At 38.2% G+C, this 70,281-nt stretch overlaps 7 protein-coding genes and 2 long non-coding RNA genes across 17 annotated transcripts; 5 read left to right on the top strand and 4 right to left on the bottom strand.

Moving 5' to 3' along the window:
- Window positions 1-687: 687 nt before the first annotated feature.
- On the bottom strand, window positions 688-2,516 carry LOC110938063. Of its 6 annotated transcripts, none has more exons than XR_004890885.1 (4): window positions 2,178-2,511; window positions 1,926-2,040; window positions 1,679-1,860; window positions 688-968 (listed from the first exon to the last, which is right to left on the bottom strand). It is a non-coding gene; the product is annotated as an uncharacterized LOC110938063 (long non-coding RNA). The 6 variants fall into 6 exon arrangements; XR_004890886.1 differs by having other exon boundaries at window positions 688-965; XR_002591172.2 differs by having other exon boundaries at window positions 688-983; window positions 1,926-2,516.
- A 3,600-nt stretch (window positions 2,517-6,116) lies between these two features.
- On the top strand, window positions 6,117-7,055 carry LOC118491224. The gene is made up of 2 exons (XR_004890884.1): window positions 6,117-6,536; window positions 6,753-7,055. It is a non-coding gene; the product is annotated as an uncharacterized LOC118491224 (long non-coding RNA).
- A 16,205-nt stretch (window positions 7,056-23,260) lies between these two features.
- Window positions 23,261-31,727, top strand: LOC110938060. Of its 4 annotated transcripts, none has more exons than XR_004890882.1 (16): window positions 23,261-23,516; window positions 24,175-24,710; window positions 24,783-25,059; window positions 25,144-25,415; window positions 25,498-25,683; window positions 25,762-26,523; window positions 26,612-26,706; window positions 26,789-26,848; window positions 26,935-27,023; window positions 27,111-27,641; window positions 27,792-27,866; window positions 28,990-29,060; window positions 29,156-29,213; window positions 29,310-29,559; window positions 29,648-30,790; window positions 31,495-31,683. XR_004890882.1 is itself a non-coding variant. In XM_022180530.2 (15 exons), exons 2-15 carry the CDS (start codon window positions 24,301-24,303, stop codon window positions 30,289-30,291), a joined length of 3,780 nt encoding a protein of 1,259 aa, XP_022036222.1. In that variant the 5' UTR covers window positions 23,261-23,516; window positions 24,175-24,300; the 3' UTR covers window positions 30,292-31,727. The 4 variants fall into 4 exon arrangements, 2 of the variants coding, with proteins under 2 accessions (XP_022036222.1, XP_022036223.1); XR_004890883.1 differs by having other exon boundaries at window positions 23,262-23,516; window positions 29,651-30,790; XM_022180530.2 differs by having other exon boundaries at window positions 29,648-31,727.
- Window positions 31,728-32,065: 338 nt separating this feature from the next.
- On the top strand, window positions 32,066-34,058 carry LOC110938062. The gene is made up of 5 exons (XM_022180534.2): window positions 32,066-32,370; window positions 33,225-33,329; window positions 33,389-33,518; window positions 33,602-33,719; window positions 33,853-34,058. The coding sequence occupies exons 1-5, from the start codon at window positions 32,361-32,363 to the stop codon at window positions 33,904-33,906; spliced, it is 417 nt and encodes a 138-aa protein (XP_022036226.1). The 5' UTR covers window positions 32,066-32,360; the 3' UTR covers window positions 33,907-34,058.
- A 552-nt stretch (window positions 34,059-34,610) lies between these two features.
- On the bottom strand, window positions 34,611-37,075 carry LOC110938059 (glycerophosphocholine acyltransferase 1). Its single transcript, XM_022180528.2, has 8 exons — window positions 36,989-37,075; window positions 36,806-36,904; window positions 36,557-36,614; window positions 36,377-36,477; window positions 36,177-36,272; window positions 36,000-36,093; window positions 35,108-35,345; window positions 34,611-35,027 (listed from the first exon to the last, which is right to left on the bottom strand). The coding sequence occupies exons 1-8, from the start codon at window positions 37,073-37,075 to the stop codon at window positions 34,718-34,720; spliced, it is 1,083 nt and encodes a 360-aa protein (XP_022036220.1). The 3' UTR covers window positions 34,611-34,717.
- A 5,476-nt stretch (window positions 37,076-42,551) lies between these two features.
- Window positions 42,552-48,865, top strand: LOC110938058 (protein Brevis radix-like 4). Its single transcript, XM_022180527.2, has 5 exons — window positions 42,552-42,799; window positions 43,339-43,763; window positions 47,522-47,657; window positions 48,070-48,470; window positions 48,558-48,865. The coding sequence occupies exons 1-5, from the start codon at window positions 42,698-42,700 to the stop codon at window positions 48,634-48,636; spliced, it is 1,143 nt and encodes a 380-aa protein (XP_022036219.1). The 5' UTR covers window positions 42,552-42,697; the 3' UTR covers window positions 48,637-48,865.
- Window positions 48,866-50,258: 1,393 nt separating this feature from the next.
- LOC110935313 lies at window positions 50,259-52,066 on the bottom strand. The gene is made up of 2 exons (XM_022177742.2): window positions 51,521-52,066; window positions 50,259-50,950 (listed from the first exon to the last, which is right to left on the bottom strand). Exons 1-2 carry the CDS (start codon window positions 51,997-51,999, stop codon window positions 50,380-50,382), a joined length of 1,050 nt encoding a protein of 349 aa, XP_022033434.1. The 5' UTR covers window positions 52,000-52,066; the 3' UTR covers window positions 50,259-50,379.
- A 2,545-nt stretch (window positions 52,067-54,611) lies between these two features.
- On the top strand, window positions 54,612-57,735 carry LOC110938057 (vacuolar protein sorting-associated protein 2 homolog 1). Its single transcript, XM_022180526.2, has 5 exons — window positions 54,612-54,774; window positions 55,751-55,881; window positions 55,973-56,077; window positions 56,769-57,029; window positions 57,425-57,735. The coding sequence occupies exons 1-5, from the start codon at window positions 54,738-54,740 to the stop codon at window positions 57,560-57,562; spliced, it is 672 nt and encodes a 223-aa protein (XP_022036218.1). The 5' UTR covers window positions 54,612-54,737; the 3' UTR covers window positions 57,563-57,735.
- A 2,328-nt stretch (window positions 57,736-60,063) lies between these two features.
- Window positions 60,064-61,632, bottom strand: LOC110938056. The gene is made up of 2 exons (XM_022180525.2): window positions 61,168-61,632; window positions 60,064-60,631 (listed from the first exon to the last, which is right to left on the bottom strand). Exons 1-2 carry the CDS (start codon window positions 61,464-61,466, stop codon window positions 60,232-60,234), a joined length of 699 nt encoding a protein of 232 aa, XP_022036217.1. The 5' UTR covers window positions 61,467-61,632; the 3' UTR covers window positions 60,064-60,231.
- Window positions 61,633-70,281: the final 8,649 nt, after the last annotated feature.

Raw genomic sequence — 70,281 nt, 5'->3', positions numbered from 1 at the left:
TGCATTTACGGGTTTTTTATGTTGTATGCTCCACATGAAAGATTATGATAATTAACATAATTGAAGTTGCACGCAGGTTGGTTTTTATTTTTTTATTTTATTATTTATTATTATTTTTATTTTTTTTTTGTGTGTGTTGTTTATACTAACCCCTTACTAGAAGGAACCGGTTTTTTGTTAATGAGTGTTTTGGAGCAGCGTTTCATGTAAAACAAATGGTTTGCCCCGAAAGAGTTCGTTGTGGTGTAAATTTTGATGATTGTTTGTATTAATATATGACATTATATTTTGTTCAATACGTTTAATACACGGGTTTTTTTTAAAGATAGATCGTTTTTATTATTCATTATATAAATTTACACTTATACAACCCGTGTAATACACGGGGTTTTAACCTAGTTATTATATATAAGATAAAAAAAATGATTTAATCAATCATTTATATTTATATTTATACTAGAATTTTGACCATGCCGCGCGTTGCGGCGGCAAAATCACGCTTGTGACTCGGTTCGTGTCATTAACGTCGTTAGACAGCAATGTAAAGTAGTGATATATCGGTCCAATATCGCCGATAATATCATTACCGATATTTTGCACCGATGTCTAACCAGGGGACCGATAACCTATATATCTGCGGCATTAACTACATAGAATTTTTTTCTTAAGGTATGCAAATGGATCATATAGGAAAAAGAGAAAACTAACCATGCGATGAAGAAAATCTTGCTCTTTTGACAGTTCTCAGAGGTTACAAAGTCAAAGATTGCGTATCTGCAATCATTTTCGGGCAAAGCCGATGTAAAATCATCGTAACTTTCAGCAGGATTGCCAGTCTTCTCCACAACAACTTGAGTTTTCTTTTTGTCAATTTCGAAAATCATGTAACGGTGTGCCTTCTTTCTTTGTAGTTCCAAGAAGGTGCCTTTACAGTGAGCAGCAACACCCATTCTAGAAGAAGCATTCTTCTACGTATCAATAGTCTATGTGTAAGAATACATAGGAAAAATAATTCTCAAGTCATTCCCCAAAATCGCCATATAAACAAACAATAAGAATTCGTTTCATTGCAGCTACTACTGACGTGATTCTACAATACTTATTGTTTAACCACTATAAGAACCGATTGCACATCATCAAATCACTGGAAATTATATCTGACTTTGTAATGCGATAATCAAATACTCACGTACAATATGCAAAAGTATCAAACCTTAAACACATGTTCTTTAAGTGTAAAGTAGTCATTTGGAAAAAAAAAATTAAACTCGAGGCAGCGATTGATCAGCCGATCCGGAGCTCAAGTCTACTACAACTAACAAATTTTGCTCCAATTCAACATTAATGTTGTAATTTGTAAAATTCAAGTTTTTCTCACATACAGTTTTCAAAACTTTTTTTAACAGCAAAAAATCAAAATTTATCAACTAAAAATTCCCATGTATGATTGGCCAAAGATAACATAACATCAAGAATTAATAGTAAATAGTAATACCCTGCAAAATCAACTATGAAACCCTACTGAAAACCATTAACAAACATATATATTTTCCGTCAAAAAAAAAAGGTCAAGAATAAAACGTATATAATCGCTAAAGGTTCGAGCTCGGTTCGCGTAGTGTAAGAATCTACAATCTATAAGAATAATTTCAGAATTTCGCATTAATTAAATCTTTACCGGGTCTTTCGTCGACTAAGTTTGACCCAAAAGTTGACTGGGGTTGACCAGTTGGCTTTCGTTGACTGACTTTGACCGTGTCACGAACCCGAATCGCCCGAAACTGATCCGGACCGTAATCTGAACCAAACCACCAGTTGATTGTTGTTGACCGAACCGAAACCCGAAGCTTTGAACCAAAACTAAAATCATAAAAACCGAGTCACCGGAGTTAGACTTGTGCCCACGAAACAAAGAAAAATCAAACCTGCACTGAGCTTGTTTCCGTGAGGGCCGGACCGGAGTTCAGCAATCGAGCCAAGACCTGAAAACCACCACTGTCTTCCTCATCATCAACATCATCACGTCAATAGCAGACACATCTTCATCATCGTCAACATTAGCGGCACTCGCCGGAAGTCGACACCATCATCATTATTATCAACATCAGTTACCATAATCATCAATAATCACCGGAAAAAAAAAAGAATTTCGAGAAAGAAAGAACAGATGTTCTTACCGACGGAGTCACGGCTGCCGGAACTCTGAGGCACCACCGTCGCCGTCGAGAACCCCTGTCACCGGCCCCGTCACCGTCGCTCACGGCCACCGAAGCACCGTCTTGTGTTGTAGTTGATGAATCGGGGGCAGTGCGTAGAATCAACGCTTGTTTGATTTGAGTGGATGAAGATGAACTTGTAGATACTTGCGTTGTGGGTTCGATTAATCAAAGATCGGGATGAAAAGGACTGGAAGACACATGTTCGGTGGGAAGAAGATGGTTCAGGAAGAAAATGATGGGTAGCAATGGTATTTAAGAGATGAGAGAAAGGTCAGGTGTTTGTCTTATTACCACCGACCTTTCTCTTTAATATATATATAATTATGGTATATACATACATTTTTATATATTTATATATACACACACCACCATAATATCACTATAACTGATACGTACCTGCAGGCCACAACCATACCACAACTCCCATCCATGCAACCCACCTTTTAGTCATGAAGTCCACGTTCAAGCTTGTCTTTTGATTCTTAGTTTTGTAGTTCATTTAAGGTTTTTTCTGATTGGTTACTAATTAGTTAATTAATTAGTGGGTCATGACTTCAACATCTTTAGTGGGTAGTTATATTTGTAAGGCTATTTAAAGCCATTCAAAGTTTATTTTAGTAGAAATGAATTAAGCAAAGATTGAAGTTTCTTCTTTATCTTGTGTTCTTGGAGCTTGACCCCCTCTAAGGGTTATTTATCTTGGGAGATTGACCATCTCGAATCGGTCCCTATCATTTGGTGCTTTCATTCTCGATCATCATGCCTCCTCGTACAAGCTTCGAAGAAGGCATCACGACCTTAGTTGACATGGTCGGCCGACTAGTGACCCAACAAGAAGCTGTTGCCGCCCAACAAGCCTCGCATACCATGTCAATGCTTGACACCATGTGGAGTTTTCTCGCGGTACAACAGCAACAACTCTTGTTTCTTTGTGCCCGACTCGGCCTAGAACCTCCACCTCCATTGCCCGCTCGACCACCATCTCCACCGCCACTCGCCGCTCGTCCGCCACTACCACCTCCTCGACCGCCACTCAAGCCATTTGCTCCGAAGCCTTTCTTACATCAAATATCCACAACCGCATCCAAAAAACGCAGCCGTCAACACCAACAAGCAACCCCGCAAACCGCACCCAAAAGATCCTATTCTACCACCTCGCCCGCACCACAAATATCGCCCAAACCAAGCGCGAAATCTGCACCAAAACAAACCTTAGACGGAACCCATCGACACCCTTATTCACTCCCCAACACCACATGTGCACCTACCAAACATGCCACCAACAATAATAGCCACAACCCCCAAGTCTTGCTATTGCACAATGAGGAACTGAAGGCAACTGGAAGATGTGATTGGCGGCCTCCATGGCGCTACGTTATAACCGCACCAAATGCCCTTGGCAGAGTCGAATGGCGACCCCCATGGGGTGTTCCTACCGTCCTTGAGGACAAGGACGTTTTCGAGCGGTGGGCATTGATACGTACCTGCAGGCCACAACCATACCACAACTCCCATCCATGCAACCCACCTTTTAGTCATGAAGTCCACGTTCAAGCTTGTCTTTTGATTCTTAGTTTTGTAGTTCATTTAAGGTTTTTTCTGATTGGTTACTAATTAGTTAATTAATTAGTGGGTCATGACTTCAACATCTTTAGTGGGTAGTTATATTTGTAAGGCTATTTAAAGCCATTCAAAGTTTATTTTAGTAGAAATGAATTAAGCAAAGATTGAAGTTTCTTCTTTATCTTGTGTTCTTGGAGCTTGACCCCCTCTAAGGGTTATTTATCTTGGGAGATTGACCATCTCGAATCGGTCCCTATCAATAACCACCTTCCACCGCCACCATCATGAAAATTTGGATTTGTGTGTAACAAAGAAGTTCTTCCATTGTTGTCCGATTCATTTGGATCAAGACCTTTTTTAACAACCTTTGCAACAAATGATCACCACCTCCACGTGTAGCAAACAACTGACTTTACAGCAAGTCCATCTTCCCATGAGCCATCATTTTCTCCATCTCTAACAAGAGGAGATTGTCCATCGTAATGGTCCCATCACCGACATGGCTTTGAACGATGTTCAAGAACGTCGTCCGGATCAACCTTAATAACGTGCTTAATATTTTGGTACAGGTTGTGAATAGTTGAGGTTTGTAACAAAGAACCCCGATCTCACCACAAAGATCACCGGGTCTTGGTACGCCTATGACGTGTTCAACTCCGTTTTTCATAACAAACAGTTCCTGAATAAATTATCAGAAAGGGCTCATCCGCTATAGTAAATCAATTCATTTTCATATATAAATATGAAATTAGTATTGAACACTCACCACTGTTCCTGTAACAAGTATGTAGAAATCTGTAGGTGCTTCATTCTACAAAATAACATATTTTTTGGAGGAAAGTGTTCAACTTTCATTTCCGAGGCCTTCAAATATATTCATTCACATTAATAATCCGAAGCTGGATGGCAGCTTCATAAATATATTGGTTTGGTAAGGGTAAGTGGGGTAAGTGACGGAAGATACCAGCCGAAAGAGCACATCATTGGACACGCCATGAAACAAGCAGGCTCTGGCAAGAGTTCCATGGTGGATTATGGTGGTGGCGGAGGTGGAATGTAGTTATAGTGGTGTTATTGTGGTGTGTGTATATATAAATATATAAAAATGTATGTATATGCTATAATATAAATATAAATGACTGAGTAAAACAAATTTTTTTTATCTTTTATATAAGAGTTAATTACTGTTTTCGTCCCTGTGTTTGTCAAAAATCATTATTTCAGTCCATTAGTTTAAAAATTGCGATTTCAGTCCATGTGGTTTCACTTTCGTAACCATTTCAGTCCATCTTGTAACTATTTCAGTCCCTGTACTAACAAAATAAATTGATTGAAATTGTTACGAAAGTGAAACCACAGAGACTGAAATGGTTATGAAAGAAACCACAGGGACTGAAATCGCAATTTTTAAACTAATGGACTGAAATAACGATTTTTGACAAACACTTGGACGAAAACAATAATTAACTCTTTATATAATAATACCAAGGGCATTATAGTCTTGTTATTAAGACTTAACGACCTACACTAACGGTGTTTGTGGTGTGGACTGAAACTATTAGAGTCAATAAACTAATGAACGATAAATGCAATTTTGAAACTACTGGACTTAGAGTGTTAAAACCAACAAACCACAAGGACGAAAATTGAGGTTTACTCTAGTTAGTAAATAGAAATTTAAGATGTTAAAGGTGGGAGGCTAAAACTTAGAAATTACAGAGTTATGGATAGGAAACGATAAAAAAAACAAAGAAAGAACCCAACGAGTTAAGTGTGTGTTTTTTAAATGTGATGAAGACAAACGTAAAGGAGCCCTAAATTAGTGTGAGAAAATCTTAGCCCCATTAATAATAAGTAATTGCACGTATTCGCCTTCCGTTATAATTAATGCGTATAGTTTCAACCACTAAGTTTTCACTGGATTTTTGCTAGATTATTACAAATGATGTTAGTATAAGTATAATTTGATATAAAGGTTTATTATTGATTACATAGGACATTGAGGCACATGCATACTAAGTGCTCATGCTAAAAATTTGTTAATTTCAACACATCAAGTAAAATTGTGCTTTAAAGATATTAATGTTAACAGGATAGACAGTGACGAAAGGTAATTTAGGGTTTTAATACCAAACTCTGCTTCTCATCTTCTCATCCTTTTCTCTTGATTAGTGTATATTAGGGATTTTTTCCACTGTTTCTTCTGTAAAGTCAAGCTCCAGCTTAGAGAGATGGATAGAGAGTGGGTGTTTGGGTTAGCTTATTTTGGAGCAACTTATAACTTATTGACTTATAAAAGTTAATAAGTTATTTTTAGAGTGTTTGGTTTAATTTATAAAAGTTATTTTTGTGTGTGGAGAAGTTGTTTTGGAGAAGTTAGAAATTCTAACTTATAACTTATGACTTATATAAGTTAATAAGTTGTTTTTGAGAAGGAATCCCAAACACAGAGAACGCAGTGATAGAAGGGGAGTGATAGAGAGAGGAGCGGCGGTGATGGAGGAACCGGCCATTGTCTTCCGCCGGCCACCCTCTTCGCCTTCGGTCAGACCGGTGGTCACAATAATGTTATCGGTGGTAGCTGAAGCCGACAATGACGGCTGGGGGTTCTAGGGTTCCGACGAGGGTTCCGGTGACACTCATCGGATGATCTAGAGAAAGAACAGGAGACTTGAAGGTGATTTTGAACAACCACAATCTTAGAGACTTGAATTAGTGTTCGGTGAAGTTGACTAGGTTTCCGACGAGATTCCGGTAAGCCCTTTGCGTCTGCTTGTCATCATTTTTTCTGTAGGTAGGCTCATATAGTAATAATCGAAAATATTTTGACTGATGAGAGTAAGCCCACCGTCTGCGACGGTGATTTCGCCTGATGAATGGGTCGTTACTGGGTGTCTTTGGGCGGTGGCCTCCTCTCTCCATCTCTTCGCTTCTTTGTATTCCACTTTGGTTTTTTTGCCCTAATTTCAGACGAGAGAGAGAGACGTGAGAGCAGGGGAGACGTCGTGCACCAGCTGCGGAGCGCGGTGGCTGGCCACCGCAGAAGGCGGTCAGCTTTTGGCCCCTTCGTTACCGGTCATCCATGAAACCGACTTTTCTTGACGATGAGGACTACCACAATCACGGTTGCGAATGAGCGAAACAGAACAATGTAGCATCGACTAGGTAGCTTATTTCTATATTTTTTTCCGATCTTTTTGGTTACACTTTGTTTGATGATTGTTTAAGAGAATTGAGTTTCTGAGGTGGAATTTTCATGTGATTGATGTTTGATGTCTATGTTCTTGATTGAATCTGATCCCAAAATGAATTAATCACAATCATTTTTTGTTTCTCTGAATCCATATTTTGATGAATTTCTCCAAAGTCTTCGTTTTTTAGATGGTTGCTTCAGTTTGGAACCTTTGCTTTCTTATGATCCTTAGCTAAAGTTGCTATGGAATCCGGCCTTGGTATGTTCACCAAGGTATCTTCTCTTTTTCCTTCGGTGACCTAAAAAAAGGTATATTGATATATTGAGTGGACTCCCCTCTAGATGCAGGAATAGCGACATGGACTAAATGCCCAGTCCAAGCCAGGGAACTTACACCATCTTAGATTCCTCGCATAAAATTGTTGAACCTGTTCTGAAATTGCGGAACATATCCCTCACTAAATTCTTTCAAATATTGCCACAAGACTCTCACTTTGTACAACTTTGTTCAAATTAAAAGGAAGAGGGAGAGATAGAAAACTCAAGGAATAGAAAGACAGATTGAGAGAGAAAGAGATAGAGATGAGAGAGAGTGAAAAGGGAGGGTCGGCTATGGTGGTTCTGCGGCTGCGCCGTGGTGGCAACACCACCGTTCAGGCGCGTGGTTTGTACATCCGAGCGGCACATGGTATCCTGCCAGACCATCTGTAGGTTTCTTTAGAGTCCTATTAGTGCCTTTGGTTTTATGCTGAAATGTTCCTAATATTTAATGCAATTCATTGTGCTTAGGTCTTAGCATGTTGACATATCTTATTAAGAGCCATCTTCATGAATCATGATCAAACAATAAATATTCATTACTGAAGTGGGTTTCTTCCTAAAGTGTTATTTTTCTGTTAGTTAAATGCAAGTTTATTTTCACTTGTCTGCAGATTGTAAATACTTGAAACTATTAGAACTGGTGAAGTTGAAGATTAAATTATGCATGTATATAAATGTGAGTGATCACTCTGTCTTCACTTTGCTTAGTGTTTCCGGAAATTTTAAGTTAATCTGGATGGTTAAGTGACTCTCTAGCACCTAATATCTAACTAGGATTAAATAGACACACAAGCTGTTCATTCCAAGTTTAAACATATAAAGTGTATATTTTTTTATAATGAGAATGCAAACTTACTACAACATTAAGGGATTATTCTGTTGGATCATGGCAAATGTTTTGTTACTACCACATTAAGGGATTGGTCCGATGGATGATAGTAAATGTTTTGTTACCGGATAGCTTGCATTGTTTCCCAACGTGGCATTACATACACATTGCAAAACCCGCCTTTCCCAACATGGCATTACATGCACATTGCAAGATCCGCCGCGAAGCGCGGGTCCATTTACTAGTTATATTAATAACTTGGTTATTTAGGATTTAAATAATAGTGATGATTTTATATTGAACTAGCCCAAATTTGATGATTTTGCTAACCAAGTGGTCAACCATGGTTTCAAATGACTTCAAACATGTTCATTAGGCATTCGAACTAAAATATTGGTGCAAAAGGTTATGCAACTTTGAGTTGTGGTTTTACTAATACATGGTAATTTATGAAATTGAGGTGAACATTTACTAAACTGTGTAATTACACAAGCTAAATGATGTGTGTAAAATGCAACATATAAATTACATCAAATAAGTCATAAAACTAACCCTTTTTAAGTACTAATGTTGGAAAAAGAGTGTTTTTGTCTTCCTTTTGTATTTTCAGGATGAAATGAGCTCAAATTCACAAAAGAAGCAAAAAGACAGTCAATTCTAACACAAATACAAGAAAAGGAATAAAAGTAGACTGCCCGAACCCTCAACGGCATCTCCCCAAGCAAAGAAGAGAAATCAGAAGCCTGAACACGCCCCGTGCTCAGCCAGCACGGGGCCGTGCCCAAGAAGCAGCAGAAAAGACAAACCTGTAGAAGCTTCTATTGCCCACCACGGGGCCGTGTCCAGTGAGCACGGGGGCGTGGCGAAAGTACAGCAGGTGCATTAATTGTAATTGCGAATTACAATTAATGAAGAGAGAGAGTGTCAGACGGGCACGGGGCCGTGCCCAGCGGACACGGGGCCGTGCCCACCCTTCTGTTCAGCCTATAAATAGGAGTGCTTGGCTTCATTCCAATCCATCCCTTGGCACACCACCTCTCTCACACTTCATCCACCACCCACCACCACCATAACACCATCATCCACCACCATCATCCATTGTCCATCGTAGAGTGTGTGAGTCGTCTCGGGATCCAAGATTGATTGTAAGAGTTCTTGACAATCAAGGCCATGTTTGCCTAAGTCTCTTACATCATTTGGTGAAGACAAGTGTTTAGTATAATACTTTTTATTTTTAATTTTTTGCACTTTTTATTTGGTTTTGTATTAATGACTTTAATAACTAGTTACTTATGTTGAAGGTGATCTTTCCTTATCGTTTGTCCGTGGTGTCTTGGAATTATTTTACTGTCTATATAAAATAAAAGATTTTCACCATTCATATCTCCACGGTCTATATGGAGGTATGTTGGCTACTTGGTCGGGGGTTAAGGGAACGGTTTGGTAAGGGTCTTGCCCTTGTTCAGCGTTTAGAGGTCCTGCAAGGGACCTGGGTCAAATTTAGTAGGATCTCCTTCAATACCCATAGGTATTGGATGGCGGGGATCCAAACTCTTTGACCCCCTCATAAGTTAACTACTATTAATACTATAACCCGGCTATTTAAGACTGTATCCCTGCTGACTCAGACTACTTAGTCGAGGGTAACGTCACCGCCAAAAGCGGGGCCTACCATAATTTGCATTAATAACTTAATTCATTATCTTCCAATAATCCAACCTTTTAGGATTGTATCCTTGCTGACTCAAACTACTGGGTTGAGGGTAACGTCGCCTTCAAAAGAGGGGCCTACTACAATAACTAAGATAATATCTTAAACAAGTGCAAAAGTGCGAAAATAATCAAAGGTTATACTAATACACGAGTCGGATCCAAGTGATTCATCTTGTCTATCTGTTTTTATTTTATTTTTATTTTTCAGCATTTAGTTAGTTTTTATTTTCTTAGTTTAAAAACATTTTTCTAACTTTTTGATTTGATTAGACGTTGAGGATAAACCGGTATTAAAAGCTCTTGTGTCCTTGGACGACCTCGGTATCTTACCAACACTATACTACGTCCACGATGGGTGCACTTGCCCATATGTGTGTTTAGTGTTAGTGAATATCGTGTTTTATAAATTTAAAACTTGGCTAAAGGTGTAAAAAAAGGGCTTAATGATATATCTAAATTATATTACACTACACACGCATCACTAAATAATCCCCACAAGTGAAACAGAGTATATTAGGTATTTGGATGGTGTTTGTTTAAAAAAAATATGCGGTGTGACAACTCGAATTCTAGACCTACTTTATGAACCGTATGTGAACATGTTATGATTTTACGGGCTTTAATTTATATGAATGATACGTTATTGTGTGCCTTATGTGTATATATGTTATGTGAATGTACACGAACCCAAACCACACAACTGATCCGATCGCATAACATTACAACCGAGTACACGAGCCCTTTGGGCCACACCTTGCTCACGGAACCACTAGGTAGCCGAGTGGGCTCGGCCCACTCCCCCACTCGCAACACAAAACCAGAATTAAGGGTTCTGTTTCTTTGTTTTTGGCAAAACACAAACACACACACCAAACTCTCTCCCTCTCTCTCTCGGAATCGTCTCTCTCTCGGACCGGAGATCGCACCTTTGAAGTTCTCGGCTCCGTCTTTTGTTTACATCTCGGTTAGTATTTAATAGTGTGATTCTATGATTGTATGACTTGGTATGTGTTGTTGGTATTTGGAATTCATGATCGATTAGGGTGTATGCTAATATATAGAATTACCTTCGGTGATATATGTTGATGTGCTAGAACAGAACCGAATTATATATTACTGATTAGTCGATGTTCTTAGTGTTAAATCGGCTGAATTGCTTGTGCTTGTAACCGGCTATGTGTGTGCATTGACTTAATCGGATTAATTGATTTATTCCGGCTATATGGTTATATGAATTGCTATGATTCTGCTCGTATGTTAAAATATGTTCATGTATGTTCGGTTAGGGTTCGTGATAAGAATATGTGAATTATCCTTGTTTGATCTATAAAGTTCCCGGATAGAAACTGTTAATTGATTTGATTTTTGGAAACTATTGATGATAATTGGTACGTATAACTGAACTGTATGAAATCAGGGAAAACTGTTACATCCTTGATTGCGACCTAGATTGCGAGTCAGAAACCCATTGTCTCGACTCGAGACTACAACAGCATGAACCGAAACCATGGTTGCGAGTCCCGTTGCGACTCGTAACCAGGCCATGACAAGCCGAGACCGGGGTTGCGAGTCCCATTACGACTCGTAACCGGACCTTAACAACCCGAGACCACCTGTTGCGACTCGTAACCAGTGGTTGCGACTCGTAATCCTCTGTTGCGACTCGAGATCGTCGGTTGCGACTCGAGATCAGTTTTTCACGCACATTGTTTTGGGCCTACACTGTCACGGGCCCAATCTTATGACTGTTATGTTATTGGACTGCTTATCTGTTTGGGCCGAACACTTGGATCCTGTTTAACTGATTGTTATTGGACTGCTATGAAATATGTGTGAATTGCCATGATCAATACGTGTTAGAAACCTACGTGCGGTATACGAACCTAACTTGCATAAGTAACCATGATAGGACGTGGTTGATCTCTTACTTGTATACTTGAGCATTTTATTGTCTGCCGAGCAAACCCAGGTGAGTTCACACAGCCAAGGCATGGGATTCCCGGGTTGGGAATTGGGTTGGATATGAATTGATATGGAATGATTACTCGTACTTACGCATTCACTAGACTATAGACCATCGTCCTCAGGATAGTCAGGACACGTTACGTAAAGCCTACGTAACCCAGTATTTGCCATTTGTCTCCCGGGTCGGGAGGACACGTTACGTAAAGCCTACGTAACCCAATACCATCTACTGGCTTCCGGATCGGAAGGCCACGCTGCGTAAAGCCTACGTAGCCCCCACGCGTACCATGTCCTCGGGGAAGGGCACGTCACGTAAAGCCTACGTGACCCTGTACGTTTTCCTGTTTTCGGTAAAGAAGAACACATGGTCGGAAGTTAGTCTAGTAAGTACCACTAATGAGAAGCCCTCATTAGCCAGGATAAACATGGGAAGCCCCCACCAGTAATATGAACACAAGGTTCGGGAAGCCCCCACCTTTAGTACACACTAGTATGGGAAACCCCCACTAGTTGAACATACGCACTATACTATGAACTTACTTTCTGTGAACTCGCTCAACTAGTTTGTTGATTATTTGCTGCATGCCTTGCAGGACCTTAGGTACATTATGGAGCTTGCACAGGGAGGAGCAGGTCGTTGTGGGATACGGATCATGAACTTTATCTGAACTTATAACTATTTTGAGATTACATACTATGCTTCCGCTACTTAAACGATGTTTGGTTTTGAAACATCAATCATGTCATGATGATTTACATTAATTACTTTTATTATTAAATGCTATGTTTGATATGATTGATGGCTTGATCCTGGTCAGTCACGCTCCCAAGCGGTGGTACTCCGCGGGTGGATTTTGGGGGTGTGACAGATTGGTATCAGAGCCATTGGTTATAGAGAACTTGGTTTTAATATGGGAAAACGTTTTTATTAAAACCGGACTATAACCAGTACAGTGCTCTCAACGATCCACAACGACGCTTCGCTCCACGTGCAAGACTCGACATCCTAGGTAATAAGGTTTATGTTTATTGCCTGTTTGCTAGGACTGCTTAGAACTTTGCTCGCATTACGTTTAGATACACATGATACTATAGCATGAGAAACCCTACGTGCTTACACTTTTCTGTCATCGCCCTATTCGCGAACCATTCTTACCTATGCTATTTGTTACAATGAAGATCATGTCTGGACGAATCAACATGACACAAGCCCAGCTAGAGGCTCTCGTTCAAGCTCAAGTTGCTGCGGCAGTTGCAGCAGCTCAAGCAGGTAGTATATCCTGCAGTATAGGCACACACTAGGATCTTTAGATCCTACATTAACTCTCGTATTTAACTTCGTCCTATTCGTACACAATAGGTCAACACGCGCAACAGCCTGTCTGCACTTTCAAGAACTTCATGGACTGTCGTCCAAATTCCTTCAGCGGCACAGAGGGGGCAGTGGGACTCCTCCATTGGTTTGAAAAGCTAGAATCAGTATTCGAAATGTGCGAGTGCCCTGAGGCTCGCAAGGTCAAGTTTGCCACCGGCACCTTGGAAGGAATAGCATTGACTTGGTGGAACGCCCAAGTTCAAATCTTAGGGTTGGCAGCAGCTAACGCCACCCCATGGAACGATTTCAAGGAACTCATCAAGCGTGAGTACTGTACGCGTGAAGATATTCACAAGCTGGAAGACGAGTTGTATAATCTGAAAATGGTTGGATCAGAGATCGAAGCGTATACTAAACGGTCGAATGAGCTGGCCGTTCTGTGTCCAACTATGGTGGACCCTCCATACAAGCGCATTGAGATGTATCTCAAGGGATTGGCGCCCGAAATTCAGAGCCACGTGACGTCGGCTAATCTTGACAACATCCAGGAAATCCAGCGTCTCGCTCATCGCATCACCGACCAGGCGGTGGATCAGAACAGACTGCCTAAGCGTGTCAACGCTACTGCTACAGTCACTCCATCAGTTACTCCTGCTACTACTAGCGAAAGCAAAAGAAAATGGGATGGAGATTCTAGTAAAGGTTCAGCATCTGTTCAGCCACAATCTCAGCAGCAGAAGAATGACCACTATCAGAGTCCCAGTCAGCAATCTTCTAGTGGCCACCGGCAGAGGAGATATCAGGGAAGTCAACCTAAGTGCTACAATTGCCACAGACATCACAATGGCCCGTGTAACAAGGGTCGTTGTCAAAGGTGTCTTAAGATGGGTCACGAGGCCAAAGACTGTAGAAGTCCACGGCCTGCGAATCAGAATCAGCAGCCTCAGCAACCCGCTCCACAGAACCAGCAGCAGCAGCAGCAGCCACAGCGTGGAAACCGGGGATGTTTCCAGTGTGGGGCTGAAGGTCATTTCAAACGAGATTGCCCTCAGTTGAACCAGAACCAGAACCGCAACAACAACAATCAGGGCAACGGGAACAACAATGGGGGAAACAACAACAACGGCAATGAAGCTCGTGGTCGTGCATTCGTACTAGGTCGAGGCGACGCAGTGAACGATCCCAACGTGGTTATGGGTAAGTTTCTCCTCGACAATATTTACGTTACTGTTTTGTTTGATTCGGGTGCGGATACAAGCTATATGTCTGTGAAAATGTGTCAACTGCTAAAACGTGCACCAACACTTTTACCCACCAACCATGTAGTAGAGTTAGCTAATGGTAAAAGTCTAGAAGCCACGCACGTAGTTCAGGGTTGTAATCTTATCCTAGCTGGCCAAGCCTTCTCTATTGATCTCATTCCCATAGTTTTGGGTAGTTTCGACGTCGTGATTGGGATGGATTGGTTATCCCAACACCAGGCAGAAATCTTATGCAGTGAGAAGATTATTCGCATTCCTCGTTCTGGTCAGGAACCTCTCGAAGTTCAAGGTGACAAGAGTGGTGCTGTGGTTGGCATCATCTCTTTCTTGAAGGCTCAGAAATGTTTACGAAAGGGCACACTGCCATTCTGGCACTCGTTACAGATGCATCAGCAAAGGAAAAGAAATTGGAGGATATTCCAATTGTACGTGATTACCCTCAGGTGTTTCCTGAAGACTTACCTGGCTTACCGCCTCATCGTCAGGTCGAATTCCAAATCGAGCTCGCTCCAGGAGCAGCACCCATAGCTCGCGCGCCATATCGTCTAGCTCCATCAGAATTGGAGGAACTGTCTAAGCAACTGCAGGAACTCTTGGAAAAGGGTTTCATTCGTCCAAGCTCTTCGCCTTGGGGAGCTCCAGTACTTTTCGTGAAAAAGAAAGACGGTACGTTCAGGATGTGCATCGACTACCGTGAACTCAACAAGATGACGGTGAAGAACCGTTATCCTCTTCCGCGCATCGACGACTTATTCGACCAGTTGCAAGGGTCGTGTTACTATTCGAAGATAGACTTAAGGTCAGGGTATCATCAGCTGAGAGTCCGGGATGAGGACGTCTCCAAGACAGCCTTCAGAACTCGTTACGGTCACTACGAGTTTCTCGTCATGCCATTCGGGTTAACGAACGCGCCTGCTGTATTTATGGATCTTATGAACAGGGTGTGCAAACCCTATCTTGACAAGTTCGTCATTGTTTTCATCGACGACATCCTGATTTACTCCAAGAGTTAGGAGGAGCACGAGCAGCATCTTCGCCTTATATTGGAACTTCTTCGGAAGGAACAGCTGTACGCCAAGCTTTCTAAATGCGACTTCTGGCTTCGTGAAGTCCACTTCTTAGGCCACGTGGTGAACAAGGATGGGATCCATGTCGATCCATCCAAGGTAGATTCGATCAGGAACTGGCCTGCACCGCGAACGCCAACGGAAATACGCCAATTTTTGGGTCTGGCAGGTTACTACAGACGGTTTATCAAGGATTTCTCAAAGATTGCTCAGCCGCTTACGCTACTGACACAGAAGGGTGTCACCTATCGCTGGGGAGAGCCCCAGGAGACTGCTTTTCAGCACTTAAAGGATAGACTTTGCAGTGCACCAATCCTCTCTTTGCCAGAGGGCACGGATGACTTCGTGGTTTATTGTGATGCATCCATTCGGGGACTTGGATGTGTGTTAATGCAGCGCGACAAGGTTATCGCTTATGCCTCTCGTCAACTTAAGGTACATGAACGCAACTACACGACGCACGATTTAGAGCTGGGAGCTGTTGTTTTCCCGCTTAAGATATGGCGACACTACCTGTACGGTACCAGGTGCACGATTTACACCGATCACAGGAGTCTCGAGCATATCCTTAAGCAGAAGGATTTGAACATGCGTCAACGACGATGGGTTGAATTACTTAACGACTACGAATGCGCCATCAAGTATCATCCAGGCAAAGCCAATGTTGTGGCTGACGCTCTAAGTCGAAAGGACACCTTACCGAAGCGCGTGCGAGCGCTACAGCTTACGATTCAGTCTAACCTTCCAGCACAGATACGAAATGCTCAGGTAGAAGCATTGAAGCCCGAAAACGTCAAGGCCGAAGCCTTACGCGGCTCACGACAACAAATGGAACAAAAGGAAGACGGCGCCTACTATGTAACGGGCCGGATTTGGGTCCCTCTCTATGGCGGTTTACGCGAACTTGTAATGGATGAAGCTCACAAGTCTCGCTACTCGGTACATCCAGGGTCGGATAAAATGTACCACGATATCAGCACTACTTATTGGTGGCCTAGTATGAAGGCCCACATCGCTACATACGTTGGAAAATGCTTGACCTGTGCGAGAGTCAAGGTTGAATATCAGAAACCAGCTGGCCTACTTCAGCAGCCCAAGATACCGCAATGGAAATGGGAAGAAATTTCCATGGATTTCGTTACAGGCCTACCTAGATCCCAGCGTGGGAACGATACGATATGGGTGATCGTGGATCGACCCACTAAGTCTGCACACTTCCTACCTATAAAGGAAACGGATAAGTTCTCCACTCTCGCAGACGTATACCTCAAAGAAGTTGTTTCGAGGCACGGGGTGCCCACGTCCATCATTTCGGATCGCGATGCACGATTCACGTCAGAACTATGGCAAGCGATGCACAAATCTTTCGGCTCACGGTTAGACATGAGCACAGCATATCATCCTCAGACGGATGGGCAGTCTGAGCGAACGATTCAAACACTAGAAGACATGCTTCGGGCATGCGTCATCGATTTCGGCAACGGCTGGGAAAAGCACCTCCCTTTGGTGGAGTTTTCTTACAATAATAGTTATCACACCAGCATCCAAGCCGCTCCATTCGAGGCATTATACGGACGTAAATGCCGGTCACCTCTCTGTTGGGCAGAGGTGGGGGATAGTCAGATTACGGGTCCAGAGATTGTAGTGGACGCCACAGAAAAGATAGCACAGATACGACAACGCATGGCGGCAGCACGCGACCGTCAGAAAGCCTACGCGGACAAGCGTAGAAAGCCTTTGGAATTTCAGGTCGGGGACCGGGTTTTACTAAAAGTTTCACCCTGGAAGGGTGTGGTACGTTTTGGTAAAAGGGGCAAACTGAATCCGCGGTACGTCGGACCATTCGAAATCTTAGAAAAGATTGGCAAGGTAGCCTACAAGTTGAACCTACCAGCTGAACTCGGAGCAGTTCACAATGTCTTTCACGTATCGAACTTAAAGAAGTGCCTATCATATGAAACCCTCATCATTCCTTTTAAGGAACTCACTATCGACGAGCGGTTGCAGTTCGTCGAGGAACCAGTAGAAATCACGGACCGGGATGTGAAGGTCCTCAAAAACAAGAGAATCCCTCTTGTTCGAGTTCGTTGGAACTCCAAACGTGGCCCAGAGTACACCTGGGAACGCGAAGACAGGATGACAGAAAAGTACCCCCAGTTATTCGAAACCAATGCAACCACTACTGAGGCTGAAGCTACTACTTCGGAATTTCGGGACGAAATTCCAGATCAACGGGGGGAGGATGTGACACCCCAGGAAAACCAGTGAACGCTATAACTTACCTAGCTTCCTCAGTGAGTGCATACCAAATTTCGGGACGAAATTTCCAATTAGTTGGGGATAATGTGACAACTCGAATTCTAGACCTACTTTATGAACCGTATGTGAACATGTTATGATTTTACGGGCTTTAATTTATATGAATGATACGTTATTGTGTGCCTTATGTGTATATATGTTATGTGAATGTACACGACCCCAAACCACACAACTGATCCGATCGCATAACATTACAACCGAGTACACGAGCCCTTTGGGCCACACCTTGCTCACGGAACCACTAGGTAGCCGAGTGGGCTCGGCCCACTCCCCCACTCGCAACACAAAACCAGAATTAAGGGTTCTGTTTCTTTGTTTTTGGCAAAACACAAACACACATACCAAACTCTCTCCCTCTCTCTCTCGGAATCGTCTCTCTCTCGGACCAGAGATCGCACCTTTGAAGTTCTCGGCTCCGTCTTTTGTTTACATCTCGGTTAGTATTTAATAGTGTGATTCTATGATTGTATGACTTGGTATGTGTTGTTGGTATTTGGAATTCATGATCGATTAGGGTGTATGCTAATATATAGAATTACCTTCGGTGATATATGTTGATGTGCTAGAACAGAACCGAATTATATATTACTGATTAGTCGATGTTCTTAGTGTTAAATCAGCTGAATTGCTTGTGCTTGTAACCGGCTATGTGTGTGCATTGACTTAATCGGATTAATTGATTTATTCCGGCTATATGGTTATATGAATTGCTATGATTCTGCTCGTATGTTAAAATATGTTCATGTATGTTCGGTTAGGGTTCGTGATAAGAATATGTGAATTATCCTTGTTTGATCTATAAAGTTCCCGGATAGAAACTGTTAATTGATTTGATTTTTGGAAACTATTGATGATAATTGGTACGTATAACTGAACTGCATGAAATCAGGGAAAACTGTTACATCCTTGATTGCGACCTAGATTGCGAGTCGGAAACCCATTGTCTCGACTCGAGACTACAACAGTATGAGCCGAAACCATGGTTGCGAGTCCCGTTGCGACTCGTAACCAGGCCATGACAAGCCGAGATCGGGGTTGCGAGTCCCATTACGACTCGTAACCGGACCTTAACAACCCGAGACCACCTGTTGCGACTCGTAACCAGTGGTTGCGACTCGTAATCCTCTGTTGCGACTCGAGATCGTCGGTTGCGACTCGAGATCAGTTTTTCACGCACATTGTTTTGGGCCTACACTGTCACGGGCCCAATCTTATGACTGTTATGTTATTGGACTGCTTATCTGTTTGGGCCGAACACTTGGATCCTGTTTAACTGATTGTTATTGGACTGCTATGAAATATGTGTGAATTGCCATGATCAATACGTGTTAGAAACCTACGTGTGGTATACGAACCTAACTTGCATAAGTAACCATGATAGGACGTGGTTGATCTCTTACTTTTATACTTGAGCATTTTATTGTCTGCCGAGCAAACCCAGGTGAGTTCACACAGCCAAGGCATGGGATTCCCGGGTTGGGAATTGGGTTGGATATGAATTGATATGGAATGATTACTCGTACTTACGCATTCACTAGACTATAGACCATCGTCCTCAGGATAGTCAGGACACGTTACGTAAAGCCTACGTAACCCAGTATTTGCCATTTGTCTCCCGGGTCGGGAGGACACGTTACGTAAAGCCTTACGTAACCCAATACCATCTACTGGCTTCCGGATCGGAAGGCCACGCTGCGTAAAGCCTACGTAGCCCCCACGCGTACCATGTCCTCGGGGAAGGGCACGTCACGTAAAGCCTACGTGACCCTGTACGTTTTCCTGTTTTCGGTAAAGAAGAACACATGGTCGGAAGTTAGTCTAGTAAGTACCACTAATGAGAAGCCCTCATTAGCCAGGATAAACATGGGAAGCCCCCACCAGTAATATGAACACAAGGTTCGGGAAGCCCCCACCTTTAGTACACACTAGTATGGGAAACCCCCACTAGTTGAACATACGCACTATACTATGAACTTACTTTCTGTGAACTCGCTCAACTAGTTTGTTGATTATTTGCTGCATGCCTTGCAGGACCTTAGGTACATTATGGAGCTTGCACAGGGAGGAGCAGGTCGTTGTGGGATACGGATCATGAACTTTATCTGAACTTATAACTATTTTGAGATTACATACTATGCTTCCGCTACTTAAACGATGTTTGGTTTTGAAACATCAATCATGTCATGATGATTTACATTAATTACTTTTATTATTAAATGCTATGTTTGATATGATTGATGGCTTGATCCTGGTCAGTCACGCTCCCAAGCGGTGGTACTCCGCGGGTGGATTTTGGGGGTGTGACATGCGGAGGCTCTTCTGTCTGTGTCACGCAGACCATGCACAGACATTGACATATGTAGATTGTTTGTTTTTACGAAGACGTTTCATTGAAAAACGTCTGCACGAGCTCTTCTTGGTGCAGACTTGGCCCAACCACTTTTAAGATCTTCTAAAGTTTGAAGAGGGTTATACATCACTGCCCACCACCGTTTACCATCACCACCACCCACCATCACCACCCACCGTCCTACGTCCACCATCCACAACCACTGTCCATAAGTGAAACTGAGTATATTAGACATTTGGGTGATCTTTGTTTTTCTAAAAAAATTGCGGAGGCTCTTCTGTCTGTGTCGCACAGACCACGTGCAGACATTGTTATCTGCAGGATGTTTGTTTTTTCCGAAGACATTTCATTAAAAAACGTATGCGTGAACTCTTCTTGGTGCAAACTTGGCCCAACTACTCTTAATATCTTCTAACACCACCGTCCACGTCCACCACCCACCGTCCTACGTCCACCACCCACCACCAGTTTTTTTAGAAGTCTATATACGTTAAAAAATAAACAAAATTTTTCTTGCAGACTGTAGAGGTATAGCTACGTTGGATATACAAAGGTTCGGTAAGAAATAAAAGTACTAATATAGCTACGTTGGACATACAAACGTTTTATAAAACGAGGTATAAACCAAAACTTTATTTTTATGCACACATTTGCTAAATTTGCCAATTATACCTATTACATGCTAAAATGATAGGTATTAGTTTCTAATACGCAACCAAGTGTTCGTAAGCTTATTTGTTATGTGCTGTTAGTATTATAACTGTTGACATGCTACACAAGGGTGTGCACGATTCAATTTGGCTCAGTTTGTGGGTGAAAACCAAAACAGAAACCGAAATGTTGTTTTTTCACCTTTTTAAAACCGTTTGGTTTTGGTTTTGGTTTTTATACCAGTTCGGTTCGGTTTTTCGGTTTTTGGAACAAAATTATGTAACATTAAAAAACTAAAAAGTATACATATGTATATATATATATATATATATATATATATATATATATTTAGATAAATCACTACAATATCATTCTACACGAAAAAGGGCAATTACAAAGCAATGACAGGTAGTCGGGCAAAAAGTTGCGCCGCCATCCCCTTTTGAATGGAAAAACCAATTCTACTAAATACAAAGCTTGAAACCTTTAGCGACGAAGAATTACTATTAACGACTTTTTGAACCCGATTCAAAAGTCGCACAGCGTCAGGAGCGAGACCACCAAATGTATCAAACGCAAACGGGACGAACACATGTTGATTCTCCAGGCAGGCTTTCTCATGTTTTGCCACTTTGCTTGCCTCTGCCTTGAGCACCGCTTGCCCTATGACAAAGCCCTTGTCCTTGAGCCCGCCAAGGGGGGAGACTCCAGTTAGATCTACACAAGCGTGTTTCCCCCTTCCCATCCAAACACAAGGATGCCCGCCGAGCGTAAAGTGGACCTCCCCTCTAAGGGGTCAATCAGGAAATTTACTGGAGCCTCCTTATTGGCAGAGATCCCGGCCCGCTTAAGAACATCACATAACACATCTCTCACCCAATCATGCCGATATTTAAACCCCGGTAGCTCTTTACAGTGGATTGCGTGCTCGCCGAAGGAATCCAAACACGCTTTGCGGCATACCGGACATGGCTCGTCAACTGGGAACAAAGGAATCATCAGTCGGTATCTAAGGATAGCACGGTATTCCACAGCCGACATGTGTTGCCCCAAGCCTTCAATAGGTGCGACAGAAAGAAAAATCTTGAGCATGTGAGGCACGTAGACATTCAAACACAACTCTTTGCCGAGGGGATAAAACAAACTTCTCTTCAAACATCTTGACAATTTCGCCATATAAGGCATTTGCCATAATTTGCTGGGAGATAGGAGGGGCGGTGTCTTTAATGTAGAAACCGCCAATATCAAGGTCGGGAAGAGAACTATGCAAAATGTCCAACGCACTCATGTAATCGGAGTCTAAAACATCCCCACCACATTCTCGGAGTATGTGGTCTTGTAAACCCCAAGATTGGGCCCTTGAAGCCACGAAAGCATATGAAGAGGCATCCTCGGCCGTACAAATCCCTAAGCCTCCGAACCGGGTCGGGAGAGAAGCCAACCTCCACTGGAGATCTCCAAAAAAGGCACCCCCACAAACAACAATATCCTCTAATGCTCCCCGGAGGCCTTCATCAAAAACACAGACAGCTCCCCCGACCACAAAAGGTTGACACGTTCGAAAGTATAATTTAAAATTTAAAAATCTTTCTTATATGTTTACATTTAAATTATTATATTTAACCTTTTTAATTAATATTCTAATCTATTTTCATATTTTCCAATTTGTTTATTAAGACATTTTCTTTTATAATACTATGGATATCGTTTAGTGTTTATATTAAATACTTAACATTCATGAAAAAAATTAATAACTTCTACTACATAAGTTGAACACTTAATCAACTTAAACTTAAACATAAAAATATACGGACCAAACCTATAATGTAACATATCGGTTCGGTTCGGTTTTTTACGGTTATTGAAAATAATTATCCTAATACTGAACCAAAATTTTCGGTTATTAAAAATCCGAAAATCGAACTGTCAATTTCTGTTTCGGTTCCGTTTTCTCAATTATTTCGGTTTTCTTCTTACCCATTCATATTTCCATACTACAAATTTTCAACAATTGTATGTATAGAGTGGGTGTACCCAATGCTTAGGGAAATTTAATTTTTTTTTTCACTTTTAACCCAAACTTATTTGATTTTTTTTTACTTTTAACCCAAAAGTTTTCGTCTTTCGCACTTTAACCTCACAATTTTTACTTTCAAATTTGGTCCCTTATATTTTCCATCTTACGTAAATTTTTCGTTTTACGTTCCGTTTTAAATTCTGCGAGTTAACACAGCACAATGCCTGTGCAGTTCAACATTTTTACGTTGTATATTTTTTCTAGTTTGATAGGTTCGTTGCAACGCACGAGTCCTAGGTCAACTTAGTTATTCTTTTCTATGTTTTACGCTTCGGTCTAAATTATTCGCATTAACACGCCGCAAGTTCAGTGTTGATAGCCCCGCCGCAACCGGGTTTCTTACTACTAGTTTGTTTCATATTTGAAGACCTAAGAAAGAAAATAAATTGAAAAAACAAAAAAGGAAAGGAAAGGCAAGCTTGAGCTGTTGAAGCCGACTTCAATCTCGTAATTCCAATAACACCCATCACCCAAACCCAAGTTGCACCCCCACCATGCGACACAAACCATGGGCAAAACCGTAATTTCCCGCATAGCCAACGCATCTCCGATCATAACACTGTGGGAGGAGGCGCTGCCATGGCTTCGGATGAACAATCTTCTTGAGCCCTAAAAACTCAACATCACATCTTCATAACAATATCATCATCATCATTATTAAGATCACACAAGGTAAATCCGCAAATTTTCAATTAAAACCTAACCGTTTGTTATTCAATACTCGATCAGCTTCGTATAAACCCCCAATTCACTCGCGATTTGCAGTTTCAGCTGTAGGTGTTTGTGTATTCGATCTTTGTTATGTTTAATTGAATTTATGTTATCGATTTAGCTTGTGTGTGATTATGATTCTGCTTATTTGCGTCGATTGGGATTCTAGGGTTTCATTTGGCAGTGATTAGGTTTATATAAGTGTTAATCTACATTGCATGCGTTTAATTTGAGATCAGAAGTTTGTATTGTGCTATGTTTGGATTAGTGACTAGTGACTTTTTGTTTGTATTCAGTTATGTTATTCGTTTGTTTATCGGAATATCTATCGGGAATGTGTTGATTAAGTTGCATTAGTTAAGGTGATAGATAGATATAGGAAGCATGAATATAAAGTTGTTATGTATTGGATTGTCATTAATTAAGTTAAATAGTGATTAGCCTGTCAGGTATTATCTATGTTTGATGAGCGTATATTTGACGATACGATGGGTATATAAAGGCTGTTTTCTAGTTAAGGGTTTTCGGAATGTATAGATCAATTTAATGCATTTTTTATTTGATTTGATTTGAACTATGGATGCGAATCTGAGGCGTGTACTATTTCTACAATTGTTAGGTTTTATTCTTCTTTTGTCATTGGGAAAACCGGGCTTCACTTCCATGTGCGGTGATACCACAGTATTGCCATGCACGTCTGTGTTTACGAATCTTGCGACACAGAGACTGTTAATAAACTGATGCAATGGCATCGTCTGGTAAATTCGACCTGTCATCTGTTAGCCCGGATAGACCGTTGTACAGCTCTGCACAGCGCGGGTCCTACTCAGCTGCTTCACTGGACAGATCGTCGAGTTTCCGTGAAAATATGGAAAATCCAATCTTATCATCTCTTCCAAGCATGTCAAGAAGTAACTCAACTGTTACACAAGTAGATGTAACCAATTTTTTTCAATGCTTGCGGTTTGACCCAAAGTCAATGGCAGCTGAACATAAATTCAATCGATATGGGGATTTCAAACGACTTGCAAGTGCTGTCGTTGGTTCACCAGATGAGTCACCGTCTGGTTTGTTGAAGGGCAAACTGCGTAATTCCTCGCCTGAGGATCTCAAACGGTTAAAGGCTGGTTTGCGGGAATCCACCATTAAAGCCAGGTACACTTTCTTATTTATCTTTGTAGGATTAGAGATGTATACATTTTATAATTCTTTTTATTATGTATATAGGGAACGGGTGAAGGTTTTCAGCGAGACCTTATCAGTGATTAACAAGTGTTTCCCGAGTATTCCTTCAAGGAAGAGATCAAGGCCAGATGCTTTACCTGGCGATCGATCTAGTGGTTTACTATTAAATCGTGCACCTATGGGGGCAGGTGTCGGTAAGATGGGCACCCAAAGTCATTCCCTCACAAATACATTCGACTTTGAGCAGCAGAAGGTCGAAGAACGGGGTAAAAATGCCATTCCTAACAAAAGAACCAGAACTTCAATGGTTGATCAAAGGGTTTGTAACGTTGTATGATGTCGATAATTTACCATTTTTACTTTGTTTTGATGCAAATCTCATTTGGGAAATGTGCTAATATAGGCGGAGGTGCGTCCAAACACTCCTGCTAGATCATCGGGGCTTCCAAACGGCAATACTCCTCAGAGCGAGGATCGGTCATTGCACATTGTAGCCGATGGTTGGGAAAAAACAAAAATGAAGAAGAAACGTACTGGAATAAAAGCTGATAATGCCCCGAGTCCAAATTCAATGTCAACAAAAGCTATCAATGGATACAAAGAACCCAAACAAGGAATGCATGCAAGGCATCTTTCTGATTCCATGTCACGGTTAAATGATTCTCATGGGTTAAGGTATCAATTATCATACCTAGAAGTCAATCAGTCATACATCAATTGTGTCCGGTGTGTGTGCTTATGGTTAATTTTGATGTAGGCCCGGAGCTGCTAATGGAATAATTGGAGGCGTAAAAATTGACGGTCCAGCTCAGCAGGCAAGTGTGGGCATACGGTCTTCCATCCCAAGGCCTGAACAAGAGACCACATCTCTTCATCATGATAAAAGAGATAGAAGTACTAGTTCCGAAAAGGAAAGGACAAATCTCAGATCAGTTAATAACAAGTATGACATCATATTGTCGTATCTTTTTATTGTCTTTTATAGCATGATTATAATTCTGTTTGATTTGTTGGTTACCAGGTCCAGTTTCCGAGATGAATTTATATCTGGTAGTCCTACCTCTGGCACAAAATTGCACGGGCCAGCTCGAGGTCCAAGATCAGGGTCAAGTGTTGTGCCCAAATCATCAACGGTGGTTCAACGAGCAAATGCTTCCAGTGATTGGGACATGGGTCATGTTACCCACAAGAACCCTGGTCAGTTTGGGTCCAATAATCGTAAACGTACACCCGCAACACGCTCTCCATCTCCCCCAGTAGCACAGTGGGCTGACCGTAGGCCCCAAAAGATATCACGTACCGCAAGGAGAACAAATCTTGTCCCTATTTTATCTAATAGTGATGAAGCCCCTGCTTTGGATAATAGTCATAATACCAGTGATGTTACTGGTAGTGAAAGTGGGCCCGGGTTTTCCAAACGGTTTTCCGCTAGTTCTCCTCAGCAATTCAAATCAAAAGGAGATTATCTCCCATCATCTACACCATCTGAAAGTGAGGAGTCTGGGGCTGCTGAAATTAGATCTAGAGATAAGGGGAAGAAGTCTTATGAAGTAGAAGATAAAGGTGAACCGAATGTTCAAAAGATGTCAACTTTAGTTCCAACAGTAAGAAAGAATAAGATGGTGAATGGGGAAGAAGTTGGTGATGGAATTCGTAGACAAAATAGAACCGGGCGAGGTTTTGGTTCTTCACGCGGTGTTACACCGCCAGTAGAGAAGATTCGCCATGTGGGAACCGCAAAGCAGCTTAGAACTGCTAGACAGAGTTTTGATAAGTCCGAAAGGTAATTCTTTATTTCAAGATAAAAAGTCTTTATTAGTAGCTATACTCTTATATGTTGTTAAAATTTGTATTGCTTGATATTTTAACAGCAAGCCAGGTAGGCCTCCCACTAGGAAACTCTCTGACCGCAAAGCTTATACTCGTCAAAAGCAGACCGCATTCAATGCTGCAGTAGATTTTCCTGGTATACGAAATGTTGATTTCCAAGTGGAGATTTTCTGTATCTACACAGATTTCTGAACTTAGTTTTTCGTTATTTCTGTTAGTTGGTTCTGAGGATGGACATGAAGAGCTTCTGGCTGCAGCTAAAGCGGTTACTAATCCTAGTACTGTTCTTTATTGCCATCTGTTATTATATTTTGATTCAACGGTATTATTTTGTGATTCTAATTACTGGATTTGGAGGTTGCAGATCATGCTTTGTCGAGTCCATTTTGGAGGCAGATGGGACCACTTTTCGGTTTTGTATCTGATTTAGACATGTCGTATTTAAAGCAACAGGTGATAGTTGTAAAAGATATAACATGTTTTTTTTCCCCAAAATTTTAACTTTTTTTTTTTTTTTTTTTTAATTCTGTTCATTTACAGGGAAGCACTCACTCCAGTATTAACACAAAAACCCCAGTTCACCAAGACATTGATAGTTCTGGCACACTAATTAACGGAGCAGAAAGCAGAAGTGTTGAACCAATGGGTCCCGGGGAAATTCCCCTTTCTCAGAGGCTACTTGCCGCGTTAATTTCAGAAGGGGACGACGAGCTTCCCTTTAACGGGAATAATGATCACAACTTTAATGTTTATGGATCTGCATTTGAGTTTGACACAGATCTAGAGTCAAACACCTTCAAGAATAGGTCATTGCAAAACTATGAACTCGTTGGACGTGGTAATTTAAGTGGTCATAGGAAAAACTCTACACTGGGTCCGCCAGGTCATCATATTGTGTCCATGCCAGATTCGACAGCGGTAACTGGTTTTGACCATTCTTATAATGGTCTACTTTCAGATCCAGCAATGACATCTGGCATCACCTGGTCAGATTATCAGTATGCTAACGTGCCATTGAATGAAAGACTTCTTATGGAGATTCAGAGTATTGGACTCTATCCGGAACTTGTGGTAGGTTCCCTCTTTTCATCATTTTATGTGTTCTTACCTTAATGAAAGTTCTGTTTCAGTCTTTGTACCCTGCTATAAGATCGAGAAGTTTGTTTTGTGTGTGTGTGTATACACGGTAATTTATAACGCAAAAAATATTTTTTTGGCCAGCCTGATTCACCAAACAATGGGAGTGAAGGCATTAGTGGAGAAATTTGTCGACTTGAAGAAAAACTTCATGAACAGGTAGCAATCTTTTGCAATTCAAAGTTTGGAAAGTCTATCAGCTTCTTTTTTGGGATTAGGATCAAATACAAAGGATCCTAATTGTAAGAAGTGTAAGAAGGATTTATAAAGTGACAAGTGTCCAATAACCTAAAAAGACCCACTACACAAAAAAAAAGAGTAAACTGCCATTTTGGTCCCTGTGCTTTGGTTACTTTTGCCACTTTAGTCCAAAACTCAAACTTTTTGCATCTGGGTCCCTGTGGTTTTAGTTTTATTGCCATTTTGGTCCAAAAATGAAATCAGATCATATTTGTCTTATAAAATCCTGCAATTTTGTCATTTTTCTCAGGGGCAAATCAGGTCATATTTGTCTTATAAAATATGATATTTATTTATAAAAAAGAAATGATCATTTTGCCCCTGAGGAAAATGACAAAATAGCAGGATTTTTTAAGACAAATATGACCTGATTTCATTTTTGGACCAAAATGGCAATAAAACTAAAACCACAGGGACCCAGATGCAAAAAGTTTGAGTTTTGGACTAAAGTGGCAAAAGTGATCAAACCACATGGACCAAAATGGCAGTTCACTCAAAAAAAAAAAAAAACTTAAACATCCACCACCACCAAAAACCTAAACCCCCACCCCCATCACCCACCCCCAATTTTTTTTTTTTTGCCGAGGGGGTTGGCAGTGGGGGTTTAGGTTTTTGGGTGGTGGTGGGGGGGTTAGGTTTTTTTTTTGGTTTTTTTGGTGAGGTATAGTTTTTTTTTGTTTTTCTTTGCCGCAGGAGGGGGGGGGGGTGGTTGTTGGGGGGTTTAGGTTTTTGGGTGGGGGTGGGGTGGGGGTGGGTGTTTAGGTTTTGGGTGGTGATGTAGTGGGTTTAATTTTAGGTTATTGGACATTTATCACTCTATAAATCCTTCTTACACTTCTTACAATTAGAAGCCTTTGTAGAATAACTTGACCCTCTTTTTTGTTGCTTGTTTGGCTACTGATGAAGTACATAATTCGAGTTTCGTAATCAGGATTGCACTCTTTTCTTTGTTTTGCTTCTGTAGTTTCTCTTATATACGATGGAAAATTTTGCACATCAAATATAGAAAAAAGACTCATCTAATGATCTAGTTGATTCACAGGTTTCCAGGAAGAAACGCTTGCTTGATAACCTTTTGGAGTCCACTAACGAAGCAAGAGAGCTGCAAGAGAAGTAGGAATTCTCTTCTTTTCTAAAGTCTAACCAAGTGATTTTTGTTCGACTGTTTTTGCGTGAGGATTCTAATATGACTAATTGTGTGTTTGTAGGGAATTTGAACAACTTTGTATCGACAAACTCACTGCAATGACTTATCAAAAGTACATGGTAATGTTTTCTACCAACCATGCATAAGAATTTTGGATAAAAATGCCAAAATCATGATTTTGATGTATTTTCCGTTTGTTAATAAATGTTCACCAGAGTTGTTGGGGTCCTCACGCACCTAAAAGTGTCGGTAGTAAAGTATCCAAGCAAGCTGCTTTAGGTTTCGTGAGTCGAACACTGGATCGATGCCACGAATTTGAGTCAACAGGCAAAAGCTGCTTCACTGAACCCGTATATAAGGAAATGATCCGATCTGGATCATTACACTTAAATGGCACGCAATTCGATGCTGCAACCAATAACGAATCTGGTAAAATTAATGGGAAATCCATAGAAAGAGTGTCAGGTACTACACATCATTCACAATTTTTTCCGACATATATTAGTTTGTTTGTCCGTATTGTGATTTCGGTTCTGTTTTTTTATAAAATAAGTAGGTACACAACTAAGCCCTTCGTTAAACAACCATGACATGTATTCGTCTGACGCATTCCACTTCTCTGAGCAAACTAGTGGCAAAGATGAAAATATATGGTCAAGCAGGGTCAAAAAGAGAGAATTATATCTTGACGATGTCGTTGCTGGTACTTCTTCCGGCTTTGGAACAACAATTTTAAATACTGCAAAAGGAAAGAGAAGTGAGAGGGATCGGGAGGGTAAAGGGAACGGTTTATCCAGAAACGGAGGCCCGAAAGTTGGGCGACCCGCATCCGGTAACGCTAAGGGTGAAAGAAAGAACAAAACAAAATTAAAGCAGAAAACAACCCAATTATCTGCATCACTCAATGGCCCGATTGGAAAGATTTCAGATCAAAACCGAACGTTTTCTTCAATCCCTACGTCTTTCGATATGAAAAATAATAATGTTGTCAAAGAGGAAGATGAGTATAAATTCTTGGATAATAACACCGAGGAGCCGCTTGATTTTTCACATATGGAAATACCCGATGTTCTCGGTGAGCAAGGGGAGGACATAGGCTCATGGTTGAACATCGATGACGATATATTACAAGACGACGATTTTATGGGGCTTGAGATTCCAATGGATGATTTATCCGATTTGAATATGATGGTCTAATAAGTAATAAAGTTGATAATGTTATGTTGTACAGACATGTCGAGTATACACTGCTTACAGACGAAAGAAACATAACCGCTGGTCTCGAGAAATTCCAGCCTGTGATTGGGCTTCCGAAACCGATTCTTTTCAGAATCCAATCAATACATGTGTGGAAGGATGGATTTCGATGGTATGGATTTTGCCATTTTGGTGATATTTAATATAGTGACTTAGGGTTTGTAAAAATCTTTTTGTTCTCTACCCCGACGCATAACCTAGTTTGTTCCACCACCCACTATATCTTAGGAAACCCGATTTTTGGTTGTAGCATTTAAAGATCAGGGGACAATACCCCTTGTACATACAAGTTATGTTCTCAATAAAATCAGTTCATTCTTAAGTCCATCACAGGCGTATTCGTGTGTGTGTGTGTGTGTGTCATCATCAGGTACAGTAATACTTCTAGTAACGAGAAGCATCGCGGTTCTGGGTGCAATTTGAAGAATTAGATTCCAAGGTATGTAATCTGTAATTCTTTCAGTGCCATAGTTCATAGTTGTCAATAGCGATTGTAGTGATCGCTATAGCGCGCTACGTAGCGTTTAGGTCTCGTGTCGCTATTAGGGTTGTAGCGATGGATAGCGAGAACAGCGCCATTTTTTTTTTGTTTTTAGTATAAATAGCAATTAGTATAGATATAAAATAGCTGGATTTTAGGTTTTTGTTAAATATACATGTAAAATTGCATATATACAAGGGTATTTTGATATAATATACGTATAAATTTTTTGAAATTTCTTTTTCTAGTGTATCGCTATTTATAAATAGCCACCTGTTATTTATCGCTATTCGCTATGTAGCATATAGGTACCCTATCTCTATTTGTCGCTATTCGCCATTAACAACTATGTTCAGTGCAAATAAAGTCTTTACTAATCCATTTCTGTAAATGACCAATAAACTTACCTATCGCTATCGGCTGTGTTATTCTGTTATAATTATTTCACATCTTTCTCGGGACCATGGATTCCATGTTTCTGTTATTGCGGGTAAGTCATCTTGAAGTTTTAGCCGTGTTGTATTTTGACAGTTTCGGTCTTTAGAATATCTGTTCTCACATTATTCTTGGACTTTAGCTCAAATGAGGCTCGCTCAAATGTTTTTGTTTTGCACGGTCTTTTTGATGCTCATATGAAGCTCAAATGTTTTTGTTTTGTGCAGGTTTTTTTTATAGGGACATACGGAGAACGCTGACTTGTTTCACGGGACGCTAAAAACGATCGAAAGTTTCGAATGTGTTTTTTTTTCCGTCTTGGTATGCATTCTTTCATGTGAACATTGTAACTAATCTTGGAATACAGTTACTAAAGTTATATAACTGAAATTATAAAGAAATAGAGACCCTGTTGGCAAAGTTGTATTTCTCAGTATTAATAGAGATTGCAATTCATCTTTACCACCATCTTTACACGTGCATGCCGTTGGAACATGTAGATATAGTATTTAATAATGTTTCGTAGATTTTTTACAAACCTACACATATATGAAACTCACACACACTATTAAATAATATACATACATATGCAAAAACTAAGATTATTAGAAAACACACATGTGCATCTCATCGAGAAATATATCGCCTTTGTATATATGAGAGAATGTGTCCCGCTTGCGGTGTGCATATATAATGTATATATGTGTGGGCGCTTGGGAGACAAAACTGAAATGGTACTAACTTTAACGTTATTTTACTAATTTCGTGAAAATATCGTCAAAAGTGGCGGATGGTTAATCATGCATCATGTGGTGACGTTGATAGCTGAAAGACACAGGGTACATGCACTAATCAGTCTCTGTCCTCTGTCCTGATTGTTCGAGTGTTAATGTGTCTTAGATTCAAGGCTTGATACAAAACTACAATCGAGCCGGGGGAGCGGCTTGGCTTGGGGACCAAATAGCGGGTACAAGTAGAAGAGGTAGAGGTACAAAACACGTGAGTCAGTGCCAGGACCAGGGGGGACAAGATTCCTAAAGATCTCGACACCTAAAAGAAAGAGCGCACTAAATGGGTGAAGTTGGCTTCCCGGATGGTTACTGGTACGGATTCACCTAAACATCTTCCCATTGAATCAAAGCTAAATAAACTACTGCTCAGGTGGCTGAAAAACTATACACTACTTTCACAATCCGCAAGAAAATAAGTTTTTCCAGTATCAATTTGTCTAAAAGGTCAATTGCCTCTCTATGGCCGAGGAGAACTCCTAGTCCATAGTCGAAGCCCAGCTGAAGTTTCTATGATCACTTGCGCAATTGTGCTTTTGCAGTTTTGAGTTTCCTCTTTTTAGGCCGGACTAGGACGGGATAGAAGTAAGGCTGTCTACATCTACCCTTCTCAGACCTACCTTAGCTTTACTATTGGTGGGATCTACTAGTATGATGATGATGATATATGAGAGAATGATTAATTAAATAATTTTATTTTAAATAGATACGTTTTCTGAATTTCTACATATGAATACGTTTTAGGTTTCATTCTTTTTGTTTCACCATTGATTTTAGTAGCCGATTTGTTTGACTCGTTATAAATAAAAATACTTTAAACTAATTCTGCCTTAAAAAGTAATTAAAAAAAAACGACAAACTGCCGGCCAGAAACGGCAATCAAACCAAGAAAGAGAGTCAATTGATGTCACTCCATTATTACTTCTGATAACAATCACTAATCATCATCATTATCATTATCAGGCAGGCAAGCATACTCTTTGTAATTAATCTCATACTCAGAATTTTCATCTATAATTATTTGATTTATCATTCATGTTTTAGTTTTGTTAAGTTAGTTAGTTAGTTAACTGTATCATTATCCTTTCATTGTAATAATCTCTAAATAAAGAGACCTTGTTTTCAGTTATTTAATACACAGAAAATATCATTCCATCACAATTTTTCAGATGCTACTATGGAAGAGGGAAAGGTTCCAAAACATGGCTTTGAATTTGCGAAATCATTTTCGGACGAACTTAGGCCCACGGCTTGCTGTTTCTCAATATTTAAAGGTAGAAAAAACAACCTTTATCATTAATGTTTCCTTTCCTCATAATGTTAAATGACGCAGGACATACAACGAACAATAAAGATCACGACAAAGATATATATGCCCTTATAAACGACTCGGATGATGATTTTCAACAAGGGATTTTTGATAAACCTCTTCCTTGCTTTGGCTGTGGAGTAGGATGGTTTTCGTAAGTATTAATTATTATTTTTTTCTTTTCATTTTCGAACAAGTGAACAGTATTATTAATTAATTCTCATGATTTTGTTACAGGTTTTTAATAGGGTTTGCATTTCCATTGATGTGGTACTATGCTACATTTCTCTATTTTGGAAACTGTTACCAAAGAGACCCTAGGGAACGCGCAGGTCTTGCTGCTTCTGCAATTGCGGTAAGTCCACTTTCTATATCGTCTGTGAGTGAAATAAGCTCTTTTAAGCAGATAACTAATTTTAACATGACCGAACGGGCCAGCGATGCATTGTCTAACATATATACTAAACACAACGTCATTTCGATTGCAGGCAATGGGATTTTCACTTGCGCTGTTGATCATAGCAGCAATTCTTGTATTTTAGGTGCACATTTTGACCCTTTGTAGATATAAGTCAAAGTTTATGGTATCGTCGTTGCTGATGTGGGCCCAAGTGTGGAGGAGCGGGCCATCTTGTATTTGAAGGCTCAAGATCGTGTAACAAAAGGGGCTTCACTAAAATGGCTCTAACTTGGGCTACGGGGGGTCCGTTTTGGGCATGTGACCAGGCGAAACGAACGTGAGAACGAGCTCCATCTTGCTGCAAACTGCGTACGGCGGTTTGGGTCATCGTCCGGGCCAAAAAACGCTTATTTCTATTAGTTATTTACGTTTTTATGTTTTTTGAAGTGTTTTGGGCATTTTGTTTTTGGGCTTGTGTCTGGCCCGTTGTCTTTTTTAGGCCCATTTCGAATTTATGTTTCTATTTATATGTTTCTCTAGTAATGTGAAGAATCAGACTTTAATTTTGAAACTACTCAACTTTTCACTTCAAATTCCGTGCCCTTTGGGTTGAATTTTGGGGTTGGGAAAAGACCTACACGGGTATTCGCAGAATCAACGTGTTTGTTCTTCGTTATCGTATCACGCGCTACATCAGTTGCAGTTGCACAAATTGTTTAACAACATATAATCAAACGTTTTCAAATAAACCGATAAACAAGAATAAGTTATATGTTTATAATACATATTAGACAGATACTTTCATAATTTGAAGTTAAAAACGGACTCCCGTGAGTCCTAAAAAACTTTACTACCTCTATTTGTTCTTTCGTCTTTAGAACAGAACAGATAGAGGACGCGGTGTAAAGTATGAAACGTACCGAAAGTTAAAAAGAAAAGGAATACATTCTACATTAATCTTGGTGTTGGTTCTCTTGCGGCGGAGCCAACACCTCGAGTTTTTTCTTCTCCTTGAGAACCACTTGACGTGGAATAACTTCCACCATAAACTGTCCTCCGTTCCATACAGCTGCCGAAACTTTAAGTATCTGGAAAACAAGGTGCAACTCATACGACAAGAATATTGGGACCGTTAGCGCCATTGTTGCTACTGTGAAAATGGCTTGTAGCAGAATATACATAAACAAACGGTTCTGGTCTCCAAGATACCCGCTTAAACGCCACCACACGTTGTTTGCCTTTTGTGCCTTTTTCGATAGTCCCCTATATTATATCAACACCGTTGATGGTATCAGAAACGATGTTTAATGCATAACCAATTTTAAATAGAGAACTACGATAACCTGTAGGAAGTCATGACTTCAGGATCCTTTAATAAGCGTTGTCGACGAAGAACATCTACTATGAGAAAATACAGAACCTGCCAAAGAACATAAGCAATCAACGGAACCGTGAACAACCATGTGCACAGAAATGATCTATCTTCTCTGTCATGCCATGAATATCCGCTTGCGCCTCCCTCCAGATGCATGGCTTCAAAGAACGCTGGGTCCCACCAGCATATCGTAAAGAACACAACACCTGCAGATAACCATTCTCATAGTTCATAATTTCGTATGGCAGATGTAGGAGTGTTCAAAAAACTCGCGGCTCGCAGCTCGCTCGAAACTCGCTCAAAAAAAGTTCAAAAAAAGTTCGGCTTGAAATTGGCTCGGTTGTAAACGAGCCAGCTCGGTCGGCTCGGTTTGTAAACGAGCCGAGCTCGAGTTTGGCTTGGCTCGGCTCGTGAGCCGACTCGATAAGGTTTACATCATTTTTTTGTCCCACATTGCTCAGAAGACAAAAAACTAAGGGAGTATCTCCCCTATAAAAGAAGGTAAAGACGTCGTACAAAGTGAGCTAACTATTTATACTTGCATATTTAGCCACTTGGTTAAATTAAGTTGCAATTGTGGTCCTTAGTCTATGAAGAGATTCAATTTTAGGGCTTTTTAAGTACTAAATTTGTGGTTCTTTGTTAGTTTGAGCTAGATCGAGCCGAGCTAGCTCGAGTTTTAATCGAGTCGAGCTCGAGCCTCAAATCTCAGCTCGATTTGAAATTCAAGCTCGAGCCGAGCCGGATCGAATTGAGTTCGAGCTGAGCTCGAGCTGGGTCGAGCTCGGTTCGACTCGGCTCGTTTACACCCCGAGGCAGATGAACCATTAAAAGAACTAACTTCAATCCGGTTAACTCACCTGGTAAAAGATGTATCAACACGCTTACAATTTTGTCAACGGAACTAAAAACCAAGCTACATCGCCAAACAATCAATGCCCATGCTAGCGGTCCCTACAAATGTAGCGTATTATTTGTTAGTCATGGTTCTATAACGCGTGTATGTACCCTATATGAGAGAAAATAAATCTACTTGCCTCTGCAAATGAGAAGGTAACCATGAAAAGCTTTTGATTTCTGGGATAGAACAAAAGCATGATCAAGAAGATGGTATTGGCATAGTAGCAGAAATCCTGCATGACACAACAAAAACATTATATGTTCATGTTTGCATCACTTTTCACCCGATTAGATTAATATCGTCACATGTTCATATCTATTTATTCATGAAACATACCAAAAGGTAGTAATGCCATTTCTTGTATCGATAATAAATCCATCGAAGTGGCACGAAGGTGATGTAGAACAAAACATATATGTATCTAACATCCTGTGGCCCTGATCAAGACCAACAGTCGCGAGGGATTAACATAATACAATAACTAAAAGCAATAAAATCCATATTTCATGTACTCACTTGCACCCAAGATAAAACAAAACGCTCCGTATGAGAAGACACCCAGAAAATGAGTTACCTACAAACAAAACCATACAAAAAACATGGTCTAAGCAAATAATAAACCATACAAAAAACGGCGCAGCTTGTTGCCCGTTTACCTGCCACTTGTTTGTAATTTGTTACTTTGGCATTTTAATGAAAATTTCATTCCCAATAGGATAATGAATCATGTTGAAATGCATTATGCGGTTATCATCGTGTGTGTACCTTGGTGATGAAGCTTTCATGTTCCTCAGCACGTTTAGCGATCAACACAGCTTGTTTCGACAATATCTCCTTAGTTTTTTCTTTAGTTTGAGCCACTTTCTATGCAAAAACAAAAAAACAAAAAGGTGTACATGTATTAAATCGTTACAACACAAAACGTATAACAATAAACGAAACTCATACCCTTGATCGATCTTTTAGCCTTTGCTTCACCCTTGAAAATCGTCGTTGGCTATATGAATTGTCTTCTGAATCTTCAGTGGACGACATCTTCGCATCATAACACGTTTACAAATCTATGATTCATACATAGACTGTAATCTTCTATTGTCTGATCGACGAAAGGGAACCGAGGGGGACAATATGTATATGAATGAATTGATAAACACATACAAAAACACATAGAGATCTAATGGGGATGGTAAACTGAAATTTCAATTACAAAGGATATCAGAATCGGTAATATTCTGCATGGATATTAATTATTAACCCTCAATTTATTTGGGTTGTGTTTTATTCTTGTTGTTAAGCGTGAATTCATAACCAAGTTTATTACATCCGTACATTTCACTGTTGACATTTTTTTTTCACATAGTAATATCTTTTGTTGAGTATTTGGCCTAAATGCAGCATTAATATATATCTTAGCTTATGGCTTTATAGCCTAGTGGCATCTTGGGGATGAGATAAGGTTTTGGGACCAATAGGTCCTGGGTTCGATTCCCACAACGTGGTTTTTCTCATGTTTATTGGGTTTCCTCCTGAATTGGTGGAGATGGATATGATCGGGTGGTTCTGCTGGTGGCACGATGATACTCCAGTGGTCTGTCAGTGATCCGAGAAAGTGTATTATACAATTGGCCTTAACGTACGAGCGTACACGATGATAATTCTGCACGTTGTAAACCTTCCGAGTTTGTGAGTTGTGAATCCGCATGTTTGAAACTTTCCGAGTTTGATGAGTCTGAGTTTGTGAGTTGTGAGTCTGCATGTTTGAAACTTTCCGAGTTGATGAGTCCGAGTTTGTGAGTTGTGAGTCCGAATGTTGGAAAATGGTTCCGAGTTTGTGATCCGTCCGGGTTTGGGATCCTTCCGGCTTTATGTTTATGTAACATGGGGTTTACAATTTATAACTTGCGGTTTTTCGTTTTGGCGGATTATAACATCCAGAATGCAAATCGCATACGCATCGTACATTAAGGCCAATTGTACATTAACTAACCCCTATATATATACACACACCTTAAACTACCAATTTACAATATCTAATGTTTTTTTATGGTAAACTAGGTTAGAATCCCATGTATCACACGAATTAAGTAAATATAATGTTATATGCTTAGTAATAAAATAAATACGTCCTAGATAAACTTGTGTATTGCACTAGGTGAATAAACTCATAATGTTATATGCTTAGTAATAAAAATATATGTCATAAATAAAGTTGTATTTTGCACGAGTTGAATAAACCTGTATATTGCATGTAATAAAAAACTTTGAGCTTGATGATATTAAGCTTTTAGTAAAAAGAAATAAGTTTATTTATAAATTTCATAAACAATTTCATATTAAATTCTTTTGATTAATGATATAATAACTATCCCTTATTAAAAAAAGAGTATTCATAATTAGGTTGGAGTGAGAGACGGAGTACCACAAAATAAATAGCCTAGAATGAAACAATGTCCATCATTGTTTTGTTTTATATTGTATAAAGTATAGAATATCTATTATTATTATTATTATTATTATTATTATTATTATTATTATTATTATTATTATTATAAATGAAAATAAGTGTGGAACACGTGTCATGTTTTTAGTGGACATATTATAGAAATGGAGTTATAGAAAAAATATGACTACATATCTACTTGCTTGAATATTGAAAAGAAGCGTGTTATATATGCGGCACGTGTAAAGTTGGTTAATTGGAACTCAAGCAAGTTATTGTTAGTATAGTGACTTACATAAATTATCCAGTACTTTTCTAACAATTATACCTTATATCTTACATAATTAAACTTTTATGTTATGTAGGAAATATAAGGTCAACAAATTTAACTAGAATCATATACCACACAATATCCTTGAAGCACTAATTATTACTTTTAAAATTCTTTCATACATTCCATGCCATTGTATTTTAACATGATTATGAAATTGTTCTTCCTTTATTATTTGAAAGTTAATTAATCGTTATCTTCAATCAATATTCATTATATATTTAAGTAAACTTTTTTAAATATTTTAAAATTCTAATACTTATAAATTTTAAAATGATATTTATAATTGTTTTGGTAGATATCAAGCCATAACCAACTCTACAAAAATATTTAAATAATAAAGCAATAATCACATTCCAAAAATAAATATAATTTGAAAGGTATAGTTTTTTTATTAAATTATATATTTATACTTTTAGCATCCTTTAACAAAATATCAAATAGTGGAGACTTCAAATAAGAAGAAATTACAAATTAAGAATAAAAATAATAAATGGTACAAAGGTAATTTGAACAAATCAGTTAATGAGTATATCATTTATTTTTGTTATTCAAATTAATGAATGTCTAATCATTTAATGAGTCTGTCCTTTAAAATAGTTCTAAATCTTATACAATAAAAACAATCTTACACATGATCCTACATATTCAATTTTTCTTATACCATAAAAACAATGTTTGGGTGTAGGCAACAGAATGTGTAGGACCCCAACACTTTTTCATAAATTTGCGATTCATAATAAAATATGTGTAGGACATTAATATTTTTAAATAATTTTGTTACTCCTAATAAAATTGGTGTAAAACCTAACACATTAATGGTGGTGAAGAAGAAATTATTGTGACGTTAATGAGACTTGAGTAACTCTTGATAATATTTATTAGTATTCTACATCAAATTATCTATCATACCCTTATTAATTAAAGCATTATTATTTAAAAGAGGACAAAAATAATATCATGATATCATACCCTTATTAATTAAAGCTTGTTTTAATGAAGTTCACTTTTCAAAAAAAAAAAAAAAATGATTCATAACCATTGATCACAAAAATATAGGGCCTAAATTATTTTATTTTTCTTCTTGCAAGAACATTCTTCTCAAATGAACCTCCCCATATCAAATAATATAACGAACAGGAAGAATTGTATAATTAATGTATGTAGTTTTGATCATGTAAAGGACAAAAAACGGGGTAAAATTTAGAAATCATGTTATAAGTTTAAAGTGTTCTGTTTAAATCAATCAATTTTTTTTTGTCCTAAACAACAACTCAACTTTCATTCGATGTTTCAATGTTGCATATTTTGTTATATAAATGTTGAAATTTTATAAAACTAAGTAAGACAAATGAAACATAGTCTAAGTTCTACATTGTTCATTTTATGTCAAACTGGAACACAATAATCACTAAAAATAATGAGAATGGGGATTCATATACGTTTTATTTGGTTCACTTATTTGAATTTTTTTAATATTTATAAAAAAATCACAAAACTAAAATATTTAAAAGTTAAAAGTTGTTTTTTCAAAAGCCACAAAACCTGGCTTTTTAAATGATTTTTGAATATAAGGGTGAACGGGTTGCATGCGGCAAAGAGGACGGTGAACCCCTTCACCGCGCGGAGAACACCGCCGCCGCCACTCTTTGTCGCGCGGGGTTGAGGATTTGCGGTGTGTAGTCCCCGCATGCAACATGTGACCGTTGGAAGGTAGCGGCTTCATAGCCGTTTGAATTAAAAAAATATATGTAATGTTTTTTTTTTTTACTTTAATATACTTTTATTTTGTTAAAAATATATTTCATATATTAATTAATAGTTTATAAAAAAAGGAAAAAAAATAGTTACCTCCACCCACTAGTGGTGATTAATCCTTATGTTTTTTTGGACAAGAGGGGAGTTAGAGGGGGGAATTGACATGACAATAGATGATTGGGTGGGTGAAAAGTTTACTCAATCTCATGAGGTGACCACCCCTTTCACCCTAAGGGTGTAAGGGGTGCTCACCTCTTAGGTGAGTCCCCCCTCTTACACGTAACCAACCAGAATAAGCCACGTCAACTCCCCTCTAACACTCCCCTAATACCCCTTTTTGATGGCGGCACTCCCCTATTAGGGGAGTTGGTTTCGAAAGTTGTGCCATCTTCGAAAGTTGGTTTCGAAAGTTTGTCAACGGTCTCCCTCGAAAGTTGTGCCATCTTCACGCGGTGAACCCACACCCAATTCACACCCCCGAATCGGGACCCCGCTTTGATGGCGGCGGTGTTCCCGATTGGGGAAACCTATCACCGAACCACCTCACCGAAGACGCCCCGTACACCCTAAGATTGTGGGGTATGGGGTTTGGGTTGGGGCGTGGGTTGTCTGAAAACGCCTAAGCCACCATCCCGGGTGGGCTTGGGTTGAGGCGTGGCCCAAGGGCCGGGAGTTTGAAGCCGGCCGTGGGGCGGGCTAGCGATCCTATGTGGCCGGCTCCTATTCGCTTTGTTGGCCATGTCATAGCGGGATATTTAAAATTTAAAATTGAACGGTTTGGCCAAGCCACGCCCCAACCCAAGCCCCGCCATACCCCACGAACACGTCATTCACCGGTGGGGGGGCTCGAACTCCACGTGTCAACTCATGCCCTCAACCCAAGCCCCACCATACCCCACATTCTAAAATTACCAATCTAATCTCACCCTTTAAAGTAACAATCAAACATGAAAATTTATCATATTCTTTTAGTCATTTTTCCTACCACAAAAAAGCTAATTCAAACACTTTTTCAAGAACTTCTTTGGAAAAAGTTGCAAGTTAATAAACAATTTTAACAAAAAAAAAAAAAAAACTTTTAAAGTTAAATAAGCAATCCCAATCACCCTCTTGGTGATTTTAAATTGACAAAAGAACGTTAACTAATTTTAATAACACACTTGTTTACTATCGTGTGGAAAGTTACCTCATAATTAAAACTAGGTTTTTTTTTTCAGTCGCGTGTTGTGGTGAAACGGAGCAAATGATAATGTAAAACAAACGTTATTGAAAATGTAACATGCTGTTTAGAAAGTCAAACCGTTAGAATCGGTTCAGTTTATCATCGTATCATTTTACGATAGCAAATAAATAACTTATTTTTTAATAAAACTTATACTAATCGAGGGTAAAAATTAAGCTCAACTACGTACTTAAGTTTTTAGAAAAAAAATGAACGGACATAAGTTATTAAAGAAATATCAAACTAATTGATAAAGTAAAGATAGATTTAAAAAAAGAAAAAAATATTATTAAAAACAAAATAAATGATAAAGGCTATATGGTTTTAGAAAAGGAAAAAATAAAAATACGTTAAAAGCTAAAAGTAAATAGAAAAAATTAAAATATGTTATAAAATATTAAAAAGCTATATATTATTTTAAATTTGAAATTACTATTATGGGCCTTCGAAAACTATATATATAATATAATATTAGATGTAAAACAATGGGTTTTCTCCTATATTTATTGAGTTTCCTTCTTAATTGGTGTATAGATATTATAGAATGATATTCTAGTGGTAAGTTAGTGATCTAAATTTGCGATTAAAAAACAAATGTTCATATGTATTTTTATCGTTTTCATTTAAACCTGAATTTCTATATAAGACGAGTAAAAAACAAAAAACTATGTATTTTTATAATAATAAAAATATACAAAAATCAAGTGTTATAGACAAGGAATCTCTGAGATTGCGGAATTAAGGGGAGGCAATAAAAGTCCCTCACCACCAACACAACACAACCAAACAAACATTAATATTTCTATCTCTCTCACAAAACAAAACCTCCATTCTTCCATCTCAATCAACCCAATTCTGTTGATCCACACATCAACTGATCAAATTCAATTCAATTTCTTCCTCAAAATGCTTACATGCATTGCTCGTCCGAAGCACCAGCAGCACGATGATGCCGATGAATCAAAGCGTGTTAATAACACTACTGCCATCAAAACAATTACTTCTCAGGTAGGTGGTATCAGGGGCGGATATAGAGTGTAAAGAGGGGTATCCCCCGTTACTCCTTGACGCTCCGGCGGTAGTGTAAATTTTGAAAAAAAAATGACGTTTTTTCGATTTCGTTACCCATTTAGAATTTTTTTATATGAAACGCTGCCCCTATAATGAGTTTCTAGATCCGCCACTGGTGGTACTATTCAATTTCTAAGCCCCACAGACGACGAGGAGAACAAAACCTTTCTTTTTTAAATTAAAAAAAAACTTATATTTATAAAATGCCAAAACAGCAAATTACAAACGAGTAATTTGGCAGGTCAAAACAAAGCCATAAGTTTTTGAACGGGCAACTCATCAGACAATATTTTGACACAGTTTACTTACTCTGTTACGAAACAAGAATTTATATAAATATTGATTTGTTATGAAATTATTCTGTATATCAGGAGCAAAGCTGACAATATTCATGTTTTACGAAATTAGCTTTGTATATAGAATTATTGATTCATGATGAGTAATTATAAAACTGGATGATTAAATTTGTGTGACAGATCAAGGATATGACGCTAAAAGCCTCGGGATCCGCATACCGGAGCTGTAATCCTTGCACAGGAGCCGCAATGATGATGACTCCGCAACAACAAGTGCAAAAGAGTAACGAGATGGAATCGGATTTATCGACATCGGTGTCGGAAAGATTCCGGTGGTCTCACCGGCGAAACGGGAGCAAAAACTCAAGCTCGGGTCGGGTTTGGGGGAAGGAAATGGAGGCCCGACTGAAGGGGATATCGATGGGAGGAGGAGAAGGATCGGTTGGGACGTTGTCGGCTTCAGCCAGTGGTCGGAGACCCGACCCGATTGTACTTGAAGAGGAGAATGAACCCAAAGAATGGGTTGCTCAGGTGGAACCGGGTGTACTCATCACTTTTGTGTCTTTGCCACGTGGCGGTAATGATCTTAAGCGAATCCGGTTCAGGTAATTACCTTACTCTTTCTAAACGGTATTTTTATCATATCAGTATCATAATGCCCCTTCATAAAATGTGTAATAGTTAAATAAAGTTAATTATCTTAGAAGTTAGAACATCCTTAAATTTACAAAATATAATTATCTTGTTTAAAATAGATTAAACAATTAAAAATGTAACTTTTCAATATTCATAATATAATTGTTTTACTCTCAGAAAATGTGAACATACATGACCTACCATGTGAACATGAGTGATCTGATTTTATAACAAAATAAATATATATGATTACATTGAGGTTCATTTTCAAGTTTGTCTATAAATATAGTTCCTCATTATGAGTCATAAGGGTAGATAGTTCCTACAGAAATAATATAAGTTTAATGAGATTAAACCAATGTTATTGTTTCGCCTAATTTGGTGTGTTTTGTTAGTTAGTTAGGCTTTCTACAATAGAATAAAGAACCTTGAGTTTGTATCTAATCATTGGAAATTATCAAAATATTAAAGATAAATCAATAAATGGGCTTTAGTATTCTGTTATTAGTTATAATAATAATTTATAGAAAAAATGAGTGAGAGGAGATAAATAGTGTTTTTTAAGGTTTTAAGAGAGGGGAAAAAGAAATAGATGAGATTTTTATAAGGCTTTCTTTATAAAATTTCCTTTACTTTTAATACTTAACACTGTGTTCCAGAGTTTACTAACCGATGGAAAGGAAAGGAAACAAAAAGAAAGTAAAAATATTTTGTGTTCCAGAGTTTCATTTAAGGAAGGAAAATAAAGGAAAATAAAACATGTCGTGTTCCCGAGTTTCATTTAAGGAAGGAAAAGAAAGGAAGTGACAGGAAGACTAGGCTAAATTCTTTAATTTTTCTTTCCTTCCGATTTGGGAGGAAACGGTGGGAAAGACATCTTTTTTTTTTCCTTTCTCGTCCTTTCCTTTCTCACTTTTGCTTTCTTTTCTTATCCCTTATTAAGTTAACTCGGGAACAGAGCGTAAAAGTGAAGGGAAGGAAAGACTATAACTTTTTATGATGACAAAAATCCTCTATGTTTATAAACCTTAAAAAATCATACTTTTTAAATGACAGAAAGAAATTTAAAAAAAAAAAAAAATCAGATTTTCTTTCATCTCTTTTCAATTGGTGACCATGGAAATCGAATCCTTCTTCATCTCTTTTTTCTTAAATGGTCTAGTGGATGTCTCGAGAGTGCCCATAATTGATTTTGTTTGCCGTTAAAAAAAAAACTCGAGAAAGCAACGTAAAAGTATCATCCTTTTTGAGTCTAAAAAAATATTTGTTTGTGAAAGAACTAATTATATATTTTTATCCATTAAATATGGGATAAAATGCATTTTTATATATTTTTTTTTTGTCATGAGAATAGTTTTTTTTAACCTTTTGTTGTGAAAAGACTTGAGAGTCATGCGCCTTAAATTCGAATTTTCTTTTGCCAGTTGCTAATTTTGTTTTTTCTCCTTCTAGAATTGTTATACTACATGAACAAGTGATGATTTCTTTGGTAGGTGACACAATCATCAAAATCATTATTTTCTTTGAAATAGACCTCAGCATGCAAAAAAAAAAGTCATTTGCAATTATAAGAGAAACCCATCAAAGTTTTTTTATTTATCTCCTATTCAAAGAAAGACTTTGAAACTCCTGATGGCCTTACATATGTGTGGGTACCCACTAGCATAATAGTTTATTTCACAAACCTTTTATTCATAAAACTTATAAAATAATATAATCAAGTGTCTTCATGCATATTCTTTAATATATAAAAAATAGCAAAGTAAATTTAAAACATGATCTTTCATTGAATATAATCAAGAAAATGTTTATTCTATGTATCAACTTGACCTTGATTTCTAAGCAAAAGTTGATAATATTAGAGTAAAATGTTAAAATGGTCCCTAAGTTTAGACCACTTTTGTCACTTCATTCCAAAAAGGAAATCTTTTGTATTTAGGTTCCTGAGGTTTTATTTTTGTTGACATTTTCATCCAATTGGCAAACTGAGTTAAAATTTTCTGTTAACTTCTCCCCCTATTGTTGGTTTCCTCATTTAAATGAAGGGTATAATAGTTATTTTATGCTATAATATATTTTAATGAAATGAGGAAAACAACAAAAAAAAGGGAGAAGTTAACAGAAAATTCTAACTCAGTTTGTCAATGGATGAAAATTACAACAAAAATGAAACCTCAAGATCTAGATACAAAAAGTTTCATTTTTAGACTGAAGTAGCAAAATTATTCTAAACTCAAGGAACTCGTACTACAAACATCATAATGAAGAAGGCCCCGCAAGAAAATAGCACTCCAATCTATTATGTAAAAAAGTCCAAAATTTGTAACACATTTACTCATTACCGGGCCCATGTTTAAAATTTTTGTATTCTGGGTATGCTTTTTCACTAAAATGCTGCTGCCTTGTCGGAGAACGGTCTGCTTTCAACTTTTTTATATACTTTGTCCCACCTATATTCATATGGTTTGTCATTTTGTCATGGTCAAGATGACAACAATGAGAAACATGTCTTGCCACTTTTAAACTCATCTAACTTCAATTTGAAGACTTAAGGAACAACAAATGTCTCTAGGTTCCAGTCCAACTAGGATAAAAGAACATAGCATGGCCCCCTTAGTCATAACTCATAACGATTTTTCGTGGTTTTTGTAAAGAAAAATATACGATTTTGATATATTGTATCTACTGATCATTGGATTTTCGTTTAGATTGTTGGAAATCAGGCCCTTGAACGAACACGCAAACACCAGATGTACCAACTTGTTCGACTCTTTTATTATTTATCAATCAAAGCAAACGAATACAATAACCCTAACCATCTATTTATACTAAAACTCAATCTAGTCCTAACACAACTAGAGACACCATAATTATCTATAACATGTTTTGATATTTATCTTCTTGATTCAAGATTAATGTCTTCATATATGTCGAGTTTGTGGGCCCGGTGATTTATCTTTTAATTGATCATCTGATACATGATTTCAAAATAGTTGAATTTGCAAAGGTCATGGGTGAAACATTGACCAGCAATTTCTTTTTTATCATGAAATGATGGATTTCTTGCTTTTCTATACCACTTGATTGTGGGCTGCTTTATTAGTATCATTTTCCCACTAATCCATCTCTATTTAGTTTAGTTGCTGTTTAACAAAATATTATTTAATGAAATTGCCTATCCAGTGTGATGCAATGAAAACTACTATTATAGAATTATTTATTTATATATTGTCACAAGATTTGATATTATAGGAGCAATGTTTCTCTTAGTCAACAATAGTGGTTAGGTTTTTGTTTTTCTTTATTTTAGTGGAATACATGACCCAAATAAAATATGGCCTAAACTACAAGTCTATCATGATGCTTTCGATTTAATACAATCCTTAGAGATAGTGACCTGAGGCCTAATTTAGCCTTACTCCTTAAGGTACCTTTTAGGCTTTATGGTAGTGTTGTCTTGAAGGCCACATAACCTTTAGTGCCTAACAAACATACAACTCATGCCTAGACTTATTTTACTTAAAATAATAAAAGAGTACCATAATCATTGTTATGATAGCAAATGGCTAGAGTTTCAACCAAAATAATTTATAACCGAAAATGGAAAAATTTAGTGTAAACCTTATATGATTTGGAAAAAAAATAGTGAAAATCTAGCAAAGGGAACCCCCAGAAAAAAAAATCCTGGATCCGCCATTGACGACTTGTGGTTTTTGTTTTCGGTTAGCCGAGAGATGTTTAATAAGTGGCAAGCTCAAAAATGGTGGCAAGAGAATTACGACAAAGTAATGGAACTATACAATGTCCAAAGATTAAACCGACAGGCGTTTCCCCTTCCAACAACTCCAAGATCCGAAGATGAGGTGGGGAAAACATAATTATGATCATATTCCTATCAGGGCTGGCCCAGAGCAAGTGCCGGGTGGGTGACCGCTCTGGGCCCAAATCAAAATACGACCCAAATTTTTTTTTACATTATATATATATATATATATATATATATATATATATTTAAAAAAATCTGTATGTTAAAAAAAACTTAAAGGGCCTGGATTTATGAATCAAAAACGTTAAAGCCCAACTATTTAGAAGCCCAACTGTTTTTGCCAATTAAATTCAGAAGACCAACTGTTTTAGTGCGAAAAGGACCCAATTTTTTTTTATCTCGCATACGGCCAATTTTTTTTTTTTTTTTTTTTTGTGATTTTCGGAGACGGCCCTGATTCTTTTTTTTTTTTAATTCCTATGTTGATAATGAGGTTATTGGTTTAACAGGGTAGCATGAAATTTGAATGTAATGGGGATAGTCCAATAACACCACCTTTGAATAAAGAAAGGCTACCTAGAACCTTATACCGCCCCATGGGAACAGGATACTCATCCTCAGATTCCCTTGACCACCAAAGCTCGATAGTGGCTCGGTCCAACCGAGACTCATCTGGTCTAACGGCTACACCAAAACTATCAAGTATTAGTGGGACTAAGACGGAAACATCATCCGTGGATGCTTCTATAAGAACAAGCTCATCACGTGAGGCTGACCGGTCAGGAGAGCTATCAATCAGTAATGTTAGTGACACTGAGAACGAGTGGGTGGAACAAGACGAGCCAGGAGTGTACATCACAATTAAAGCACTTCCAGGTGGCTTGAGGGAACTCAAACGCGTTAGATTCAGGTTTGTATACATAACTTTGATTTAGTTTTAACTTCATTTTTTTTATTAAAAGATTAGCAAATAACTATAGAATTAAATGAAATGCAGCCGAGAACAATTTGGGGAGGTGCATGCGAGACTATGGTGGGAAGAGAATCGCGCAAGGATCCACAAACAATACTTGTGATGGTGAAAACATGCGAAGTCGAATTCAACAAAATGTTGAATGTTGTTGTTGGTACAAGTGGTTGGTTGGTAAGTTCAAACAATGGATGTAAGTTTGAAGAGTTCTTTTTTTATTTTTGACAGTGTATTAAGTAAAAATGCAGAAGCCATATATGTTTTTTAATATATATTAATTACTATTGTGGGAGGACAAAAATGGTGTTTTCAAGTGGGAATCAAGTTGGTTGGTATATTGTTTCTGAAATTTCAACTCGATTTAGTATTGGCATAACTATATCTATATCTATATCGATAACTATCCACCACTGTCTCCATCCGAGTCTAAAACTAACAATAAGTTCGATTGTTGTTTACTTAAACACAACCACCCCTTCCTTTTGATAAACAAAAGTTTTATCCATCTCATTTTAATTACAAATCGGCTGTAACATCCGCCTAAAAACGGATCCTAACACCTGAACCGTTTGTAAACCAGACTCGAATTTCGTAATAAATAAAGTTGTGGTTTTTAAATATTACTTAGCTATTTATTTATCCATTACTAATTGCTAATTAGTTATGTATTAACCATCTTTAATTGCTAATTGTATATAAGAGCTAACAATGCACCACCATTCCCTTTTATTTCTAAACAACACATGTACAAACTACATCCCAACCCAAATAATATCCCAACCCAACCCAACCCAAATAATATCCCAACCCAACCCAAATAATATCCCAACCCAAACAACACCCCTCTTTATATGACAAGACAATTTATGAAGGTAAATTGAAGATATGTGAATCTATGAAACATAGCCATTAGGGGAGGGGGTGGTTCACTAGTGATAGAAATTATCACTCACAAGCACCAATCAAGTTCCGTCATGTCATCGACCATTTTTCCATCATTCACAATCTTTTTTAGTGGGGGTGGTCATCACTTATCACCACACCCAACAATTTCCCCCCAACCAACAATTCCACTCACAAAAATAAATCATCATGCGTTGTACAAATAACGAAAATCGATTTCGTTGAACTCATCACGCGTTATACTTGTTGCCGGCGGTGGACATTAACGCTTTATAATATGTTCCCGTGATACTATCACGTACGAGCCCGGGTGCTCTAAGATAAATTTCTTTTGATTTATTTAGTTACCTCCTACATACCAATCAATCACACTATAAATCATATGAATTTATTTTCTTTTGTGTACGTTTTGTTATTTTCAGTTTTTACCTTTTTATTATTTTTATATTAATTCTTGTGATATGGTTTTTAAAAAGTCCTGTTATAAAAATGAATTGGTTTATTTATCCTTACGTTTTCCCCTTTATTTCTGTTTCCATCTTTTATATTTTGTTGGTTTTATTCTTAATTTTTTTTTTATTTTGTTATAAATCTTCATATCCAACTTAAGATAAATGCATTTAGGCTGGACGCCGTCCCCCTCTCCATGCCCCCCCCCCCCTCGCCGTCCAGTCATCGTCCTCTCCGTCGGAATTTCGACGTCCAAGACGGAGCAAAACATGTGGGCCCCCTCTTTCTTCTCGGCGCCGCTCCGTCACCCCATCCCGCCACCCCCGTCGCCGTCCATCCCTCCGTCACCATACCGTTCAGCCTTACATATAAAAAAATACAAACATATATATACCAAAAACTAAACTAACTTAAGATAAATGCATTTACATATCTATATACCAAAATATACCACCATCTGAGTCTAAAATAAACAATAAGATCCATTGACAAACATCTACTTTAAATCAACAGGCTCAACATCTGATCGGAATGAGAAGATCTGATAAGGAGTGTCCTTTAATACCACCTTCTTGATCATGTTATTGCCTTGTTTAAACCTGTAAAACAGGAATGTCTCGCAATCAACCATAACACTTGTTTCGGAATCATATAACGCCTTGAGCGACTCCCTTTTGCTTTCACTTTCAGCATCAGCTTCTTTCACCCACAATCCATCCTTCCTAAGTACCCAAATCTCCCAACAACCTGCTGCATCCGGTGGCTTACAAGCCAACCCTAATCGTCCGTTGTACTTTACGAGCTCTACTGATGTCCTTGATTCATCATACGGAATAGGAGACGAAAAGACTTCCCATTTTTCATTTTCAGAATACGCGTCGAATTTTAAGATGTTATTATTTGTTAACAACATGTATATGGAACCATTGTTGGTGACTGGTTGTGGGTTGGTCAAGAAAACACAATAATCCAACGTTACATGCTTAAGTGATCGCCATTTCCACTTCATCGAGTCGAATATGTCACAACGATACGCTGTGTAGAACTTTCTCCACCGTTTCAAAGGACTGTAACAAATTAGAAAAATAAACGTTAGTCACATACGACATATTATAACTTTTATACATAGTTAAAAAAACAAGGATGAAACAATCAGTCACCCGAGGCGGATCCAGCCCACATTTGTGGGTTCCCAGAAACCCAGTGCATTTGGAAAACATGGAAAAACCCTTATAGAATTTAGAAAATAATAGTAATAATTAAAGAGAATTTACCAAAAAAAGTCAATAGAATAAAATCCTGGATCCGCTCAGTTAGTGGCGGATCTTGACCTAAAACTCAGCATGGGCCGATGTTTTTTAGAGATAAAATCAGCATGGGCCGAACCAATACACATTTAAAAAAATTCTCGAAAACCTGAAATTTAACACTACTAGGCGAAAAAACCGCACGGGCCGAGGCCCAGTCCGACCTCCTCTAAGCTCCTCCCCTGCTCAGTCACATTCTTGAAGCATCAACCATGCATAACACTTAAGTTTTGACTTTTGACATCTTGTTAATTATATTAAGTTGGTGAGTGTTTCTAAAAACCTTAAACCCTAAACCCTATAGATGGGAGGAGAGAGATCGAGACTTACCGTTGTTCAGAAAATCGGATGATCATGTAATGTAGCGGCTTCAAACCCATGACCACAATCGCAAACTTCTGATCCGTATGGTTTCCTTTGGGCGTCGGCAAAGTCAAAACCTGTTTAGTTGAAGGTTTACAAACATGGTACAAATATTTCCTACAATTCATAGGATCTTGAATCTTGAACACCATGATTCCTTGCTCCGATGTCGCAAGAACTTGAGCATTACGCGGTAGAAAAGCGAGATCAAGACTGTTGGAATCAGGTGAGGGTGCAAACTGTTGGATGTTTATACACCCTCTTCTCATATTTTGTATGAGAAAACCGGATATGATCTTGTTTCTTTTCTTGTATAGATCGAAAAGATACGATTCGTATGTGAGCGCATTGAGTTCTTTGCTCGCGCAACGCATGACGCCGAGGGTTTTTAACGATGTTCGGGACATTATCTCCATGATCATCTCGGAAGAAAGCTTTGAATCCATTCGTGAAAATTATGGTTTTAACGAACGGAGGTTTGGAGAGATTTATGAGAAAGATTGCTGTGTTAATTTGAAGAGGTACGTAAATATGAATGGGTGTGGGGTCACTCATATATATATAGGGGAAATATGGCCTTGGGAGCCAAGTTATTTACCTTTTCATATACCGTTAGGTTTCCATTTGAAATTTGAGTTTTTTTTTATAGGGAAATTGGCCTGTAATAATTCCACCTAGACCTTATTGGCCATTAATAATCCCACCTCAGAATATTCCCTCCATCAGTCCCACCTTTCACATATTTTTCCTACAATGGTCCCTCGTTAAAAAAACTTAACGGAGTTAAGCTTTTTTCCAAATTACAAACAGATTTTTTAGGGCTTTTGATTAGAACGACGATACGAGTCCATTGATGTAAAAGTTGCCTCGAAACGGTGCTCCAAACGATGAAAACGGCGCTTCAATTCGGGTGTTTAAATTTCCAATTAACCAAAATCAAATCACTTGGAGCACCATTTCGAAGTAAGTTGTACATCAATGGATTCGTATCATCGTTCTGATCAAAAGCCCTAAAAAATTTGTTTGTAATTTGGAAAAAAGTTTAACTCCGTTAAGTTTTTTTAACGGGGGACCATTGTAGGAAAAATAGGTGAAAGGTGGGACTGGTGGGGGGAATATTCTGAGGTGGGATTATTAATGGCCAATAAGGTCTAGATGGGAGTATTACAGGCCAATTCCCCTTTTTTATATATACTTAGGTTTTTTTCTTCTTAACTTTATACTTTAAATACAATGTTATTTCCTTAATTAGTTTGTAATATGCGGAACTATTGGAGATAATGATAAAAAAAAAAATCTATCTTTATATTGGATTACAATTAATGGAGAAGTATAAGGGAAAGATTTTGGATAATCTGGATAAAAAAAAGTTATAGGTTATTAAATATATAACTAGATAATATAAAATATAATGTATAACTTACTTATTTAAGTTGAATAGTATTGATAATTTGATATAAATATAGAATGATACGCAAACATTTAATTCGAAGTTTTTATAAGAATAATTTTTCAACTTCAAAGTTTATCTACTGTATTTAGTTTTTATTTTTATTTTGAAGAGCACTTCCTATTTTTATCAACTGTTATATCAAGACTCTTTTTTCTTTCAGTTTTTTAGAATGACGACCCACTATTATTTGGGGGCTGACAACACATGTTTAATTAGGTTAAACACATTATACAGGATACAACATGATTAACACAAGTACCAAACATGAATACAACTTATTTAACTAAATTTGTCATTTACTTGAATACAAACACGGACATATTCAAAGAAAGGGTTACACGACATGACCCATTTAATATGATTAAGTATAATATGTTCGTTAACATGAGTGACAAGGCCCAACCCGGCCCATTCAACACAGTTGACAAATAAAGAGATAAAATAAAAGTCACCAAAAATTACAATCCATAATACTCGTTAAGGACAATTCGTAACATATAATCCATAATACCCGTTAAGAACAATTCGTAACATATATGAAGCAAAAACCCATAAAGTATATTTTGTTACAAATTCATAAAGAACATTACGTAACACACTTTATAAAAACAAAACATAATAGACCTCTTAGATCTGGTGTTCTGTGAGAGTTTTATTATCTTTTATATGTGATTGTGATGGTAGTGTTATGTTGTGGTCAGGGGCGGACCTACATAGTGGTCAGGGTGGGCGGCCGCACCCCTTGAAAAAAAATTAGTGTATATTTTAGGCAAAAAACCCGACCGCACCCTTTGAAAATATGGTTGAACACCTCATCCGCACCCCCAGCAAATAATTTCTGGGTCCGCCACTGGTTGTGGTTGGGTGGTCGTGGTTTTTGTGATGGTGTATGGGTTCTAGGTAAGAGAAAGTAAAGAGATATCGAGAGAGAAAGTATATATGGTTTATTATAATCTCTTTGTTTTTTATATAACTTGAATATAATGTATAGTGGGGATTTTCGTTGTTTATGAGTAAACTAGATAGGGTGAACTAACTAAATTGGCCATCTCGTGGACAGCACATGATAAGGATTTAACGTTAAAAAAGAATAGAGTTAACAAATTGTGCTACAATGGCAAGTTTTTTAAAACCACAATGTTATTTTGACAAAAAAAAAATTAAATAGTAAAACATCATAATACCAAACGCCAGAGACACAAAAAATAAAACGTGTTAATGAGTATTACATAAATAAAGAAGTTGTATTTATAAACAAAAAACCTCAAAATTCATCTTTTCTTTAAAGATCACATTTTTTTAGAACGACTATCAAGACATCACCCATTGGACGGTTAGGACTGGGCAGCAACAGGCCTGACTGTGAGGCCAGCCCCGAATCGAAACCCACTGGGTTTCTCCACGGAGAGACATAACACCGGCTTACCGGACCTCTCCGTGTCCCCACAAAAAACCATACCACTAACTGACACTTGACAGACGATGTGCCGCCACAAGAACCGAGACTCTCGGTAAGAAACGAAAACACACCCCCATGAGATCATGAAAATAGAGGCCCAATGGTCTTTTAACTAACAAAGCCCAGTTGACATAAAACTTTTGGTGACGCATTAGCAAGATATTAGATTATCTTCCTCCTCCGATCCCATCCCACAAACCGATCGATCCAAAATCCTGTAACCACTTAACACTTTGAGGAACCTTTTCAGGGTTTACTGTTTCTTGATCGCAATGAGTTTCTTGTTCGGGAAGAAAAAGACGCCCGCAGGTACCACTTTTCAATCCATATCCTAGATTTTAACTGCTTTGATTGGCGATCAGTCAGGTCTGTAGGTTGATCTGTGTGTTTCTGATTGTGATTTGTTACATGGGTGTTGATGATTAATATAAAGTCTGTAAATTTATTTGATGTTTGTTGAATATAGAGTTATGAGTTGAAAGTGGTAATTAGATGAATATGTTAAACATATAAGTTAGTTTGATTTGAATTGATTTGATACAAATTGTGGATTTGATCTATGGATTGGTTGACAAAAAAACCCGTTGGGACCCGATGACCCGACCCGGCAAAAAACCGGGTTGGGTCCAACCCGGCCCGGCGGTTTGGTACAGGCTTGGAATTTTTGTGCTAGAATCGGTTCCAACCCAAACCGGTTTGAACGGGTCTAAGAAAGTTGATAAAAAAACAGCTTAAATGCTAAAACCAGTTTTGAACCCGATCCAAATCGGTTTGGATGGGTTGGGGTTTTCAACCCTAAAACCGGGTTTTGTAGTTTGTACACATTTAATCTAGAGTTAAATGTCATTTTAGTCCCTGTGGTTTGGGCCATTTTGCCAGTTTAGTCCTAAGGTTTGAAACGTTGCCATTTTAGTTCAAATAGTTTTAAACGTTGCCATTTTAGTCCACTGGGTTAACTCCATTCCTTTATTTTGTTAACTAAAAGGGCATTTCGGTCATTTTAAATGTAATTCTGTGTAATTCTGTTAACTAGAAGGGCAATTCGACCACATAAAATGATCGAATTACCCTTCTAGCTAACATAAAAAATGGACGGAGTTAACCCAGTGGACTGAAATGGCAATGCTTGAAACTATTTAGACGAAAATGGCAACGTTTCAAACCTTTGGACTAAACTGGCAAAATGGCCCAAACCACATGGACTAAAATGGCATTTAACTCTTTAATCTATGTCATGATTGTTTTGGCAAAAGTCTTGTTTGTTAATATGTGTTGGCGCTCGCAGAGTTGTTGCGGGAGAACAAGCGAATGCTTGATAAATCTATCAGAGACATAGAACGGGAGAGGCAAGGTTTGCAGACACAAGAGAAAAAACTGATTGCAGAGATCAAGAAAAGTGCCAAACAAGGCCAAATGGTATATAGAATTTATATTCCTTCGCTTAATCATCAGTATTTTCGAGTTTTAAATCACGGGTTTTAGTAAATTTGGAATTTTGATTATCCAGGGAGCTGTTAAGGTGATGGCAAAAGATCTCATTAGAACACGACATCAGATCGAGAAGTTTTACAAGCTTAAGTCCCAACTGCAGGGTGTTTCACTTAGAATCCAGGTATGGTTTTCCTTCCGTTGACTTTTTGTTTTGAATATTTGTAAGCTTCGAGTCGGGGGGGTCTCACTGTAAGCAGCCTCTCTATTTCTACGGGGTAGAGGTAAGGCTGTCTACATCTTAACCTCCTCAGACCCTACCTTAGCTTTGCTATTGGTGGGACTTACTGAGTACGATGATGAAAAGCCGAGCCGAGCCCGAGCTCGACCAGGCTCGAGCTCGTTTAACATATGAAAGCTCGAGCTCGAGCCCGGCTCGATTCGAGCTTTATTTCTGAAGCTCGAGCTCGACTCGAAGGTAATTTTTCAAGCTCGAGCTCGGCTCGGGCTCGACTCGTAGTATTTTTTTAATTAATTTATATTACTTATAATTATTATTATACATATAATTTAGTTATTTTTTATATTTATATAAATGGTAATTATTATATAAATATATGTTTAATATATTAATAAAAAAATATATAAATAGAAAGCTCGATTAGGCTCGCGAGCCGGCTCGAGCTCGAGAAGCGAAGCTCGGGCTCGGGCTCGTTTACTAAACGAGCTTGTTTTTAGGCTCGGGCTCGAGCTCGTTTAAGCTCGGCTCGTTCGAGCTTTTTTTCGAGCCGAGCTCGAGTAGCTCGCGAGTAGCTCGGCTCGTTTGCACCCCTAATGATGATGATGATTCTATTTGAAAGCTAACATCTTTTTAGACGTTAAAATCAACGCAAGCGATGGGTGAGGCGATGAAAGGTGTGACGAAGGCTATGGGACAGATGAACCGACAGATGAACTTGCCATCCTTGCAAAAGATAATGCAAGAATTCGAGAGACAAAACGAGAAAATGGAAATGGTAAGTGAGGTGATGGGCGACGCCATTGACGATGCGTTAGAAGGAGATGAAGAAGAAGATGAAACAGAAGAGCTCGTGAATCAGGTTCTTGATGAGATTGGAATCGACATTAATCAAGAGGTAATCAACTACTAATCGAGTTAATTACTGTTTTCGTCCCTGTGGTTTGTCAAAAATCACTATTTCAGTCCATTAGTTTAAAAATTGCGATTTCAGTACCTGTGGTTTCACTTTCGTAACCATTTCAGTCCACCTTGTAACCATTTCAGTCCCTGTACTTACAGAATAAATGGATTGAAATGGTTACGAAAGTGAAACTACAGGGACTGAAATGGTTACGAAAGTGAAACCACAAGGACTAAAATCGCAATTTTTAAACTAATGGACTGAAATAGTGATTTTTGACAAACCACAGGGACGAAAACAGTAATTAACTCTCAACTAATCATTAACTTTCGTATTAAGAGTAGTCTGTCAATAAGATTAATTATTTTGTTAATAATTTGAACGTGCAGCTATTGAACGCCCCATCAGGGGCTGTCGCCGCACCTGCTGCAAAGAATAAGGTGGCACAGGCTGAAGCGTCTGCGACTGATGACGGTGGGATAGACAGTGATCTACAAGCTAGGTTAGATAATTTGAGAAAAATGTAAGATACATGTGTACATTATTTACTTACTTTGTATGGGCTTTTGTGAAGAATTTGTGAACTCGTTGGGTCGGGTATAGCTGATCTCAATAACAAACTACTTGTAGATTTTGTTCGCTATATACGTCGTAGCGTCTGCTTCTATTTGATTAAATACTATATATGATTGTGGTTGGATGAAATGGTCGAAGAAATGGCGCGTTACTTTGTGGTTCTAGTAACATTTTAGTATGCTTGGTTTGAACCAAAATACACAAGTTTTATCTTCTTATTATGTCAGTTGTTTTAGTTTAAGTGTATTTTTATAACATGTTATGTATAAAATTACTTTTTAGTGTTTTTTTACAAATTTCGCATTGCATACGTGATGCGCTCGCATCGCGCATCAAATTTTGAGAAAACACATCGGAGCACATCACGTAATATAAAACCAAGGTGGCGCCAGCAAAAACCGGTAGATGTTGACGACAGTGACGTGATTGTTTAGTTGCTTAGAAGACTGTCATAATTTCCAATTCCTTTGTTAGAGCATAAACAACAAGAAGTCCGGAGGGGTGGTCCGCTCGCCAAACCACCTCAAATGGACCACGCCTTGTTGGAGGAGGGCTGACTAGGCGGTCTAGATGAGTGCTGGTCCGCTCAAGTGGACCGGTGTTATGTGGGTCCCGCCTCCTTTCAAGTTTTTAAAATTTTTAACTTTTGAATGGTAACTTGAAACTTAAAAAAAATCAATAAGTATCAACCAGAAAACCTACACCAAATTCACACCAACATAAAAAATTTCAAAATTTTATGAATTCAGGTTTGTAAATTTATTCTTTCATGATATTTTTAAAAAATTTCTAAATAACGAAAATTAAATAAATATGTTGATCAAAAATTAGTTTATACAAAATATATAAAGATTAAATAAAATGAGAAAGTAGACGATGAGGTGGAGGTTTGGAGTGGTTTATTAGGCTATGGGGTGTGGGATAAAGCCCCTAGGGGCTTTATCAGGACACGTCAGCGCCACCTAGGATCCACATCAGCCAGGGGGTTTTATCACGCCTTCTCTTAACTTGCAGGGTGTGGAATAACGCCCTCTATTAAACAAGATTAAAAAAAATGTCATCGGATGAAATGATGTGGGCCCCACCTGCCCCCTCCCTACTTCCTCGTTATCATGATAAAGCCCCATCAATGGCGCCCTGGTTTAACTAGCATGGAGTGGGTGGTGGCGCCGAGGGGGGCACGATGGCGCCCTCCATACCCTCCGGCCTTATTGAAGGAGAAAATGGAGGTTTGGTGCTAGATGGACCGGGTCCACTATTCTAGATGCTTTTGGATTCAGATTCCTTCAAATCAAAAAGCATCAAATTTATATTCCAGATGTAATTCTTTAATGTTCCAATTCTTTTCACAAAATCCAATTCCTAAAAAGAAAAAGGTGAATTGGATTTAAATAATCCCAACTCACTGTTATTGGCCAATAATAATCCCAACTTATTTAATCATCAATAATAATCCGAACTATTCACTTTTGTTTATAAAATACTCCTAGTTAAAAAAACACTAACTAGGTTAAAAAATTGCTGACGTGGCAGGTGATGTGGCATGCCACGTCAGCAAATTTGCTGACGTGGCAGTTGATGTGGCATTTTTTTGATGACGTGGCGGGTGACGTGGCTGTCTACGTGGCATTTTTGATGACATGGCAACTGATGTGGCAGGTGACATGGCATGCCACATCAGCAATTTTTTAACCTAGTTAGTGTTTTTTTAACTGGGAGTATTTTACAAACAAAAGTGAATAGTTCGGATTATTATTGGTGATTAAATGAGTTGGGATTATTATTGGCCAATAACAGTGAGTTGGGATTATTTAAATCCAATTTGCCAAAGAAAAATCCAAACCAGACCCAGGCTTAGATAACAAAACAAATTCACTATTAATTTGAATAATACAGATTTAAAGATTTTACAACTAGTAAAAAGTGGATGAGCTTCCATTGAAGAAATCTATGATTCCTTCAGTGGCATACACAAATGACAGTTTATTCTTATTAAATTTCAATACTAAATTAGCTTGTTCTTCTGTCAATAATCAGTAGGTAATTTTTTTTAATTATTGTTTTCGTCCCTGTGGTTTGTCAAAAATCACTATTTCAGTCCATTAGTTTAAAAATTGCGATTTCAGTCCCTGTGGTTTCACTTTCGTAACCATTTCAGTCCACCTCGTAACCATTTCCGTCCCTGTACTTAACAGAATAATGGATTGAAATGGTTACGAAAGTGAAACCACAGGTAATGAAATGGTTACGAAAGTGAAACCACAAGGACCAAAATTGTAACTTTTAAACTAATGGACTGAAATAGTGATTTTTGACAAACTATAGGGACGAAAAGAGTAATTAACTCTTTTTTTCACTATTGCTGAATCACCCTTTACACATATTGCTGAATCAATGAGAAATTCAAGTATGTTGATGAGTCATAACACAAATCTGAAAAAGCCAACAATAATGAAAAAAAAAAAAAAATTGAGCACTTTTTATATCATACTTTTTATAAACAACCGGATACAAAGCATAACCAGTTGACATCCTATGATTTCTGAATAAAACATAAACAGACCCCTAACACCATAAACAACTATCTTCAGTTTCAGATGCTATCTTAACATAACCAGACCTAATGCTCATCCACCTCATTCCCTTTGTTACCCGCGTCCTGCAAATCCGAGAGCGACAGGGATCTCCACGGCGAGCTCATGTACATTCTAGGTGACGACGACAATTCATTCGTCGACGACTTCCTATTGTTACACGGCAACGGCGGGAGCGCTCGACCCGCCATAGACCCGAGAGCACTTTGGTCAGCGCTCTCATGCCCGTTTCTGGCAAGCTTCTTTGCTACCCCATCCGATTCACCACCCTTGTCAAACAAAGCCTGATGAGCCAGCATGTTCTTTCGCTTGCGGCTGTACGCGTCTTCCGGCTTAACAATGTCTTGAATCGTCGGAACCGACACCGCATCTGCTAGGCTTCCATATGACTTTGACTTTCCAGCATAGAATGTGGATATTCCCCTCCTGAAATAGAACCAAATTCAATTCCTCTCCAAATTAACCAACATTTAATAGATTTTCAAACCCTAAATAATCACACCTCTAAAACACTTCAATTATTACAATTTAAAAAAAATAATAATAATAAATAAAAAAAATTATTACAATTTAGAGTAAATTACTTTTTTGAGTCCCTCTCTTTCAGTCGTTTTAACCACTTAAGTCCAAATTAAAAAGTTTAACGCCCCTGTGTCCTGACTGCTCATTTTATAACGTTTTGAATCCAATTTTGTTCATTTTATAATGTTTTGAGTCCAATTTTGTTAAAAAAAAAAATTAGACTCTAAAGATATAAAAAAATTAGACTCAGGTTAAACATTTTGATTTTGGACTCAAGCAATTAAAACGAATAAAAAAATTGTAATTTACTCTATAATTTATTTAAAATGAATATCAATTTCAAAGAAATTAGGTTTTCTAGAGACGTTTGAACAATTGAAATCGCACATGCAAATGAATCAATCTGCAAATATGATGACTCATTATGAATATAAACATACTTAATCGGCAGAACTTTCTCCAAATCATTGAAACCGTTGAGCAAGCCGTCACCGTTGCCGTTGCTCTGAACTTCACCGTCACCGGAATCGTCGTCACTGTTGTTACCGATGGAGGAAGAAGCGGCGGAATCTTCTTCTTCTTTAACGGCTGGGAGGCTGCTGCTCCAGGGATTACCGGCGGCTAATCTAGAAGATTCCGGCAGGTTGTAGATCCACATACCGTGAGAAAACTCAAAGTCTGGCAATTGGATCCGATTAGTGTCGCTAGGGTTACTAGTGGTTTCGAATGCAACAGACATCGGATGAGTGTTGAGGATCAAAGGTGGATCAATTTATACAGGCTCTGTTAGGGACAAAGATGGAGGAAAAACTGGATGCAGAAGAGGGAAAGCGATGATGAGGTCATGAGAGAGAAAGAGGAGAGAGAGAGGCCTTATCCTCTCGTCTTGCTTCTCACCGGTAAATATTAATCTAAAATTTATATTTATATCATGATGATAAGTAAACAAGATTATCTCTTTGTAATTATTATTTGGTTTAATTTAATTAAATAAATGGACTAAGTGTAATTTGTCTGTGTGCTGGTATTTCGTATGGGTCCTATCCTATCTATTGTTAAATTATTAATTTGTTTGATTGAATTCTTTTAGTTTGTGGTGGTAGTTTTAAACTTTTAATAGTTATCTATGAAAGAGGTATGAGAGGGGTTGTTTGTTTACCTTATAATTAGGGCTTTTAATGGTTTAGACATTTTACTGGTTCAACACTTAATGGTTTAGACTGTTTGTTTCGTGAGCAGATGTCTGAATGGTTCAGACATTTGCTTCTAAATAGTTAAGTATTATACAGAGTCTGAATGGTTAATACCTTCTAATTTGAATTGGTCTCACATATGCCTTTGAAGGGTTAAGCATTATACTGGCTCTTAATGGTTCAGACCTCTTACTGGTTCAGCACTTAATGGTTCAGATCTCTTACTGGTTCGACACTTAATCATTCAGAAGTTGCCAAACAGCCCCTGAGTAAAAAAAAAAAAAACATAATTGTTGTCAAAAACACTAAACAAATTGATAAATTATATAGATTTCAAGTTATTGTATCTAAGAGTAATGGGAAACTTTTCTAACATTAAGGATCTTGGCTAGATTGTAAAACCCGATGTGATGCGCAATAAAGTCGGGTTTGAATTAACAACTTTAGAATTATTGTGGTGAATTTGAAGATGACGATGCCTGTGATTGTAAAATTGGCGGAGGCGATTGACACGTTTTAATTCTATCTGAATAAAAAAAAACGAAACAGAGATTCAAGAGTGGAACAAATAATCGTAATCTAAATCGACTGAAAGAATTAATAGCAAGAGATTACCTGATTAGATACTGAAAAACCCTAGTTTTTGTCCGTCTGATGGATTGAAGTTGGATGCTTGTAACAAAATAGGAATGCGGTGTTGGGTAAAGAAAGCGTTGAATAAAAAGAAGTCGGAATGCGGTGGCGTAACAAGAGGGAGTCCAGGTGGCTAGAGTAAAAGCGATAGTAATGACGCGTGGAAAGCTAGAGTTTTCAGTAATAAATCTTTTTAAATCAACTAGTGTTTTTCAATAATGCGCGTTGCGCGAAAGACATTGGTGTTTTCGATCATGGGGTATGGTGGGGCGGGGGGTTTGAGGCATAGGTTGAAACGTGAACTTCGAGCCCACCCGCTGGTGAGTGACGTGTTGGGTCGGTATGGTGGGGCATGGCTAGCCCACGTGGGTTGGCCAGTTTTATAAAAATTAAAAAAAAACTAAAAATTAAAGGATACACACAAAATTAAAAAAAAAAACCTAAAATTATTATTAAAAGTTCCTAAAAATTACAAAATTCTAAAAAAAAGATTACAAAATAAAAAAAAGCCTAAAGCGTTAGGTAGATTTCGAACATGGCGAGCTTGTCAAACGGCTTCCGTTTCTTGCCCCAGAACTCGATGTTGGCCACCGCCACCCGGTCTTCGTGACTTATATCACCGTTTGGGACGCTATCGCAGTAGGCTTTAAAACAGTCGAGCTTCGGTCGTAGCTCTCGCCACTTGTTGGCACGTGTTTAAATTATGCCGGTCGTTCCACACGTTGTGCCGATAGCTAGCGAAAGCTTCCGGCTAGTAACGGGTCTCACCGGGTTGGCGGCCCTTCATCGCATTGTGCCGATATCGAGTGTGGGTAACGGGTTCGGGTAGGTGGAGTGAAGGGTTGGGGTAGCGATGTGGATAGACAGTGGGGTTGGGGGGTTTTATAGTGACTTGAGTGAACCATTTGGCTTGGCCAAACGATTATATTTTAAAATTTAAACCTAGCCGCTATGGGCTAGTCAACCCAACCAATGAGAGCCGGCCACGGAGGACCGCTAGGCATGCCCAACGCCCGGGCTGAAACTCCCGCCCAAGGGGCCACGCCGAAACCCAAGCCCACCCAAGGTGGTGACTTGGCCATTTGTACCCAACCCACGCCCCAACCCTTTCCCCATACCCCATAGTCTAATAAATGAATATAAGGTATTGCTCAATATAAAAAAAAAATCACATAATAATTAAAAAAAAACATTGTTCATTTAGTTTTGTTTTTATCATATATCAAGCCAAACGGTTATTTTTTTTTAAATTTAAACCTACCCGCTATGGCCTAGCCAACCCAGCCAATAAGGGCCGGCCACAGAGGACCGCTAGGCATGCACAACGCCCGGGCTGAAACTCCCGCCCAAGGGGCCACGCCGAAACCCAAGCCCACCCAAGGTGGTGACTTGGGCATATGTACCCAACCCATGCCCCAACCCTCGTCCCATACCCCTAATAAATGAATATAAAGTATTATATGATAAAATCAAAACACTGTTCATTCAGTTTCTCCAATACCCCAAGGGGCCACGTCGAAACCCAAGCCCACCCGTGGTGGTGACTTAGGCATTTGTACCCAACCATCGCCCCATACCCCATAGTCTAATAAATGAATATAAGGTATTGCTCAATATAAAAAAAAATCACATAATAAAGAATTAAAAAAAACACTATTCATTCAGTTTCCGGTCGTTCCCCATGTTGTGCTGGTAGCTAGCGAAAGCTTACGGCCAGTAACGGGTCTCACCGGGTTGGCGGCCCTTCATCACGTTGTGCCGGTATCAAGTGTGGGTAGCGGGTTCGGGTAGGTGGAGTGAAGGGTTGGGGTAGCGACGTGGACAGACAGTGGGGTTGAGGGGTTTTATAATAACTTGGGTGAACCGTTTGGCTTGGCCAAACGACTATTTTTTAAAATTTAAACTTAGCCGCTATGGCCTAGCCAACCCAGCCAATGAGAGCCGGCCACGGAGGACCGCTAGGCATGCCCAACGCCCGGGCTGAAACTCCCGCCCAATGGGCCACGCCGAAACCCAAGCTCACCCGAGGTGGTGACTTGGGCATTTGTACCCAACCCACGCCCCAACCATCGCTCCATACCCCATCTATCTCTTATACTAAAGCAAAATAATGGTTGACTATTTGACTATGAGGTGGCTATTCTCTTTGGCCAGATAATTGTGATTTTGGGCAGCATTTTCCTCTCCTCTCTATTTCCTTCAATTCTTGAACCGCCTTCTTTAGATTATATATGGAAGGTTTTAATCTTATTCAATAATCGATTGAAATTATGGAACCGTTTCCAATTGTATCGCCTATATACAAAATCTTGCTTTTAATCGGATGTTTCAATCGATCGTTGAAGAAGCGTGCTCTGTTTTTTGTTCATCATCAGACATCCAAATACAAGCATCGGTAAGTATATTCCACCTCTGTTTGTGATTTTTAGTTTTTATTAGAAAACCCCAATTTTGTTGTATGATTTGTATGTTGTTGTTGATGTTAACGGATCTGTTAATTCTTTTAGATTTGAGATTTTTACCAGTTGATTGATGTAATTAGTCTGTTTATTGTTGTTCTTAGACACTGTAATTGATTTCTATTTGTTTCTGGTTATTCATCTTTTGTTATTTTTACAGTTCATTCATTCCATCATAAACCCTAATCGCTATTTTTTTATTATGTAGACAGATTTATGTTACCATGTTGTTACAGAGTTTGAAAATTTAATAAAATTGTATTTTTGTTCCGCTTTTTGGAATATAACATTGTTCTAATTACAATTTTTGTGTGTGTATTTGGAAATTATAGAAGCGTTTCCAATTTTACGTTCTATATACAATTTAGGGTTGTTAATCGGAGGTTTCAAAGGAACACTGAAGTCGCCTGTTTTGATTTATCTTCATCATCATCCTTCGAAACTGAATCATAGGTAAGTTGGTTTCCATCTCTGTTTGTGATTTTGTATTTGTTATAAGAAAACCCTAATTTGGTTGTATGATTTGTATGTTGTTGTTGTTGATTAAGCCGCTAATTCTTTTTTATATGCGGTTTTAAGCAGTTCATTGTTCTAATTTGTGTGTTTATTGGTGTTATTATACACCCTAATGGCATTCAACACCGGATTGAGATCATTATCTTCCAAATTGATTGCTTATGTCTATTCTTCTCTCGCTAAATCTGGTAAGAATCAGTGACCTAATCTCTTTCGTAACGTTTGAGTGATTAATTTCAAACAATAGCTGATGATTCTGTGAAATTTGTTTGATATGTTTGTAGTCATATTAAGAGAGATGATCCCTCTCACATCAACACAAATGCTCTGGTCAAGTGAAAATTGGACAAGTAACAAAATTCTTTAATGTTTCATATGATGTTATATTATATATTTAAATAACAAAAAAAAAAAAGATTCTGTGTTTTTGCAGTGGGTTCAAAAAATGGCTGCCTACCAGGTGTTTGATCAATTGCTTCCCATTTTATATGTATTATTTCAGATATTGTGTTTTGAAGTTGAAGTTGATTTTGTGTTTATTTCAGATTCAGGGTCTAGGTTGCCTCTTAAACGGGTCAGAATTGTCTTAGAAAGTGGCTGCCTACCAGGTGTTTGATCAATTGCCTCCCATTTTATATGTATTATTTCATGTATATTGTGTTTTGAAGTTGTTTATGTGTTTATGTCAAATCCAGGGTCTAAGTTGCCTCTTAAACGGGTCAGAATTGTCTAAGAAATTGCTTGCCTACCTGGTGTTTGATCAGTTGCCTCCAATTTAGCTCTTTTTATGGCTGATTACACTTACATTGTGTTTCTCTACACAATCAATGTGATGTGTTTTTGGTGTTATTTTTCATTTTCTTCCGGTCTTCTTAAACAATCAATGTGATGTGTAGGTAAGGTGTTCAATTAACACACGACTCCAGTTGTGACTTAAACCACATTTCCCTAAGGTATTGTTACAAGTTTTAAGTTAAAATGGTTTGATGATGGAGGAGTTGCATGTTTTTTTATGTGTTTTTTTTTTATGATTGGTTACACGGGTAGTTATAAAAATGTGATTTTTTTGGGTTTTGATTATTGGTAGGCATTAAAATGTATCAAAACAAGATTTAAGAAAAAAATAAAAACTTTGATAATGAAGAAATTGTTAAAGTAGTTATTTTTCTTAATTTGATTTTGATATGCATAACAAAGATGTTGAAAGAAGATGCTAATGGTGGAGAAGTGTCGTCTGATATACCTACTACACTCAAAGAATTGAGTGACTATCATCCTTGCAGGTTCTAATTATTTTCGATCTTACAATAAAATGTTTAAATTAAATCAATGAATGCTTCATATTAGGATGATTCTTATTTAAACTTATTATTATGGGGCTCAACTGAATCAAATATTGGATTTCTATAATGTTTTTGATAAATGCACACCAATTGCTCGATGAAATGCCGTGTGAAACTGAAAAGATTGTTAGGCATCTTATGTTACTGATAGAAGAGGTCACAATTTATACCTTAAATGGACAACAATATAAGCAATGGATCTGTTTAAGCAACGGTCTCACGATTCATTTGTACCTGGAATCTGGTTTTGAGAAAGTAATTAACAAATGGTCAAACACTTATGCTACCACTTGGAAACAAGAAATACACTAGAGGCCCATAAGAAATACACTAGAGGCCCATAATATGTTCAAGTCAAAATTCTGATCGTTAGCAATAAAATCGAACATTCCTTTTTCGTCATTTTTCTATTGAACTTTTATTTCAAGTTTTCTTGGACTTACATTTTGCAGTAAATGTTTAAAAAAGTACGTAATTTATCTTTTGGTCGTATCTTCATATTAGCTAATTGACTTATCTTTTGTTTAGTATTCCAAAATACGAACCTTTTGCATTCAGAACACACTTGTGGCTAGATGTCAACGTTTTCAAGAAAGACCTTAGGCTCAACCACTTCTGCTTCTGTATTTAGTAAATGTTGTAGTGATAGTGATGATCCACTTGACTCGAGCCAACCTAGCCCGTTGGCATCTGATTATGATATCGGAAGTCAAACAACAACTGGCAGCCCTTCTAAGTAAGCTTTTTTTATTTAATTTGAAACTAAAAAAATAGATTACATCAATGAGTGGATAAATAAAACTAATTATTTTTTGTTTTGCTGAAATATGATTATTAAGGATCAGTAGTTGCCTGTTATGAAAATTCAATCCAGAGATGTAGCAAAACCACCAAGAGTTGGTGGTAGGTAGTGTGGCGGTGGTGTCACTGAAAGGGTGGTATGAGTTGCTGGCGTTGCAGAGTTGTATCAAAGGGGGAGATAGAAGTTGTATTGCAGAGTGGTGGCGGAGGTGCTCCTTTTGGCAGCCAGAGTGCCAGGTGACGGAGGTAATCTGAGAGAACTGAAGCCTCCATATTTTTTTCCGGCAAAGGTTCTGTAATGTTTCAATTCTGGTATGATGTTTATTGTATGCGTATTCACTATTTTAATTTGAAATTTGTGATGTTTATAATAACACTCCGAGAAGAATATCTTTTTACCCTAATCCAAACCACCATTTAGTTACCATTTTTGTTCAAAACTTATACTTTTTGTATCCGATATTAAGTTATGTTAACATCATCACTTTGTAGCTTATTTGCTTTGCATCAAAGTTGCACCAATTAGCAAATGAAAAGGCCATAGTTGAAGTTGTTTTGCGCTGCTTGCAAAGAAGTTCCTCATGTATAAATCATATGCTTGATCCATTCCTAACTTATTATGAATTCTTTCATTGGTGTAATTATACTTTGAGGTTGAGATATGGTGTAGTTGTATATCATAGTCAAATAACATAAACGTGAATTTCAGTTTTAACTGGAACATGTGGATTAGCTTGGTTTTAATTGGTTTTCAACCGAAATGGTGAATCTGGCTGTAGATGCATAGGGATTCGGCAACATGTAAGCTTTCGAATTACGTGTTTGTTTGGGTGGACAAAGAAACAGAGCTAAAGGTTGATGTGCCCGTCGAGAAAGGTTTGCATTCTTTCTGTTAATTGCATTTCTGTCATTGCTATATAAGTTTGAAAAGCATGAGTGTCGATTGATCTATTTTTTTTTTAATTTTTGATGTCAGCCAAAAAGCAAGGAATGAAGGAAAATTAGCTTCGATCCATTGAGTTTCTGTTCGTTGTTCGTCATTTGAGGAATGAAGGACAATCGGTGCTTCGACTCCGTTCAGCCTTTCCACATAAAGAATTTAGTAAATCTATTAAAACAAGGTAGGTTTCAAGTCAGTTTTTTTTTTGTGCCTAATATATAACTGGTTGCTGAAATCAGAAGAATTTAAACTTTTTTTTCAAGCATTTTGCCCTTTTTATATTCCATTATTCCCAATAGACAAGTGATTACAAAATATTCCTAATTAACTCAACTAATCATTTCATTGACAACTAATACCTTGTGTCCTTACTGTTGGACCGTTGTTTGACCCTAAAACGTCAGTCAAGGTAGCTCATCCTCATATACAAAGGCGGAAACAGAGTATACAAGGTTACAACAACTATTCCTTTCTAATTTCTTCTCTTTTATTGCTTTATGATTACAATTTGACAGCGTATCGTCCCACAAGCAATGACCTAGGTTCGCTCCAAAAATGTTACTACTGAAATGACAACATCAGACTATATATAGTGTGTGTAGGTTCGCTTATGTGGACTGCCACAAAAGCGAACCAGGCCACTTACCACAAAAGCGAACCATATAAAGCCTAATAAGCGAACCTATCTAATCTATTGACTGATAAGCGAACCTGTAAGACCCTAGGAGCGAACCTATGAACAAATGTTCATATAAGCGAACCTATCAACATATTTCATGATTTCGTCATTCTAAACCCTATGTTGACCTATATTGACCTAAGACTTGATGTAGACGAAGTCAACAGACATTCCGTGCACTAACAGACTCCCCCCTTGGATGTTGACGTAGTCTTCAGCAATCTTCAGCACCTGAGTCTTCGGTCTTGGTCTTTTCTTCAACTCTCTGTCTTCTCCTCATAAGTATTCTTCACAGGTTTTCAGATCACAACCTAGCTCTGACTTATTTCTTCCCTTTGATTGTTGATCCAGACTCCCCCTTTCATTGACTCCCCCTCTCAATATGCTAGAATCTGAGATATCTGGTTCAAACTTTGACTATTAGCTACCGTCAGAAATAATGAAGTCCAAACCTGCTTATCCTGCATATTCTCTACCTCAACATAAGCTTTACAAATTTATAACAAATTAATTCCCGTAAACTTACCGGTAGAAATCATTTTCAACAACCATATTAGTTACATCAAGTTCAAATGAATGACCTTGATTAACTAATCATACAATCTTTCAAACCATTTATATATGACATTCAAAGAATTTTTCAACACAATTTCCCAATCCTGTTCATCATGTTTAGCACTCGAATTTTGAATATCAGCTCTTCAACATCAGTTGTCGAAAATCTTTTTGACTTTTCAAAAATATGAAACACAAATGCAATAACAACAACTAAAATGCAGAAATGAACTTTAAACAAACATATTTTTGTGAGCTTGTGTAAGAGGATCATATCAGTTCGTGAGACAAATCACTAGCACCGTTAAGCTTTAATCATTTTAAGTTCTAAACGATTCACGTCGATTGTCGATATAGTTGTCCTCTTAAATTTTCACACAATTTTCAATCTATTCAGGATACGATTTAGATGTTTTATGAACTTAGCTCAATTCA

The sequence above is a fragment of the Helianthus annuus genome, chromosome 4 (genome assembly GCF_002127325.2).
Source record: "Helianthus annuus cultivar XRQ/B chromosome 4, HanXRQr2.0-SUNRISE, whole genome shotgun sequence".
NCBI lineage: Eukaryota > Viridiplantae > Streptophyta > Magnoliopsida > Asterales > Asteraceae > Helianthus > Helianthus annuus.
This window is presented reverse-complemented; position numbering and strand designations above follow the sequence as displayed.

Excerpts from the sequence above, each read along its gene's own strand:
- LOC110938060 (XM_022180530.2), top strand. The coding sequence starts at position 24,301 with ATGGCATCGTCTGGTAAATTCGACCTGTCATCTGTTAGCCCGGATAGA. Across the intron at positions 25,684-25,761 it reads CTCAGATCAGTTAATAACAA|GTCCAGTTTCCGAGATGAAT; the intron begins GTATGACATCAT and ends GTTGGTTACCAG. Across the intron at positions 27,024-27,110 it reads TGTCGTATTTAAAGCAACAG|GGAAGCACTCACTCCAGTAT; the intron begins GTGATAGTTGTA and ends GTTCATTTACAG.
- LOC110938062 (XM_022180534.2), top strand. Across the intron at positions 33,330-33,388 it reads CTGTTTCTCAATATTTAAAG|GACATACAACGAACAATAAA; the intron begins GTAGAAAAAACA and ends TAAATGACGCAG. Across the intron at positions 33,519-33,601 it reads TGTGGAGTAGGATGGTTTTC|GTTTTTAATAGGGTTTGCAT; the intron begins GTAAGTATTAAT and ends ATTTTGTTACAG.
- LOC110938059 (XM_022180528.2), bottom strand. The coding sequence starts at position 37,075 with ATGTCGTCCACTGAAGATTCAGAAGACAATTCATATAGCCAACGACGA. Across the intron at positions 36,615-36,805 it reads ATGAAAGCTTCATCACCAAG|GTAACTCATTTTCTGGGTGT; the intron begins GTACACACACGA and ends TTTTGTTTGTAG. Across the intron at positions 36,273-36,376 it reads AATGGCATTACTACCTTTTG|GATTTCTGCTACTATGCCAA; the intron begins GTATGTTTCATG and ends TGTGTCATGCAG.
- LOC110938058 (XM_022180527.2), top strand. The coding sequence starts at position 42,698 with ATGCTTACATGCATTGCTCGTCCGAAGCACCAGCAGCACGATGATGCC. Across the intron at positions 47,658-48,069 it reads CTCCAAGATCCGAAGATGAG|GGTAGCATGAAATTTGAATG; the intron begins GTGGGGAAAACA and ends TTGGTTTAACAG. Across the intron at positions 48,471-48,557 it reads CTCAAACGCGTTAGATTCAG|CCGAGAACAATTTGGGGAGG; the intron begins GTTTGTATACAT and ends AATGAAATGCAG.
- LOC110935313 (XM_022177742.2), bottom strand. The coding sequence starts at position 51,999 with ATGGATTCAAAGCTTTCTTCCGAGATGATCATGGAGATAATGTCCCGA. Across the intron at positions 50,951-51,520 it reads ATCCGATTTTCTGAACAACG|TCCTTTGAAACGGTGGAGAA; the intron begins GTAAGTCTCGAT and ends AATTTGTTACAG.
- LOC110938057 (XM_022180526.2), top strand. The coding sequence starts at position 54,738 with ATGAGTTTCTTGTTCGGGAAGAAAAAGACGCCCGCAG. Across the intron at positions 54,775-55,750 it reads GAAGAAAAAGACGCCCGCAG|AGTTGTTGCGGGAGAACAAG; the intron begins GTACCACTTTTC and ends TGGCGCTCGCAG. Across the intron at positions 57,030-57,424 it reads GAATCGACATTAATCAAGAG|CTATTGAACGCCCCATCAGG; the intron begins GTAATCAACTAC and ends TTGAACGTGCAG.
- LOC110938056 (XM_022180525.2), bottom strand. The coding sequence starts at position 61,466 with ATGTCTGTTGCATTCGAAACCACTAGTAACCCTAGCGACACTAATCGG. Across the intron at positions 60,632-61,167 it reads GAGAAAGTTCTGCCGATTAA|GAGGGGAATATCCACATTCT; the intron begins GTATGTTTATAT and ends GTTCTATTTCAG.